The sequence below is a fragment of the Rutidosis leptorrhynchoides genome, chromosome 5 (assembly GCF_046630445.1).
Source record: "Rutidosis leptorrhynchoides isolate AG116_Rl617_1_P2 chromosome 5, CSIRO_AGI_Rlap_v1, whole genome shotgun sequence".
Lineage (NCBI taxonomy): Eukaryota > Viridiplantae > Streptophyta > Magnoliopsida > Asterales > Asteraceae > Rutidosis > Rutidosis leptorrhynchoides.
The window spans coordinates 8,746,078-8,818,166 of NC_092337.1; the positions used below are offsets into that span (position 1 = coordinate 8,746,078).

Genomic DNA, 72,089 nt, shown 5'->3' on the forward strand with positions numbered 1-72,089 from the left:
TATATAATTAATATAATTAATTATATATTATATTATATTTATATACATAGTTAACTTGTAATTTTTAGTCCGTTGCGTCGAGCGTTAAGAGTTGACTCTGGTCCCGGTTCCGGATTTTCGAACGTCCTTGCGTACAATTTTATATTTTGTACTTTGCGTTTTGAATCTTGTACTCTTGTAATTTCGAGACGTTTCTTATCAATAATTGGAACCTTTTTGATTGTCTTTTGTACTTTTGAGCTTTTTGGTCGTTTGCGTCTTCAATTCGTCGAATCTGTCTTTTGTCTTCACCTTTTATTATTTAAACGAATATCACTTGTAAATAGAACAATTGCAACTAAAAGCTTGTCTTTCTTGAGGAATAATGCTATGAAATATATGTTCGTTTTTAGCATTATCAGCAGTGGCGGTACTTCTCTATTGTAGCAGTAGCATAAAGAAAATATATATTGAAGGTGGTTTCGTGGGTGTTTGGTTGAAGAGGGTGGTTCTGGACAGAAGCATAAAAGCAAGACTGCAGCAGTGCAGCAACTATATGTAATTGCCTTTATTTGGGTTTGTGATGATAGATGAGGTGGTGTTTTGATCAAGAAAATGAAACAGTAATGATCGGTGTGCAGGCTTGTCAACTGGGAGTATTGAAGTGGGTTTTTATCTTGATGATGATCGTGTTCGATGATGTGATAAAAATGGAAATAGAATAGCCTCGTAGAAGCAAGGATTGTTTGGTGGGTTGCTGTTACAGTGGTGGCCGATTGTAGGGTGACGAGGTGATGATGCTCATGGTGATTGGAAGGTGATAGATTGAAATATTTGCAGTTTAACAAGAGGAAAAGAAAGAAAAGAAAAGAATATATAGATCACATACCCTTGTAGCAGTAAGCTTGAAGTTTATTAGTTGTTTATGGTGTTTAACTTATGTGATCGATGATTAGCGAGTTGATAATGAAGATGGTTCGGTTGATGACACCGAAAAGAAAAAGAAGAAAGGTGAAGATAAATGTTTGTGGTTTTTCCTTGTTTGATTTGCAGTCATGGTTTATAGAGTCATAATAATAGAATAAGACTGTATCGTGTATTGATTGGAATTGTATTGTAGTTAGCAAGGATGTTGATGCATAACAATAACCCGACATGAAGTACCAAAATCGTGTATCAGATGAAATAAAAAGGATAAAGCTGATGGGTAGTTCAACCGATTTTGTTGGATAGCTAATTGAATTCGATCCTATAATCCAACTAGTGAGACAATTTAAACAGAAAGGATAGAGACCTGGAATATAAATTTGTATTTCTCCGTAATTGTAACTGTATACGTATGTATTTATATTTTTAAATAGATATATGTGTTTGTACATCTGTATTGTTTTTATGTATTTTTGTATTCGTATATCATATTTATATAGTAGTATTTTGTATATTGATATGTATTTATTTTTATATGTGACTATATTTGTTTATATAATTTGATTTTTAACTAATGTTAATAATTATTAATATATTGATAATAATAATACTGTTAACTTTTATAAATATAAGAATACTAAAATTACTACTAATAATAATAAAAATAATAATGGTTGTAATGTAAAAATAATAATAATAATATCATTACTTAATATACTAATTATAATATAATAAATTATATAATTCAAATAAAGATACAATTTATACTTTTAATAATACTGATATAACAATAATAATACCAATTACAACAATACTAATGATAATAATAATATTAGTAATGACAATACTAATAATCCTAATAATAACTACAATTATAGCTTTACTACTAACTATAATAATATTACTAAATATGATATTCATAATAATAATATTATTATAACAACTATAGTTATACTTGTATTAGATATATGTACTATTACATATGTAATATTTATTATCCATATAGTATATCATATAATAACTGTTATTGATTATTTATTATTTCTAAGATATATATATATATTTACATTTTATTTTCACACAACAGATCGTGAATCGTCGGAAGTAGTCAAAGGTTAAATGATTCTGTGAAATAGTTCAAACATTTTTTAGACTCAATATTACAGACTTTGCTTATCGTATCGAAATCATATAAAGATTAGGTTTAAATTTGGTCGAAAATTTCCGGGTCGTCACAAGTTGCCTTAGGTTACCATGTTTTGGTACCCATATCCTACCAGCAAAATACAGGGTTCCATCGACTTTTACTTCAAGCTGTTTTTCTAACCCTTTGCTCATTTCGCCTTTTCCATTTTCTTCTTTTAAAGCTTTTAACTGTGCTGCTTGAATTTGCTTTGTGAGTTCAGTACGAGTTGTAATGTTCAAAGCTCGGACCCTAAGAGGTTTTACTCTTTCTTTCCGACTTAGGGCATCAGCTACAACATTAGCCTTTCCGGAGTGGTAACGGATTTCACAATCGTAATCGTTTAACAACTCTACCTAGCGACGTTGCCTCATATTGAGTTGTTTTTGATCAAAAATATGCTAAGACTCTTATGGTAGTGTACACTGTACACTTGGTGCCATATAGATAGTGTCTCCATATTTTGAGTGCAAAAACTACTGCTCCAAGTTCCAAATCGTGCATCGTATAGTTCTTTTCATGAATTTTTAGTTGTCGTGAGACATATGCAATAATTTTTGTGCGTTGCATTAATACACATCCTAAACCTTGGCGCGAAACATCACATTAGATCACGAAATCATCATTTCCTTCTGGTAATGACAAAATGGGTGCAGATGTTAACTTCTTCTTTAATAACAGGAATGATGATTCCTGTTCTGTGGACCAATCATATTCCTTTCCCTTTTGAGTCAATGCAGTTAAGGGTTTGGCAATTTTAGAGAAATCTTGAATGAATCTTCGGTAGTAACCAGCAAGACCTAAGAATTATCGGATTTGTGTTGGAGTCTTCAGGGTTTCCCATTTACTAATGGCTTCGATCTTGGTGGGGTCAACTTTAATTCCATGTTTACTGACAACATGGCCCAAAAACTGTACTTCTTGTAACCAGAAATCACACTTGGAAAATTTTGCGTACAATTCTTCTTTCTTGAGTATCTCTAGTACCAGTCTTAAGTGTTGATCATGTTCTTCCTTGTTCTTTGAGTAAATCAATATGTCGTCGATAAAAACAATGACAAATTTGTCTAAATATGGTCTACAGATGCGATTCATTAGATCCATGAATACTGTTGGAGCATTAGTCAATCCAAAAGGCATGACTAAAAACTCATAGTGACCGTAACGAGTTCTGAACGCAGTTTTAGGAACATCTTCTTCCTTCACTCTCAGCTGATGATATCCGGAGTGTAGATCAATCTTAGAATAAACACTTGATCCTTGCAATTGATCAAACAAATCATCAATCCTCGGTAATGGGTACCGATTCTTGATCATTAATTTGTTTAATTCTCGGTAATCTATGCACATTCTCATAGATCCATCCTTCTTCTTGACGAACAGAATAGGAGCATCCCAAGGTGAAAAACTGGGACGAATAAATCCACGGTCCGATAATTCTTGCAACTGGTTTTGTAATTCTTGCATTTCTGAAGGTGCAAGTCTATATGGGGATCGGGCTACAGGTTCAGCTCCTGGTACGAGAACAATCTGGAATTCTACACATCTGTGTGGAGGTAGCCCTGGTAATTCTAGAAATATCCCGTTCATATTGATTATAAACGTTCCATATTAATTGATTTCGTGGCGAGGTTTTGACCTCTATATGAGACGTTTTTCAAAGACTGCATTCGTTTTTAAAACAAACAATAACCTTTATTTTATCGACAAGGTTAAAAAGTCACCACCTAGATTATCCAAAAATGATAATCTAAAATATCACACTTACACACTACCAATACATATTGGTTTACAATATTAATATGTTACAACAAAGTAAATCTCGAATGCAGTTTTAAACAATATTATACAAGCATGCTGACACCAAATCTTGTCCATATTTTAGCATGCAACAGCGGAAGCTCTTAATAATCCCCTGAGAATAAACATGCTTTAAACGTCAACAAAAATGTTGGTGAGTTATAGGTTTAACCTATATATTTATCAAATCGTAATAATAGACCACAAGATTTCATATTTCAATATACATCCCATACATAGAGATATAAAAATCATTCATATGGTGAACACCTGGTAATTGACCTTAACAAGATGTATATAGAATATCCCCTATCATTCCGGGACTCCCTTCGGACATGATGAATTCGAAGTACTAAAGCATCTGGTACTTTGGATGGGGCTCGTTGGGCCTAATAGATCTATCTTTAGAATTCGCGTCAATTAGGGTGTCTGTTCCCTAATTCTTAGATTACCAGACTAAAAAGGGGCATATTCGGTTTAATAATCCAGCCATAGAATGTAGTTTCATTTACTTGTGTCTATTTTGTAAAACATTTATAAAACTGCATGTATTCTCATCCCAAAATATTAGATTTTAAAAGTGGGACTATAACTCACTTTCACAGATTTTTACTTCGTCGGGAAGTAAGACTTGGCCACTGGTCGATTCACGAACCTATAACAAATATGTACATATATATCAAAGTATGTTCAAAATATATTTATAACATTTTTAATACGTTTTGCTATTTTAAGTTTATTAAATCAGCTGTCCTCGTTAGTAACCTACAACTAGTTGTCCACAGTTAGATGTACAGAAAATAAAGCAATATATATTATCTCGAATCAATCCACGACCTCGTGTATACAAGCCTCAGGCTAGATCACAACTCAAAGTATATATAATATTTTAGAATCAACCTCAACCCTGTATAGCTAACTCCAACATTACTGCATATAGAGTGTCTATGGTTGTTCCGATATATATATATATAGATGGGTCGATATGATACGTCAAAATATTGTATTCGTGTCTATGGTATCCCAAGATTACATAATATATTAGAATACATGTATAATAAAATATGAGTTAGCTAGGATATGATTAATATAGATTTGTTACCAATTTTCACGTAGCTACAACAAGAAAAATTATCCAATCTTGTTTTACCCATAACTTCTTCGTTTTAAATCCATTTTGAGTGATTCAAGTTGCTATGGTTTCATATTGAACTTAAGTTTATGAATATAAACAGAAAAAGTATAAGTTTATAGTCGAAAATACAGATTACAAGTCATTTTTGTAAAGGTAGTCATTTCAGTCGAAAGAACGACGTCTAGATGACCATTTTGGAAAATATACTTCCACTTTGAGTTTAACCATGATTTTTGGATATAGTTTCATGTTCATAAGAAAAATCATTTTCCCAGAAGAAAAACTTTTAAATCAAAGTTTATCATAGTTTTTAATTAACTAACCCAAAACAGCCTGCGGTGTTACTACGACGGCGTATATCCGGTTTTACGGTGTTTTTCGTGTTTTCAGGTTTCAAATCATTAAGTTAGCATATCATATAGATATAGAACATGTGTTTAGTTGATTTTAAAAGTCAAGTTATAAGGATTAACTTTTGTTTGCGAACAAGCTTAGAATTAACTAAACTATGTTCTAGTGATTACAAGTTTAAACCTTCGAATAAGATAGTTTCATATATATGAATCGAATGATGTTATGAACATCATTACTACCTAAGGTTTTGTGGATAAACCTACTGGAAATGTGAAAAATAGATCTAGCTTCAAAGGATCCTTGAATGGCTTGAAAGTTCTTGAAGTAGAATCATGACACGAAAACAAGTTCAAGTAAGATTTTCACTCGAAATAAGATTGTTAAAGTTATAGAAATTGAATTAAAGTTTGAATATGAGTATTACCTTGTATTAGAAAGATATCTTACTATAAATAAAAAAGATTTCTTGAGATTCGATGATCACTCAAAGTGGATTTGCAAGATTGGAAGTAAGCTAGCAAACTTGGAAGTGTTCTTGATGTGTTCTTGAGTTGTTGTTTTGTAAGTTGGTTTATGTATGTATTTATGAACTAGATTGATGTATATTTTGATGAAGGTGATGAAGAACACTTAGAACATGAAGAGAGAGTTTGAGAGAGAGTAATTTGATGCATAAAATTTGAATGAGAATGTGTTTGTGTGGTTGATCATTCACGTGAATATGGGGGTTCCATATAGCCTCCATTAGTTTGTTGTTTTGTTACATATTTCATGCTAGATGTTAAATGATGGTTCCCACATGTGTTAGGTGACTCACAAGGGCTGCTATGAGCTGATCATTGGAGTGTATATACCAATAGTAAATACATTTAGAAGCTGGATATTGTACGAGTATGAATACGAGTGCATACGAGTAGAATTGTTGATGAAAATGAATGAGGATGTTATTGTAAGCATTTTTGTTAAGTAGAAGTACTTTTATAAGTGTCTTGAAGTCTTTCAAAAGTGTATGAATACATATTAAAACACTACATGTATATGCATTTTAACTGAGTCGTTAAGTCATCGTTAGTCGTTACATGTAAGTGTTGTTTTGAAACCTTTAGGTTAACGATCTTGTTAAATGTTGTTAACCCATTGTTTATTATATCTAAAGAGATGTTAAATTATTAAATTATCATGATATTATGACATATTACTATATCTTAGTATGATATATATACAGTTAAATATTGTTACAACGATAATTGTTACATATATGTCTCGTTTCGAAATCATTAAGTTAGTAGTCTTGTCTTTACATATGTAGTTCATTGTTAATATACTTAATGATATGTTTACTTATCATTTATCATGTTTATATATAGTGTAACAATATCTTAAAATGATTCATATGTAATTAGTAAAACGTTGTTATAACGATAATCGTTATATATATCGTTAAAATACCTAATGAGATACTTACTTATCATAATATCATGTTAACTATATATATATATATATATATATATATATATATATATATATATATATATATATATATATATATATATATATATATATATATATATATATATATATATATATATATATATATATATATATATATATCCATATATATGTCATCATATAGTTTTTACAAGTTTTAACGTTCGTGAATCACCGGTCAACTTGGGTGGTCAATTGTCTATATGAAACCTATTTCAATTAATCAAGTCTTAACAAGTTTGATTGCTTAACATGTTAGAAACACTTAATCATGTAAATATCAATTTCATTTAATTTATATAAATATGGAAAAGTTCGGGTCACTACAGTACCTACCCGTTAAATAAATTTCGTCTCGAAATTTTAAGCAGTTGGAGGTGTTGACGTATCTTCTGGAAATAAGTGCGGGTATTTCTTCTTCATCTGATCTTCTTGTTCCCAGGTGAACTCGGGTCCTCTACGAGCATTCCATCGAACCTTAACAATTGGTATCTTGTTTTGCTTAAGTCTTTTAACCTCACGATCCATTATTTCGACGGGTTCTTCGATGAATTGAAGTTTTTCGTTGATTTGGATTTCGTCTAACGGAATAGTGAGATCTTCTTTAGTAAAACATTTCTTCAAATTCGAGACGTGGAAAGTGTTATGTACAGCCGCGAGTTGTTGAGATTACTCAAGTCGGTAAGCTACTGGTCCGACACGATCAATAATCTTGAATGGTCCAATATACCTTGGATTTAATTTTCCTCGTTTACCAAATCGAACAACGCCTTTCCAAGGTGCAACTTTAAGTATGACCATCTCTCCAATTTCAAATTCTATATCTTTTCTTTTAATGTCAGCGTAGCTCTTTTGTCGACTTTGGGCGGTTTTCAACCGTTGTTGAATTTGGATGATCTTCTCGGTAGTTTCTTGTATTATCTCCGGACCCGTAATCTATCTATCCCCCACTTCACTCCAATAAATCGGAGACCTGCACTTTCTACCATAAAGTGCTTCAAACAGTGCCATCTCAATGCTTGAATGGTAGCTGTTGTTGTAGGAAAATTCTGCTAATGGTAGATGTCGATCCTAACTGTTTTCGAAATCAATAACACATGCTCGTAGCATGTCTTCAAGCGTTTGTATCGTCCTTTTGCTTTGCCCATCAGTTTGTGGATGATAGGCAGTACTCATGTCTAGACGAGTTCCTAATGCTTGCTGTAATGTCTGCCAGAATCTTGAAATAAATCTGTCATCCCTATCAGAGATAATAGAGATTGGTATTCCATGTCTGGAGATGACTTCCTTCAAATACAGTCGTGCTAACTTCTCCATCTTGTCATCTTCTCTTATTGGCAGGAATTGTGCTGATTTGGTGAGACGATCAACTATTACCCAAATAGTATCAAAACCACTTGCAGTCCTTGGCAATTTAGTGATGAAATCCATGGTAATGTTTTCCCATTTCTATTCCGGGATTTCAGGTTGTTGAAGTAGACCTGATGGTTTCTGATGCTCAGCTTTGACCTTAGAACATGTCAAACATTCTCCTACATATTTAACAACATCGGCTTTCATACCCGGCCACCAAAAATGTTTCTTGAGATCCTTGTACATCTTTCCCGTTCCAGGATGTATTGAGTATCTAGTTTTATGAGCTTCTCTAAGTACCATTTCTCTTATATCTCCAAATTTTGGTACCCAAATTCTTTCAGCCTGAAGGTATTTCGTATGCCCGAGAGACATATTAAATTAACGTGGCCACTATGTTATGATCCAAGTCGGGTCATACCCAATAGCAAGCTTACCAACACTTTATATGTATTTATTTTAACGGTCGGATTGTTAAATAAATACGCGACACTTGAACTTTAGAAAATCGGTTTTCTAAATTATAATCACTTGAGATAAATTATTTGGATAATTTATGTTTAATTATTTATAGGTTTAAATAATTAAGATGTGTTATATTTTATAAATGTATTTATAAAAAAATTGCAAGTAACAAAACAAGATGCATGTCTTTTATTACAAGTTTTTTTAAATAAAAATCTTGTTATAAAATGAGCTAGGTGGCGTTTTTATGGACCCAAGAAAAGACTACCCATGCTTGTTTTGTGACTTTCTATATAGCACATTTGTTTAAGAGCATGCTTGTCTCTTAATCCATGCATTGACTCAAGTAATACACAATACACTAGTAAAATAAAAGCTACAAAAATTCTGTTCTAAAAAAAGCTGCTGGCCGAAATTTTCAGTACACAAAAGAGAGGTTTAAAGGTTGTTTAATTAGTGATTTAAGTGTCTAAAATCCTAACATTTCAAAGGGTGTTGGTGAACAAAAGCTTGGGGTATTATCTCTTGAGGTTTCATAGTTTTGAGACTCCATTCACCATCATCTTTTGACAAGCTGCTGTCCAGAATTTTGGGCTCAAAGGAAGTGGGTTACAAGCTTGGTTTAAAGGAGATTAAGTGTTTAAAAACATAACTAAGTTCAAGGGTGGTGTTGGTGCATCAAAAGCTTGGAGTTTTAACACATTTGTTCATCATCTTCTTGTATCAAACAACCCTCAACTAGCTTGAGGAGGTATTGAATCTTACTTCCTTGTTAATTATATGTAAGTATATTTCATGACATGATCTATTATTGGGATTTAATTTTAATTGGTTAAAGTAAACAAGTTTCAAATCGGGTTACATGCTTCCGCTTTAATATAAATCTTAATATGATTTTAGTGTTTATGAACTTGTTAAATCCCAACAATGGTATCTAGAGCCAAGGTCTTGTTAATATGCTTCTTGTTTTTGGCTAGTAAACTCATTTATTTTACAATCTACCAACATGCATGAAAGTAGAATGTAAAAATCATGAGTTTTGGTGGGTTTGTTGGTTTGGCCGAATTTTTGGACCCCAAAAGTGGGTTTGGGACTTCAAGTTTGGCCAAGATTTGATGTTATGTTATTGTTCACAATCGAGCCTAGACCGTGTGGTTGAATGTTTGAATGATTTGGTTATTATTCATGGTTGTAATATTCATTCATTTGATTTGTATTAATTTGTAATAATTTTGTAATTTTGGTGTGTAATAAGTTGTAAGTAATCTTGTAATTTTTCATGTAATTTATTCTATTTGTTTGTAAAAATAGAATAGGTTGTTATTTCATTTTCTAGAAAAATTGTATTAGGATATAATTTTGTAAAAAGAAAATGAAGATTCAAGATGAAGATTACAAGATGGAGCTTTGAAGATTACAAGATTAAGTGGGAGATTTTGTTTAAAAATCTCTTGCTTTCTTTTGTTAACCCTTACCGGTGACATTTGTTTTTTGGCTAAACAAATGCCCACCAAAATGGCTCCCGATTGTGAACATATTTTGTTATGCATGTTTGTGTATGTTTGTATGATTGGTTGCTACAAGATTATCACATGTTAACAACTTGCTTAATACATTATAAATAGTTATAATAAAACATAACATAACGACACTAATAATTGGTTATTAGACCTAAATAAAATGGTTTACTTAAAAAGTATTAAATTGGTTCATGACTAGTAATTGGTTTTACTAAAAGGACATGAAAATGGGTTTTTCAAAATTTACTACACACCAAATGCATGTTGGTGTATAGCATTTTGTTTTCTAAAACTAGAATGTAGAAAACTTAAATCCCTTTAACTAAAACAAGGTAAACAAGTTAAACGCCATCCTTTTGTGAAAACACTTAGACATATTAAGAAACTCTTGACGGGATAAAGGTCACCTAACCGTCATGAGCGGACTAATATGAATAAGGTAAATTTCGCACACTAGTGGGATAAAGGTCACCTAACCACTTGTTTGTTAAATTTACATGTCTACACGAGTAGAACGACTTGATTTGGGAATCATGAACTTAGGGTCACCGAAGCATGAGGAACAAATAGGCGTTGATGGGATTAATATGCCATGCAAAAGGATTGCATGATCCCATAACTTAGAAGTTGCAAAAGGATTGCAATTGTCATTATGACTACCTAGCTAAATCAAATGACGGGATAAAGGTCACCTAACCGAAATTTGATTTACCGTTGGATTCTAATATTTAATAAAACAAATTAAAAGGGTATTGTTTATTGAATTTAAAATCGATACTTAAAAGAACTTTATTGAATTTTGTAGATGGCCGCTAATAACAACAACAATATGCAAAACGCACCACTTAACATGAACAACCTATCATTAAGGTCTCTCTTAGAGAAAGACAAACTCAACCATACAAACTTTATGGATTGGTTCCGCAATCTTCGGATTGTCCTCAAACAAGAGGATAAAGCGTATGTACTTGAGGACCCCATTCCCGATCAACCGGATGAGAATGATGTGGAGGCAATGGCCTCTTACGATAAGTATTGCCACGACTCCCTTCAAGTCTCATGCCTAATGCTTGGGACTATGATTCCCGAACTCCAAAAAGATTTCGAGCATCATAGTGCATACGACATGATAACGCAATTGAAGGAGATGTTCCTTCAACAAGCGCGTGTCGAGCGCTTCGAGACCGTTCAGGCGCTACATGCTTGTCGTATGGACGATACCCAATCGGTTTCATCTTATGTGCTTAAGATGAAGAGCCTTATTGATCGTGCTAACCGCCTTAACCTAAACATATCAAATGAGTTAGCCACCGATCTTATCCTTAACTCCCTATCAAAAAGGTTTGATCAATTTGTAATTAATTACAATATGAATGGGATGGATAAGAGCATAGGTGAGCTTCACGGTATGCTTAGAACGGCGGAAACTAGCATGGGTAAAAGGGCTTTACCCGTGTTAGCAATCGATCAAGGTGGGTCCAAAGATAACACCTCTAAGCCAAAGGTGACTAAGAGAAAAGGACCCGCCTATCAAGGCAAAGGGAAGGGGAAGATGGTTACTCCAACCATCAACAAGGCTAAGAAGCAAAAGGTAGCCGAGAAGGCAAACCCCAAAGAAGACCCATGTTTCGGTTGCGGTGAGATGGGTCATTGGAAACGAAACTGTCCGGCCTATCTTAAGGAGTTGAAGGACAAGAGGGATGCGGGGCAAACCTCAGGTAATATATATATGGTATATATTGAGCTTAATATTACTTCTTCTAATACATGGGTATTAGACACGGGATGTGGAACTCATATTTGCAATTCTTTGCAGGGGTTCAAAAGAAGTGATCATAAGGCGGGAACATCAAGTCTCTATATGGGCAATGGTGTAAAGGTGCATGTTAAAGCTCAAGGAGATTTTGTTTTGAAGCTTCCAAGCGGATTGGAACTTATTTTAGAAAATGTTTTGTATGCTCCGAATTTGTGTAGAAACATTATTTCTATTTCTCGCTTAAAACAATGTGGTTACATTGTTAATTTTATTGATGATGATATTCATGTTTCTAAAGATAATGTATTCTATTTCAAGGCTTCGCCTTCAAATGGAATTTATGAATTGGTTCATGATGACGCATCATCGAGCTCTATATACCATACTAGCACCAAGAAACTCAAAAGGGATTTGAGTGATTCCTATTTATGGCATTGTCGCCTTGGTCACATAAACAAGAACCGAATGCATACACTTCAAAAGAATGGACTTTTGAAATCAAATGAACTAGACTCGTTTGATGTATGTGAATCTTGTTTACAAGGCAAAATGACTAAAGCACCTTTCAAAGGGACCTACGAAAGGGCTAAGGACTTACTGGGATTAATATATTCGGATGTATGTGGACCCTTTAAACCCATAACTAGGAATGGTGAAAGATACTTCGTTACTTTCATTGATGACTTCAGTCGTTTCGGATATGTCTACTTGTTAAGACATAAGGACGAAACTTTTGAAGCATTCAAAGAGTATGAAAACGAAGTACAAAATCAACTCAACAAGACAATCAAGGTACTTCGTACCGATAGAGGAGGTGAATACCTAAGTGATACTTTCCAAGATCATCTTAGGAGTTGTGGGATTATCTCACAACTTACTCCACCAGGGACACCACAGCTTAATGGTGTGTCTGAAAGGAGGAACCGAACCCTAATGGATATGGTTCGATCTATGATGGCTAGAAGCTCGTTACCTCTATCATTTTGGGGTTATTGTCTATGCTCCGCGGCTCGTATTCTAAATATGGCCCCAACCAAGAAAGTGGAACGAACTCCTCATGAGATGTGGTTTGGAAAACCTCCATCTCTATCATACTTAAAGGTATGGGGATGTGAAGCTTATCCTAAGCGTTACGTCCCCAATAAGTTGAATGCTCGATCCACGAAGTGTATCTTCATAGGATATCCCAAAGATGATATGGGATACTATTTCTATGATCCATCCGAGCAAAATGTATTTGTTGCTCGGAAGGCTGAATTCCTTGAAACTAAGTTCCTAATGGAAGGTAATAGTGAAAGGAAGATAGATCTTGAGGAGGTTCAAGATCAAGTAGATGATACACAATTGGTTGACACTAGCACTCAACATGAAAATGTTGAGAATGATCAAATGGATGATCAAAATATACAAAACGTTCGCAGATCTGGTAGGATTAGTAATCCACCTGAGAGATATGGGTTTCTCATGGATGGTTGCTATGTGGTTGATTTGGATGAACCAACAAACTACCAAGATGCTTTATCAAGGATTGATAAAGATAAATGGCAGGAAGCCATGAAAGCTGAGATGCAATCCATGTATGACAACCAAGTTTGGGAACTTGTTATACAACCGACTGGCTCAAGGCTAGTTGATTGTAAATGGCTTTTCAAAATGAAAACCGACATACATGGAAACTTGGATACATATAAAGCTAGACTTGTATCAAAAGGTTTCACTCAAACTCAAGGGGTTGACTATGATGAAACTTTTTCGCCTGTGGCAATGCTAAAGTCTATTAGAATATTACTTGCCATTGCTGCTCATTATGATTATGAAATATGGCAAATGGATGTCAAGACCGCTTTCCTAAATGGATATCTTGTGGAAGATGTCTATATGGTTCAGCCTGAAGGTTTTGTTGATCCGAAATATCCTAAAAAGGTATGCAAGTTAAAGAAGTCAATCTACGGATTGAAACAAGCATCTAGAATGTGGAATCATCGTTTTAATGAGGAAGCCGAGAAATTTGGCTTCATTAAAAATGGTGATGAAGCTTGTGTATATAAGAAAGCTAGTGGGAGCACCATCATGTTCCTTGTACTATATGTGGATGATATATTGTTATTTGGAAATGATATTCCGGCAATGCAAAGAGTTAAAACTTGGCTAAGTAAATGCTTCTCCATTAAAGATCTTGGAGAAGCACAATACGTTTTGGGGATTGGGATCTACAGGAATAGATCCAAGAAACTGATAGGTTTGAATCAAAGTGCATACATTGAAAAGATCTTGAAAAGGTTCAAGATGGAGAACTCTAAGAAAGGTTTGGTACCTATTCAAAAGGGAACACTTCTCAGTTCATCTCAGTGCCCCACCATGAAAGATGAACAGGAGAGAATGAAGAAAGTCCCATATGCGTCTGCCATTGGGTCAATCATGTATGCAATGATATGCACTAGACCAGATGTGTCATGCGCTCTTAGCTTGATAATTAGATACCAGAATAACCCAGGAAACAGTCATTGGATTGCTGTTAAAAGTATATTGAAATACCTTAGGAGGACTAAGGATATGTTTCTAATATATGGGTCTGGTGAGGAGGAACTCGCTGTAAAAGGTTACGTGGACGCGAGCTTCCAAACTGACCGAGATGATTCTCGATCACAATCCGGTTATGTCTTCATGTTAAATGGAGGTGCGGTCTCTTGGAAGAGTTCAAAACAGGATGTTGTTGCGTTATCCACTACAGAGTCGGAGTACATTGCCGCATCATTGGCAGCTCAGGAAGCTGCATGGATGAAGAAATTCATCGACGAATTAGGAGTGGTCCCTTCCATTCAGGACCCTCTTGAGATCTTTTGTGACAACGAGGGTGCGATTGCTCAGATCAAGGAACCTCGTGCTCATCAAAAGACTCGTCACATTGAGTGAAGATTCAACTACATCAGGGATGAAGTTGAAAAGGGAAAGATATGTATTCGCAAAGTTCACACAGATCTTAATATGGCGGATCCTCTCACGAAGCTCTTACATGGAGCAAAACATGCTGGACATGTTTGTGCATTAGGGCTTCGATATTCTAGTGATTGGTCATGATCTGTTTAAGTATTGTAACGGAACGAAATTGTTCAAACTCATTAATATAATTATGGTATTAATTTATTTTGAGTCATGTTCCTATTTTGCATATTTTATCCATGAATAAGTAATTATTCTAAAATTCCGTAGTCGATCACATTCGTGGGAACAAGTATGAGGTTTAGACTATTATGAACTTGGATTGGTATACATTCACGGGATGAATGTGGGGCAAGGTTGCAACCAAGGTTCATATATATTTGTGGGACACAAATATTGGAAGACCCGCTCTCAAGACTTACTAAATAGAGCCTTTGTGGTTGATCACTTGTAATCTTGAGTAAAGGCGAATATCATTGTATCCTCTGACCTGAGATACATATTGGGTTCGGATATTTACCAAGTATTGTGCCTTGATTCTTTCCTTCACTATTCTGAAATATGGTAGCTCACAAGGAAGAGTTCAGGTATAATGCAAGGTACATATTTAGGACGTATGTAGTCAAGATGGAATTTGTCCCTCTTATTCGTTGAGAGTCAGATGTCTAAGGCCTGATAAAGTTAAATCTAAAAGAGAGTGATCACTATGTATCTCTTGGATTTAACATGACATCTAGGACGAAAGGATATAATGAAAAGATTCACCTATTCATATTCGAGATGGGAACTCGAAAGGGATGATGTTATTGAATGGCACAAAGTCATAACATATTGGGGGTGATGGACGGTCGTTAGGTGGTATCCATCACTTGCATTAATTTCTTATGTTTCTCGTGCAAGTGGGAGATTGAAGGTATTTCGTATGCCCGAGAGACATATTAAATTAACGTGGCCACTATGTTATGATCCAAGTCGGGTCATACCCAATAGCAAGCTTACCAACACTTTATATGTATTTATTTTAACGGTTGGATTGTTAAATAAATACGCGACACTTGAACTTTAGAAAATCGGTTTTCTAAATTATAATCACTTGAGATAAATTATTTGGATAATTTATGTTTAATTATTTATAGGTTTAAATAATTAAGATGTGTTATATTTTATAAATGTATTTATAAAAAAATTGCAAGTAACAAAACAAGATGCATGTCTTTTATTACAAGTTTTTTTTAATAAAAATCTTGTTATAAAATGAGCTAGGTGGCGTTTTTATGGACCCAAGAAAAGACTACCCATGCTTGTTTTGTGACTTTCTATATAGCACATTTGTTTAAGAGCATGCTTGTCTCTTAATCCATGCATTGACTCAAGTAATACACAATACACTAGTAAAATAAAAGCTACAAAAATTCTGCTCTAAAAAAAGCTGCTAGCCGAAATTTTCAGTACACAAAAGAGAGGTTTAAAGCTTGTTTAATTAGTGATTTAAGTGTCTAAAATCCTAACATTTCAAAGGGTGTTGGTGAACAAAAGCTTGGGGTATTATCTCTTGAGGTTTCATAGTTTTGAGACTCCATTCACCATCATCTTTTGACAAGCTGCTGTCCAGAATTTTGGGCTCAAAGGAAGTGGGTTACAAGCTTGGTTTAAAGGAGATTAAGTGTTTAAAAACATAACTAAGTTCAAGGGTGGTGTTGGTGCATCAAAAGCTTGGAGTTTTAACACATTTGTTCATCATCTTCTTGTATCAAACAACCCTCAACTAGCTTGAGGAGGTATTGAATCTTACTTCCTTGTTAATTATATGTAAGTATATTTCATGACATGATCTATTATTGGGATTTAATTTTAATTGGTTAAAGTAAACAAGTTTCAAATCGGGTTACATGCTTCCGCTTTAATATAAATCTTAATATGATTTTAGTGTTTATGAACTTGTTAAATCCCAACACAGCCCTATACCGGGATCCGTCTTCCCGAATATTAAGATACTTCTCCGATCCTTTGGGTATTTCATCCTTTAAATTTCCTTCTTTTAAAACTCCTTGTTGCGCCTCCTTTATTTGAGTAGTAAGGTTATTGTGAATCATTATATTCATAGCTTTTACTCGAATGGGTTCTCTGTCCTTTCTGCTCAAGGCGTCAGCTACCACATTTGCCTTCCCCGGGTGGTAACGAATCTCAAAGTCGTAATCATTCAACAATTCAATTCACCTGCGCTGCCTCATGTTCAGTTGTTTCTGATTAAATATGTGTTGAAGACTTTTGTGGTCAGTATATATAATACTTTTGACCCCATATAAGTAGTGCCTCCAAGTCTTTAATGCAAAAACAACCGCGCCTGATTCCAAATCATGCGTCGTATAATTCTGCTCGTGAATCTTCAATTGTCTAGACGCATAAGCAATTACTTTCGTTCATTGCATTAATACGCAACCGAGACCTTGCTTTGAGGCGTCACAATATATCACAAAATCATCATTCCCTTCAGGTAATGACAATATAGGTGTCGTAGTTAACTTTTTCTTTAACAATTGAAATGCTTTCTCTTGTTCATCCTTCCATTCAAATTTCCTCCCTTTATGCGTTAATGCAGTCAAGGGTTTTGCTATTCTGGAAAAATCTTGGATGAACCTTCTGTAGTAACCAGCTAATCCTAAAAATTGACGTATATGCTTCGGAGTTTTTGGGGTTTCCCACTTTTCAACGGTTTCAATCTTTGCTGGATCCACCTGAATACCTTCTTTGTTCACTATATGACCGAGGAATTGAACTTCTTCCAACCAAAATGCACACTTTGAAAACTTAGCTTACAGTTGATCTCTCCTTAACAACTCTAGCACTTTTCTCAAATGTTCTTCGTGCTCCTGGTCATTCTTTGAGTAAATAAGTATGTCATCGATGAAAACAATGACAAACTTGTCAAGGTATGGTCCACACACTCGGTTCATGAGGTCCATGAACACAGCTGATGCGTTAGTCAACCCAAACGGCATAACCATAAACTCGTAATGACCGTAACGCGTCCTAAAAGCAGTCTTTGGAATATCATCCTCCTTCACCCGCATTTGATGATGCCCAGAACATAAATCAATCTTCGAATAAACCGATGAGCCTTGTAGTTGATCAAATAAGTCATCGATTCTCGGTAGTGGGTAGCGGTTCTTGATGGTAAGTTTGTTCAACTCTCGGTAGTTGATACACAACCTAAATGTACCATCCTTCTTCTGGACAAACAAAACAGGAGCTCCCCATGGTGATGTGCTTGGTCGAATGAAACCACGCTCTAAAAGTTCTTGTAACTGACTTTGTAGTTCTTTCATTTCGCTGGGTGCGAGTCTGTATGGAGCACGAGTGATCGATGTCGAAGGGTCAATCAAAAATAGCCTAATTACTCTAACTTAGCTAGGGTAAGTAGGATTCGTTCCACGGGAAGTTATGGTCAACAAGCAAGCAATTTCCAGATTTTGTTGTTTGTGATTAACTAAAAGTAACTAAATTGAAAACTAGAGAAGTAACTACTAAGCAACTGTAACTTGAATACGTAAAAGCATAAACAGTGAGCTAGACAGAAAAGTTGTGATTAATTGATTAAAAGCCTTCATCCCTTCTCAATCCCAATCTAACATGCATTCATGTCAAACAAGTATTATGCTCATCATAAATTGATCAAATCTCATAGACAAGATTTCTTGAGCTTATTAATTCTAACTATCTTGAGATTGAATTATGCAACCTAAACACTTTGTCTTTATCCCTAATCTAATTTAATACTAAGTGGATTAAGAACAAAATGTTAAATCACTATAACTCAACTTGCAACAATCACAATCAATAAAACTTGCATTAATCAATAAACAATAGGTTCATAACATCACAATTCAAAAGACTTAAGTTTCATAATATTATAAACCACATAAACTTGAATGAATGAATACATGTATCAATTGTTCATGGAAGGAATAAAGATAAGAAAACTAGCCAAGCATAGTGATGATGATAATCAATGAAATTCTTGATGATTGCTTGATAAATAGCACCTTGATCTTGACTCGAATCCTTGAAGAATGGTGATTAGATTGATGTTTTTGGGTGTTTGGAGGAGTTTCCTGCTGCTAAAACTGATGGAAAAAAAGTCTGGTTTCGCAACCCTAAAGCTCTCCTTAAATAGGGGTTAGGAAACTTCATCCAAAATCTAAAATTCGTATTTCCCGGAATCTGAAAAAGTGTACTGGCGTAATTTACGGTGGGTTTGGCGTAAATTACGCCTTTGTTAATTCGACTTGGCGTATTTTTACGCCCACATATCACTTCTGGACTGGGAAACATCTGCACACTGGTGTAAATTACGCCAAAATAGGCGTAAATTACGCCTTTATAAATCTCCTGATTCCTGTTTTTCCTCTCAAATCTTGTCCATCTTCCACTTTTAATCGCCATTTTGCACAATCTTTCGCACCAACATCGTTAATACATGTAAAACACAAAATCCCATGAAAGTATCTTCTTTTTCACTCACTTAAAGTTAATTTTGCGTAATTAGTCGTAAATAATCGTGACAATTAAGGAACGATCAAATCCCCCACACTTGGATTTTGCTTGTCCTCAAGCAAATCTGTTTTTAGCTATAAAACAATAACACCTAGGTGGTATCAACTCAAACAATTTTTCGCAAGCAAAATTAACTATCAATCAAGATGTAAATAGATATGGGTCAATCACTCAAAACCTCAAACAACTTTTATCATCTGATACCTGCAATTATAAACTTCTTATCACAAATCATTTCCTTACTTCAACAATTCCTCCATTAATCATATCATCATAAACCTCAAACATTTCCCCAAATCATTAAATGGATCAACACTTAGAACTAAGTCAAACAATTATCTTTCACAACTTTTATGATCCACACTTACTCTTTTTAACAACAAAATAAATGTATCTAAGTAACATGTCAAAAGAAACATAAAATGGGTTTAATTACATCCGGATTGATTTCATGGGGTTACTCATGACTCAAATAAAAATGGTGTAAAACGGTTACGAATGTCAAACCAATCAATCTTTATAAGGTTTAGAGATTTTAAAGTGACCCTCATTCGCACCAAGATAAATTAATTTAAATCGGAATGTCAATCATAACTAGAATTGTGCATATGTTTGTGTTTTTGTCCTCCCTAACTTTCCAACTAGCCAAACTCATACCCTTGTCTACACTAGTACAAAGTGCATAGCTTTTAAGTCCCGACACCAATGAACCCCCTAAGTCTAATTGGAAATACCCCATACCACAAGCTCGGTGAAGTAGATACTGGTTACATTGCCCATTTACACGAGGCATTTCATGAAAGGTGTAGGTTATAAGGAGATTTGCATTCTTAATTGACATTTCATCGAGAACGAATCTTATGCCTCAGTGGTCCATGCTTTATAAGGCACTCGTTTCACAATTTTTGGCATACTCTTCTTCTACTCTCTTTTTCATTATTCATTTTTTTCTATGCCTCAGTGGTTCATGCTTTTGAGCAATCGTTTCACAATTTTTGGCATATATAATTTTCAGATTCGTCTCTTTCACTTCCTCCTTTTTTTTTTTTTTCTTCTTCTCATGATAGCACATAGCATTTATCATTCTAGGAACATTTGGGATGTAATGGTGAATATATGGTGATGATGACAATGATATATAAGTATATGTATGTAATGTAGATAATGGGTGTTGGGTGTGATGAATATCATTGTCATAGCTTGTGATATAAAGCATCCCCTTTCGACCTTTGCCTAGGGAAGAGCAAAACTCTACAAGTGTTGCATTGGTGACTATCATCATAATTATGCACTTCATACTAGCGAGTAAATCGTGGAATCCATTGTGGACCTCGGAGACCACTCTGAGTTAAACTAATCAAAAAGCCACAAACACTATAGCATAATAGCTAGTTATACTTGCCATGCTAATTTAAACTAATTAAGTCTTAGCAAAAATGAGTTGCGTTGTCACCTAGCGTTACCAAATCTAAACAAGATAAAGTATGATTAAATTTGACATTAATAACCAAAAATAAGGGTAGAAATGGGAAGTTGGTTTTCTCTTTTTTTTTATATATCACATTTTTCTAAAGGTTTAGGCTACTAATGGTCACTAGTTGATTCTAGCACACAATTTGTGTACTAACGACCTGGGTAGACTGGCTGCAAAATAAAAAATTGGTTTAAAAAGAAAAATCCTAAAGTGTTTCTTTATCATTCATGTTACCTAGCATACAACCTCGAAATCTTTTTTTTCTTTTTCAACCTTTCTTTTCTCCATAACAGTGTAATTTCTTTAATGTCAATTAGTCAAGGTCAACAAGGTCAAATGCCTAACACTATCATTCCTCATCGGCCAAGTCCAAAAACCTCCAAGCTAATTCTTAATCACTAAGGTTACTCTCGTGGGTCAACATCTTGATTATAGCCTTGAAATTAAAATTGTTCAAATTTTTAAATTTTTACCACCTAGGCCATTAAAACCATTTATGTCATTAAACCTTTAAACAACAAGCATTTAATGACATAAATGGTTTTAATGGCCTAGGTGGTAAAAATTTAAAAATTTGAACAATTTTAATTTCAAGGCTATAATCAAGATATTGACCCACGAGAGTAACCTTAGTGATTAAGAATTAGCTTGGAGGTTTTTGGACTTGGCCGGTGAGGAATGATAGTGTTAGGCATTTGACCTTGTTGACCTTGACTAATTGACATTAAAGAAATTACACTCTTATGGAGAAAAGAAAGGTTGAAAAAGAAAAAAAAGATTTCGAGGTTGTATGCTAGGTAACATGAATGATAAAGAAACACTTTAGGATTTTTCTTTTTAAACCAATTTTTTATTTTGCAGCCAGTCTACCCAGGTCGTTAGTACACAAATTGTGTGCTAGAATCAACTAGTCATTAGTAGCCTAAACCTTTAGAAAAATGTGATATATATAAAAAAAAAAAGAGAAAATCAACTTCCCATTCCTACCCTTATTTTTGGTTATTAATGTCAAATTTAATCATACTTTATCTTGTTTAGATTTGGTAACGCTAGGTGACAACGCAACTCATTTTTGCTAAGACTTAATTAGTTTAAATTAGCATGGCAAGTATAACTAGCTATTATGCTATAGTGTTTGTGGCTTTTTGATTAGTTTAACTCAGAGTGGTCTCCGAGGTCCACAATGGATTCCACGATTTACTCGCTAGTATGAAGTGCATAATTATGATGATAGTCACCAATGCAACACTTGTAGAGTTTTGCTCTTCCCTAGGCAAAGGTCGAAAGGGGATGCTTTATATCACAAGCTATGACAATGATATTCATCACACCCAACACCCATTATCTACATTACATACATATACTTATATATCATTGTCATCATCACCATATATTCACCATTACATCCCAAATGTTCCTAGAATGATAAATGCTATGTACTATCATGAGAAGAAGAAAAAAAAAGAAAGAAAAAGGAGGAAGTGAAAGAGACGAATCTGAAAATTATATATGCCAAAAATTGTGAAACGATTGCTCAAAAGCATGGACCACTGAGGCATAGAAAAAAATGAATAATGAAAAAGAGAGTAGAAGAAGAGTATGCCAAAAATTGTGAAACGAGTGCCTTATAAAGCATGGACCACTGAGGCATAAGATTCGTTCTCGATGAAATGTCAAGTAAGAATGCAAATCTCCTTATAACCTACACCTTTCATGAAATGCCTCGTGTAAATGGGCAATGTAACCAGCATCCACTTCACCGAGCTTGTGGTATGGGGTATTTCCAATTAGACTTAGGGGGTTCATTAGTGTCGGGACTTAAAAGCTATGCACTTTGTACTAGTGTAGACAAGGGTATGAGTTTGGCTAGTTGGAAAGTTAGGGAGGACAAAAACACAAACATATGCACAATTCTAGTTATGATTAACATTCCGATTTAAATTAATTTATCTTGGTGCGAATGAGGGTCACGTTAAAATCTCTAAACCTTATAAAGATTGATTGGTTTGACATTCGTAACCGTTTTACACCATTTTTATTTGAGTCATGACTAACCCCATGAAATCAATCCGGATGTAATTAAACCCATTTTGTGTTTCTTTTGAAATGTTACTTAGATACATTTATTTTGTTGTTAAAAAGAGTAAGTGTGGATCATAAAAGTTGTGAAAGATAATTGTTTGACTTAGTTCTAAGTGTTGATCCATTTAATGATTTGGGGAAATGTTTGAGGTTTATGATGATATGATTAATGGAGGAATTGTTGAAGTAAGGAAATGATTTGTGATAAGAAGTTTATAATTGCAGGTATTAGATGATAAAAGTTGTTTGAGGTTTTGAGTGATTGACCCATATCTATTTACATCTTGATTGATAGTTAATTTTGCTTGCGAAAAATTGTTTGAGTTGATACCACCTAGGTGTTATTGTTTTATAGCTAAAAACAGATTTGCTTGAGGACAAGCAAAAGCCAAGTGTGGGGGATTTGATCGTTCCTTAATTGTCACGATTATTTATGACCAATTACGCAAAATTAACTTTAAGTGAGTGAAAAAGAAGATACTTTCATGGGATTTTGTGTTTTACAGGTATTAAAGATGTTGGTGCGAAAGATAGTGCAAAATGGCGATTAAAAGTGGAAGATGGACAAGATTTGAGAGGACAAACAGGAATCAGGAGATTTATAAAGGCGTAATTTACGCCTATTTTGGCGTAATTTACGCCAGTGTGCAGATGTTTCCCAGTCCAGAAGTGATATGTGGGCGTAAAAATACGCCAAGTCAAATTAACAAAGGCATAATTTACGCCAAACCCATCGTAAATTACGCCAGTACACTTTTTCAGATTCCAGGAAATACGAATTTTAGATTTTGGATGAAGTTTCCTAACCCCTATTTAAGGAGAGCTTTAGGGTTGCGAAACCAGACTTTTTTTTTCCATCAGTTTTAGCAGCAGGAAACTCCTCCAAACACCCAAAAACATCAATCTAATCACCATTCTTCAAGGATTCAAGTCAAGATCAAGGTGCTATTCATCATGCAATCATCAAGAATTTCATTGATTATCATCATCACTATGCTTGGCTAGTTTTCTTATCTTTATTCCTTCCATGAACAATTGATACATGTATTCATTCATTCAAGTTTATGTGGTTTATAATATTATGAAACTTAAGTCTTTTGAATTGTGATGTTATGAACCTATTGTTTATTGATTAATGCAAGTTTTATTGATTGTGATTGTTGCAAGTTGGGTTATAGTGATTTAACATTTTGTTCTTAATCCACTTTGTATTAAATTAGATTAGGGATAAAGACAAAGTGTTTAGGTTGCATAATTCAATCTCAAGATAGTTAGAATTAATAAGCTCAAGAAATCTTATCTATGAGATTTGATCAATTTATGATGAGCATAATACTTGTTTGACATGAATGCATGTTAGATTGGGATTGAGAAGGGATAAAGGCTTTTAATCAATTGATCACAACTTTTCTATCTAGCTCACTGTTTATGCTTTTAAGTATTCAAGTTACAGTTGCTTAGTAGTTACTTCTCTAGTTTTCAATTTAGTTACTTTTAGTTAATCACAAACAACAAAATCTGGAAATTGCTTGCTTGTTGACCATAACTTCCCGTGGAACGAATCCTGCTTACCCTAGCTAAGTTAGAGTAATTAGGCTATTTTTGATTGACCCTTCTACATCGATCAAATTTTGGCGCCACCGTGCGAAGTTTCATGGGGTTAGACAACTTTAGTTGGCATCATGTTCACACTAGCACCCGAATCTAGCAACGCCCTATAGGCCCCTTTCTTCTTGAAGTGACAAATAACGGCAAACTCACCCGGATCTCTATATTTAATACGAGGCTTAAATTCACATTTTGGGTTAGGCTTAACATACTCCACTTCAATCGTCCAACCCTCGTCATCAACAAAAGACGTCTTGGTATTATTCATGAACTTATCCGTGTTCTTTTTACCCCACATACTCTAAAGCGTCTTACGAATCTCTTCTACATCTACCTCTTTTCCTTTATCTAGCTCTGGCATCTCCTTAACCGTGTTGACACTTATACTTTCAGTTTTTCTTGAATTCTCATCACCCTTCTCGATATCCAAGTGTCGATCATGTGACGACCCGGGAATTTCCGACCAAATTTAAACTTAATCTTTATATGAATTTGACACTTTAAGCAAAGTCTGTAAGGTTGAGTCTCAAAAAGTTTGAACTGTTTCACATATTCAATTGACCTTCGACTGCTCTCGACGATTCACGAACAATTAATTTTAAATAGATATGTGTGTATGTATATATAAATAATAATTCGAAATATAATTTGTAATATTATATGTTGTTATTATTAAAATTAATTATGTAAAATAAAATAAAAATATGATATTATGATAATCATTATTTAAAACACATCTATATAAATAAAGTATAATAAATATATATTTTTTGATTTCGAATCTATTTAGTAAACGACAGTAACACTCAATTGTCATTCGATCGATATTAGGCAAGTTAAATTCGAATTTATGTGATTTTAAAATAAATGGTGATCCAAAAATGTTTTTATTCTCAAGCATCTCAACTTTATACATATATATGCACAACATGCATATCTATCTATGATTTCTTGCTGATATTCGCAATCTGTCTCTATCAATAAGACACACCCATTTATATATATTCTTATATTCTCTATACGTTTCAATCACCATCTCCTTTATTTGGTTATGCTTTCTAACTTTTGTGTGCGACTCCAAAAATTCGTTTCCTCTACCACCTACTACTATTAGTTGCAATTACATATACACATATATATCTATCCTTGTTGAATTATAGACCCACACTATCATCTCTTTCATCGAACTAAAAAAACTTCTGCTTTCTGCTAACACTTGACTAAAACATCACTTGTTACCTGCAACTTGGTTTCACTCTTGGTTGCCATTGTTCCTAACCGATCCACCTTTGATCACCCCACAAAACCACCGAGACCATGGTTCACCACTCATCCATCTTTCCACCTTATCATCCCATATTAACCACCTTATTTCCTTTCATCAATCATCGGCTATTTCACCTAGACAACCACCATTAAACCACGATTTAAACACATCAAAATTGCTACCATTAGTGATCAATTGTAGCTCAAAGATACTACTATTTCTTCTCAATCTTCCAGCCACCGAAACCTTTCTTGTTAATATTACTATTACTATTTAGATTGAATGTTGTCCAAACCTGCTGCTGCATCTGTTTACTTTTTTGAACCAACATCTTGCTACTATGTTTCAGTCTCATTCGAATGCTACTGCTCTCTCCTTCTGTTCCTGTTTTTGAATACAGTGAAAAACTATGATGAACCGTGTTGAGGTAATGCAGATAGTAATACTAATTCAATATTGTACAAGAGATGATGATATAAATTATGCTGATGGGCCAAAAGAAACCACATCCATTCAAATTGGTTCTCTTTATTAAAAGATACAAGTATAGAATTATTATAAATGGCCAGTCATCTTACCTAATATGATTAAAGTAATGAAAAATAGACGTTGATGACGTTTATGATGTGATGATGATGTTTTAAATGATAATGGATGACGAGCTGTACCAATCTATAGCGATTAAAATGCTTTTCTTGCTTTTTCTCCCTCTTCGTATACGTGACAAAACCACAAGACTATTATGCAATTTCTTTTGCGGACCACTTATGTTCCACTTCTTTCTAATCGACTGGAGTGACATCATTACAACCAAACACCATCGAAATTATTGATTTTCTATTTCTGCTTCTGTAGCGAGACCCAAACGCAACCTTTGATATATTTCCATTCGATTTTTTTAACAAATGTTGAAGAGGATGATACCGGGAAGATTATGGGAGTGATGATACGTGAGACGATGATGGTGTTTCTTTTTAGAATGATACAGAGGGTAAACGAAAATGGTTATGATAATGATGGAGTAGTCGTACAAGGCTACTGTAGTTATTATATATATTTTTTGATTGCTACGAACTATACGATTGAATGATGAAACAAAAAGAACGAGAATGTGATGATGGAAAGTAAAGAAGAATGGCTGCTGCATAATCTTTTTCTGTTTTAATTATAACCAACACCACCGACACTTTCTTTTTTAATTTCCTAAACCCAATTAAACGAACTGGATTGTTATATTCCTTTTGAGCCATATTTTTTTTTATATTGAAATTTTATTCGGGATTGTTGTTGTTGGGCTGAAGACTAACAGATTCTCTATTGGACCGAGTGAGGCTATTTGGGCCGTTATGATTCTGATTGATTGGGCCGTATAAGTATTACGTGGTTGGGCCAAGAACTAGCATTTTTGTTGGACCGTAAAAGCTTGATTAACGGTCGCTACTTCTATTTTTCGTGTATACGAGTGATAATGATGATGTAGTAACATGATGATGAAATATGGAATAATAAATGATGATGCATGAATGATGTTAAGATGATGATGGTGTTAAGGATATCATAATATGATTATGATGACGAAGAAGAGATGAATGAAGATGCATGATGATGTTAATGATACATGATAGTCTAAGAATAGGATTTGATGATGTTTATGATAATGGTCGGTTTGGTTTTAAAAAAAAGATTAAGAAAGAAATGGAAAATGAGTTAATATGGGTTATATAGTTTAGACTGTGGAATTAAAACAGGAAAAATGGATTGGTTCAGGTGGTTTAGGTTGTTATCGGGTTAGCGGGATGTCGCGGGTTCAAACCCGGACTTGGGCATTTTTTTAAGGACTGCTTCTTTGAGGTAGTTTACTTATTACTCATTTTTATTATTATTATTATTATTATTATTATTATTATTATTATTATTATTATTATTATTATTATTATTATTATTATTATTATTATTATTATTATTATTATTATTATTATTATTATTATTATTATTATTATTATTATTATTATTATTATTATTATTATTATTTTTAATGTAAGTAGTATTATTATTGAAACTAATAATTTTTATAAAAATTACCATTTTTATTATTAGAACTATCATTATTATTATTATTATTATTAGAATTATCAATATTTTTATTATTATTTTTATTATCATTTTTATTATTTCTAACACTAATATTGTTATTTTTATCATTATTATTATTAGTACTATTAATATATCAAATAAAGAATTTTTTTTATATAAAAATATATTATTTACATAAAACATAACTATATCAATATGTCTGTAATAAATATTAATTATCTATTTAATTTATATAAAAATAAATATAGTTAAATTAGTTATTAATGAAACGTACAAGTTACTAAAATAACAATTAATAATAATACCTAAATTTGTTCAATTACCATTATATATGTTAATATACATATAAATGATATAGGTTCGTGAATCCGAGGCCAACTCTGCATTTGTTCAATATCGTAATATGTATTTTTACTACAAAATACATTAGGTGAGTTTCATTTTCCTTTTTACCCTTTATATTTTTGGGCTGAGAATACATGCGATGCTTTTATAACTGTTTTACGAAATAGACACGAGTAAATGAAACTACATTCTATGGCTGGATTATTAAACCGAATATGCCCCTTTTTAGTCTGGTAATCTAAGAATTAGGGAACAGACACCCTAATTGACGCGAATCCTAAAGATAGATCTATCGGGCCCAACAAGCCCCATCCAAAGTACCGGATGCTTTAGTACTTCGAAATTTATATCATGTCCGAAGGAGGATCCCGGAATGCTGGGGATATTCTTATATACATATTGTGAATGTCGGTTACCAGGTGTTCAATCCATATGATTGATATTTTTGTCTCTATGCATGGGACATATGTTTATGAGAAATGGAAATATGAAATCTTGTGGTCTATTAAAATTATAAATTGATTATTTATGATAAACTAATGAACTCACCAACCTTTTAGTTGACACTTGAAAGCATGTTTATCCTCAGGTATGAAAGAAATCTTCCGTTGTGCATTTGCTCATTTTAGAGATACTACTTGGAGTCATTCACGACATATTTCAAAAGACGTTGCATTCGAGTCATCGAGTTCATCAAGATCATTATTAAGTTAATTATAGTTGGATGTATTATGAAATGGTATGCATGTCGTCAACTTTCAATAAAATGAAAGTTTGTCTTTTAAAACGAATGCAATGTTTGTAAAATTTATCATATAGAGGTCAAATACCTCGCGATGTAACTAACTATTGTGAATCATTTGTAATCAATGTGGACTTTGTTCGGATGGATTAGGACGGGTCATTTCAGTTGGTATCAGAGCGGTGGTCTTAGTGAACCAGGTCTTGCATTAGTATATCTAACTAATAGTCGTTAGGATGCATTAGTAAGTCTGGACTTCGACCGTGTCTGCATGAAAAGTTTTGCTTATCATTTTTTGTCAGAAATCATCTGTTTATCATCCTTAGGAAATTACCTGCTTGTCATTCTTAGTCTAGACACATCTTACTGCATTGATTGCATGAATAGTGTATAGACAAAATTCGTATATTAGCGTATCTGCTAATTCATATCTTAGCGTATCTGTCACTGTAGACTTTATCTGACATGTTTCCTTAATTTCCTCCGTAATTCACGGGATCTTTGGAAGTATGTATAGATATTCTATATATAATTAGAATATCATTTGATATTCGAAAATCATTTCATATCAAAACCCTGTAACTGATCGTGAGAGATGGATCCTACACCTAGCTTGGATTCCATTAGTTCCGGAAGCAATTTTGAGATGTATATTGAAGCAGACTCCGAAGTCAATGAACCAGAAGTGCCTCAACTATTTAGTTATTTTTCTTTCTGGAGAAGATGGGGGTGGGTCCGAGACTTACTCACTCGATGGAGAAATGAAGAAGGCGAGCCCTACTGCGAACCAAACTTACCACCTAACATCGTAGAAAATGATGTACTCACCGGTGAACCTATGCGCAACACTGTATTCACCCTTATTGCTAAAGTTTTCCACCTCGAAGGTCGCGTTACTGCAATCTCAAAAAATATTCAACCTCTACTTCCGAATACTAATCGAAGGGGAATATTAGAAGAAGTTAGGGAACTTCGAATTGATAATCAAGATTTATCGAATCAGATGAGTGGTTGGATAGAAATGATAGAGGGTAGGATAGAAACCCTGACAAGAATGGTGCATGGTTTACAAGCTATACTTACTACACCAACAACATCATCAACCTCAGCACCAACAACATTTGTAGCACCGACAGCAACAGTACCACCATCAGCAGAACCAGCAGCATAACCAGTACCAACAACAACAACATCATCACACGTCTCAACCTCGCAATCTATACCTCAAGCATAATCATCGTTCTACGAATCATTCTACATAAACTATCTTCGTTCTTCATGGCGATTATGTAATCTCTAATGTTTTAGAGATTGTGTATTCTAGTTCTAGCCGTAATTCTGATGAGTTTAATATCACGTTGACTCATTAAATCCATGATTACGTCTGAAGAAAATATATATGTATATATGTTTTCATAAAGATTGTAATTAAAATTTTTATCGTACAAACTGTTAATGGTGAAAATATTTTAACGGGTAGGTAATACCCGAGGAATATTTAGATTTCGCATTAATAAGTTACACTGTACATTCTACGAATTCGATTCAACTGTTATTTACTATCCTACTTACAACCACAACTATACGAATCCGTTCACCACAAAATAACCATTTTCATTCAATTTTATATTTAGATTTTGACCTATCAGAATCCAACAAGTGGCATAATGAAGAAATAATGGACACAATAAAAATTGATTAGAAACAAACTAATTGACAATATGAAATTTTGTTAAGAAACCACGCTAACAAAATCCTAGCTAACTGTTCCTAGCTAACTGTTAATTCCATATTACATTTTATTTATCGCAATTTAATTATCGCATTTAATTTATCATCATTTAATTTATGATATTTATTAATTAATTCGAATATTATATATTAAACTATATATAAATTATTAGACTGTTAACTGTGGACTATCGACTGTGGACTAATAACATTGGACAATTAAAATGAATTAAAATAGTGATTATAATATATGAAACTAAACAAATCTTCAAGTTTGCCACTTGATTTCACCTTAAACCTCATTTGTATCTTGACGATTACAATCTGCGTTCAAACCTTTCATGATTCTTGAAAACACTTCAATCGATAGGATGAACCAACCGCACTTCATCTACGGAAGAAAAGATTTATGCATATAGTTATGCACCTAAAAAATACTCTGAATCTGATTAAATATTCAATACATATCGGTGCTAGCTCCTTTGGCGTTGTTATTACCGAAAATAACTTTGCAATTCCTTTCCAAATTAGCCAATTTTGTCACAGCTCCAACAAGTCAACTTCGATTTTTTAGTCGGACTAGCCTTACCATAACCTTGATATATAAGCGTGCTCTTTTATTGTTACCAGGGAACCTTCCATATTTCACCATATTACCATCACCGTTTAATCATCTAAAAATACAATTCTCTTGAAACCACCTCGGATTAATAACCGATGATTCAGATATCATAGCATTAAATGCAGAGGAAACAGAAATATGGTAGATGGTCTAAACGACCAAAAGTTTGATGATAAAGAAAGGAGTGTTAGGAACGCTCGATAGAAAATTGGGTATTGAAAAATAGATTGAGCTACCCATGAAGGAGACCAAGGACAAATACAACGACCAAACCCTATATTCAAAGGATTCAGGTAATTCTGGATCTGTTGAAATCTTTAGAGAATATCTTGCTCCGAAGTCATGTTAAAATCTTGCGTAAAATCTTTCTCCATCAACCATCGAACTTAGAAATTCCAAAATATCATCATCAATATCTTCGATATTTCTGAGGATATTTTCATAAATACTCTCGTCCGAAATTATATACCTCTTCGTGCTTCCTGTGTATCATTATATTGGAAACATTCAATAGAAAATTTAGTACCGAAAAGCAGATTATGCAAAACTATGAAGAAAGCCATGGATAAATCACAAAGAATAAGTTTGACTTCAAAGAATCCAAATGATTCTGTTTCTGATGAAATATTTAGCGAATACCTTGCTTCCGAATCTAAACCCTTACGGATAAATCTTCTTCATCATCCATCAATATTAGAAATTCCAAGATATCATCGTATCTTTCATTATAAATATCCTCCATATTTCTGAAGATATTTTCATAACTATTCATATCTGAAATCATTAATCTCTTCGTGCTATCAGTGTTACATCATATAGAAACTGTTAGTTTCTATACTCTGTAAACTTTCTAGCTTAAAATATGAATGTTATTGAAGTAATGTTGGGAACTGATGCATGAGTTAGTGTAATATAATGACACTTGATCAATGTGATTATATTACAGTAAGTCATGCTGAATTTCTAATGGGACGTGATGATTCACAGATTTTAACGTCATCATGTACCATGTTACATAACTCTTTCATTCTGTTTAACTTCTGAACATATCAAGAAAATACATTCTTGATAGTTCTATTCTCAGTGATTCTGGTAATTTGACAAATCAAATCGTGCTATTACGTTCTTTCTTATTTAGAACATTAAGTTCATTCTTCTGGACCGTTACTCGCTTTACTAGAGGTCGAGAAGAGAATAAAAAGGCAAAGAGCTCCAAAACATAAGGGAAGATATAAAACTCGATAACAACACGGAAATCACAAACCGTGTACATTAATACGAAAAGCAATATAAAGACACGAGAGTATGATAAACACAATAACCCCAAGAGCGAAGTAGAAGTAAACAGATTCCTCCAGTGGTAGATGAAAAAGGAAAATGATCGATATGTAAGTCAGGAATATATCCAGAATTAAAACTGGATGAAGCATATTGACTGATGATTTGGAAGTATGAATTAAAGTATAGAAAATGGGAGTGGTGGAAAATAATGGAAAGGAAGAAGTTCATTTATAGTAGAAATACCAGACAGAGCAATCGAGACAGATGATTGTATTTAATTAAAGAGATCTTAATTTCCATAAATCCCAAAGAATCAGATCTTATAGATTTCCAAGATTTTCTGTTAAATTCCTTGAATTTCGGAATTCAAATGTGACTATGTCAAAAGTCAAGAAGAATCTTATTTTCCACAGTTCACTATTTTGTGATAGCTTCACTCGTATTCCTCGAATAATCGAATTATCTTACCTATATTACGCAACGGTGATAAACTTTTATTTTATCAATTCATATTCGTCATGAAAATATTCTAATCATTAACCATGACGACCTCACTCAAATTTCGGGACAAAATTTCTTTAACGGGTAGGTACTGTGACGACCCGGGAATTTTTGACCAAATTTAAACTTAATCTTTCTATGAATTTGACACTTTAAGCAAAGTCTGTAAGGTTGAGTCTCAAAAAGTTTGAGCTGTTTCACATATTCAATTGACCTTCGACTGCTCTCGACGATTCACGAACAATTAATTTTAAATAGATATGTGTGTATGTATATATAAATAATAATTCAAAATATAATTTGTAATATTATATGTTGTTATTATTAAAATTAATTATGTAAAATAAAATAAAAATATGATATTATGATAATCATTATTTAAAACACATCTATATAAATAAAGTATAATAAATATATATTTTTTGATTTCGAATCTATTTAGTAAACGACAGTAACACTCAATTGTCATTCGATCGATATTAGGCAAGTTAAATTCGAACTTATGTGATTTTAAAATAAATGGTGATCCAAAAATGTTTTTATTCTCAAGCATCTCAACTGTATACATATATATGCACAACATGCATATCTATCTATGATTTCTTGCTGATATTCGATATCTGTCTCTATCAATAAGACACACCCATTTATATATATTCTTATATTCTCTATACGTTTCAATCACCATCTCCTTTATTTGGTTATGCTTTCTAACTTTTGTGTGCGACTCCAAAACTTCTTTTCCTCTACCACCTACTACTATTAGTTGCAATTACATATACACATACATATCTATCCTTGTTGAATTATAGACCCACACTATCATCTCTTTCATCGAACTAAAAAAACTTCTACTTTCTACTAACACTTGACTAAAACATCACTTGTTACCTGCAACTTGGTTTCACTCTTGGTTGCCCTTGTTCCTAACCGATCATCACCTTTGATCACCCCACAAAACCACCGAGACCATGGTTCACAACTCATCCATCTTTCCACCCTATCATCCCATATTAACCACCTTATTTCCTTTCATCAATCATCGGCTATTTCACCTAGACAACCACCATTAAACCACGATTTAAACACATCAAAATTGCTACCATTAGTGATCAATTGTAGCTCAAAGATACTACTATTTCTTCTCGATCTTCCAGCCACCGAAACCTTTCTTGTTAATATTACTATTACTGTTTCGATTGAATGTTGTCCAAACCTGCTGCTGCATCTGTTTACTTTTTTGAACCAACATCTTGCTACTATGTTTCAGTCTCATTCGAATGCTACTGCTCTCTCCTTCTGTTCCTGTTTTCGAATACAGTGAAAAACTATGATGAACCGTGTTGAGGTAATGAAGATAGTAATACTAATTCAATATTGTACAAGAGATGATGATATAAATTATGCTGATGGGCCAAAAGAAACCACATCCATTCAAATTGGTTCTCTTTATTAAAAGATACAAGTATAGAATTATTATAAATGGCCAGTCATCTTACCTAATATGATTAAAGTAATGACAAATAGACGTTGATGACGTTTATGATGTGATGATGATGCTTTAAATGATAATGGATGACGAGCTGTACCAATCTATAGCGATTAAAATGCTTTTCTTGCTTTTTCTCCCTCTTCGTATACGTGACAAAACCACAAGACTATTATGCAATTTCTTTTGCGGACCACTTATGTTCCACTTCTTTCTAATCGACTGGAGTGACATCATTACAACCAAACACCATCGAAATTATTGATTTTCTATTTCTGCTTCTGTAGCGAGACCCAAACGCAACCTTTGATATATTTCCATTCGATTTTTTTAACAAATGTTGAAGAGGATGATACCGGGAAGATTATGGGAGTGATGATACGTGAGACGATGATGGTGTTTCTTTTTAGAATGATACAGAGGGTAAATGAAAATGGTTATGATAATGATGGAGTAGTCGTACAAGGCTACTGCAGTTATTATATATTTTTTTTGATTGCTACGAGCTATACGATTGAATGATGAAACAAAAAGAAAGAGAATGTGATGATGGAAAGTAAAGAAGAATGGCTGCTGCATAATCTTTTTCTGTTTTAATTATAACCAACACCACCGACACTTTCTTTTTTATTTCCTAAACCCAATTAAATGAACCGGATTGTTATATTCCTTTTGAGCCGTATTTTTTTTATATTGAAATTTTATTCGGGATTGTTGTTGTTGGGCTGAAGACTAACAGATTCTCTATTGGACCGAGTGAGGCTATTTGGGCCATTATGATTCTGATTGATTGGGCCGTATAAGTATTACGTGGTTGGGCCAAGAACTAGCATTTTTGTTGGACCGTAAAAGCTTGATTAACGGTCGCTACTTCTATTTTTCGTGTATACGAGTGATAATGATGATGTAGCAACATGATGATGAAATATGGAATAATAAATGATGATGCACGAATGATGTTAAGATGATGATGGTGTTAAGGATATCATAATATGATTATGATGACGAAGAAGAGATGAATGAAGATGCATGATGATGTTAATGATACATGATAGTCTAAGAATAGGATTTGATGATGTTTATGATAATGGTCGGTTTGGTTTTAAAAAAAAAGATTAAGAAAGAAATGGAAAATGAGTTAATACGGGTTATATAGTTTAGACTGTGGAATTAAAACAGGAAAAATGGATTGGTTCAGGTGGTTTAGGTTGTTATCGGGTTAGCGGGACGTCGCGGGTTCAAATCCGGACTTGGGCATTTTTTTAAGGACTACTTCTTTGAGGTAGTTTACTTATTACTCATTTTTATTATTATTATTATTATTATTATTATTATTATTATTATTATTATTATTATTATTATTATTATTATTATTATTATTATTATTATTATTATTATTATTATTATTATTATTATTATTATCATTTTTAATGTAAGTAGTATTATTATTGAAACTAATAAGTTTTATAAAAATTACCATTTTTATTATTAGAACTATCATTATTATTATTATTATTATTAGAATTATCATTATTTTTATTATTATTTTTATTATCATTTTTATTATTTCTAACACTAATATTGTTATTTTTATCATTATTATTATTATTAGTACTATTAATATATCAAATAAAGAATTTTTTTATATAAAAATATATTATTTACATATAACATAACTATATCAATATGTTTGTAATAAATATTAATTATCTATTTAATGTATATAAAAATAAATATAGTTAAATTAGTTATTAATGAAACGTACAAGTTACTAAAATAACAATTAATAATAATACCTAAATTTGTTCAATTACCATTATATGTGTTAATATACATATAAATGATATAGGTTCGTGAATCCGAGGCCAACTCTGCATTTGTTCAATATCGTAATATGTATTTTTACTACAAAATACATTAGGTGAGTTTCATTTGCCTTTTTACCCTTTATATTTTTGGGCTGAGAATACATGCGATGCTTTTATAACTGTTTTACGAAATAGACACGAGTAAATGAAACTACATTCTATGGCTGGCTTATTAAACCGAATATGCCCCTTTTTAGTCTGGTAATCTAAGAATTAGGGAACAGACACCCTAATTGACGCGAATCCTAAAGATAGATCTATCAGGCCCAACAAGCCCCATCCAAAGTACCAGATGCTTTAGTACTTCGAAATTTATATCATGTCCGAAGGAGGATCCCGGAACGATGGGGATATTCTTATATACATATTGTGAATGTCGGTTACCAGGTGTTCAATCCATATGAATGATATTTTTGTCTCTATGCATGGGACATATGTTTATGAGAAATGGAAATATGAAATCTTGTAGTCTATTAAAATTATGAATTGATTATTTATGATAAACTAATGAACTCACCAACCTTTTGGTTGACACTTGAAAGCATGTTTATTCTCAGGTTTGAAAGAAATCTTCCGCTGTGCATTTGCTCATTTTAGAGATACTACTTGGAGTCATTCACGACATATTTCAAAAGACGTTGCATTCGAGTCATCGAGTTCATCAAGATCATTATTAAGTTAATTATAGTTGGATGTATTATGAAATGGTATGCATGTCGTCAACTTTCAATAAAATGAAAGTTTGTCTTTTAAAACGAATGCAATGTTTGTAAAATGTATCATATAGAGGTCAAGTACCTCGCGATGTAACTAACTATTGTGAATCGTTTGTAATCGATGTGGACTTTGTCCGGATGGATTAGGACGGGTCATTTCAGATCAAGGGAAATGCCTCCGCACTCAACATTTTGACAGCTTTTATCCATCTCTATCGTGTCATCAAACACATTCTCAACAACCTCTTCACTTGCTCCACTCTTTTCGACTTTGAGTTTCATGCAATAATCTTCATCAAACTCTCTTTCGACTATGTAGGCTGAAGGAAATCGCATATTTTCTGAATTACAAAATATAAAAGTTCCGTTTCCTCCTTCAAAGGTGATGCACCCCGCCCCTGAGTCTAATTTACCACCCGCGGTTGAAATGAACCCCCGACCTACTAACAATGGAACATCATAGTCCGTGGACATATCGAAAATTGTGAACGGTACTTCAAGAAAAACACCTTTCACACTAACCATCACCTTATGAACTACCCCAAGTGCCCTACCCTTGGTATTATTTCCAAGTGTGATTTCTGCATCGGATTTCTTCAATTCACATAACGTACATTCACCATGAAAAAGTTGCTTGTACATCTCATAGGACATTATGTTGATGGAAGATCCCGAATCGGCTATCACCTTAAACTTTCGATGACTACTAACAAAGTGAGGTAATACTCCAATGATACTTAACTCGAATAATATCTCCCCCGGATCGTCTTCTTGGTAAAGAATCACCGGTCTACCTTGGGCACTCTCATCTAAAGTCAATTCCTCATGAAGATCATCAAAACATTCATCCGAAATGACTTCGGACACTGCATCTTCGGGCGCATCATCAAATCGCCCATCATCCTCCCATTCAACGTAATTGGGCACATGGCTAATAGAGACATTTTGATCAAGCCATGAGTCGACACTTTCCTTACTATTCCCTTTCCTTGGTTCATTCACTCTAATGGTCCTAAGTTGTTGCCTTTGCATAGGTTCAAACCGGATTATTTCAACTACTTTAGCATCATCAAGCGACAACCCGGTAGCAATCTTCAATCGTTGCCCATTAACTAAGAACGGTTCCCCACCTTTCGGATCCTTTATTTCAATTGCCCCATAGGGAGTAACCTTAGTAACCACATAGGGACCGTTCCACTTACTTCTCAACTTACCCGCAAACAACTTTAACCTGGAATTAAACAACCACACACTTTGCCCCACTTCAAACGTCCTCCTACTAATTTGCTTGTCATGAAAAGCTTTCGTTTTTTCTTTGTAGATCTTCGAACTTTCATATGCTTCACGTCTAAGTTCTTCTAATGCTGTCAATTCTAGCTTCCTCGCATTTCCTGCCTCATCTAAGTTCATGTTCACCTGTTTTATAGCCCATTCTGCACGATGCTCAATTTCAACAGGTAAGTGACATGCCTTCCCATAAACAAGTCGGTAAGGTGAAGTACCAATAGGGGTTTTGTAAGCTGTCCGATAAGACCAAAGCGCATCGTCTAGTCTTAAAGACCAATCTTTGCGATTAGGATTTACGGTTTTTTCCAAAATTCTTTTTAACTCCCTATTAGATACCTCCACTTGCCTACTTGTTTGGGGATGGTAAGGCGTAGCAATTCAGTGATTTACCCCATAATCCCTTAAAAGTTTAGCAAAATAGGAGTTCTTAAAGTGTGAACCCCCATCACTAATTATGGCCTTAGGTACACCATGACGACAGAAAATGTTTTTCATAACAAACTTAAGGACAACTTTGTTGTCATTTGTTCGAGTAGCCTCAGCCTCCACCCACTTGGAGACATAATCCACGGCTACCAAAATATATTCAAACCCAAAAGACGGGGGAAAAGGTCCCATAAAATCAATACCCCAAACATCAAAGATTTCACAAACCAAAATTGGGTTCATGGGCATTTCGTTACGTTTATAAATTCCCCCCATTCTTTGACACCTAGCACAATTTTTAACATACTCAAATGCATCTTTAAAGATAGAAGGCCAAAAGAAACCTGAATCGAGTACTTTGTACCCGGTTTTCTTTACCCCATAGTGTCCTCCGCATGCAAAAGTATGACAATGAGCTAGAATGTCCTTATGCTCATCTTCCGCCACGCATCTTCTAATGATTTGGTCGGGTCCAAGTCGGTAAAGAACCGGGTCCTTCCAAATATAATGCTTAACCTGCGATAAAAAGTAATCCCTCTTGTGCTTGTTCCAATGTTCCGGTATCTTGTTAGTCACCAAATAGGTGACAATATGAGCGAACCAAGGTACCTGCACAACACTAAACAAACATTCGTCCGGGAAATTCTCCTGGATCGGTTTAGTAGGGTCAAACGGTGGCGGGGGTATCCTAGATAAATGGTCAGCTACCACATTTTCTATACCCTTTTTATCCCTTATTTCCAAATCAAACTCCTGTAGCAACAAAATCCACCTAATCAATCTAGGCTTAGACTCTTTCTTCTCAAGCAAATGCCTTAAAGCACTATGGTCCGAAAATACAACTACCTTAGACCCCCACAAATATGATCTAAATTTGTCTAAGGCAAACACAACTGCTAGTAATTCCTTCTCGGTTGTGGTATAATTTATTTGGGCATCCGAGAATGTCTTACTAGCATAATAGATAACAACCGGTTTCCTATCAACTCTTTGACCCAGAACAGCCCCAGTCGCAAAATCACTAGCGTCGCACATAATTTCAAATGGTTTGGTCCAATCGGGTGATTGTAAAATGGGTGCTTCGGTTAACTTACGTTTAAAGGTGTTGAAGGCTTCCTTACATTGGTCATCAAATTCAAAAGGTGCATCTTTTAATAACAAATTACACAATGGTTTAGAAATAATGCTAAAATCTTTGATAAACCTACGATAGAATCCTGCATGTCCCAAAAACGATCTTACCCCCTTAACATTGTTTGGTGGAGGTAATGTGGAAATAAGTTGCACGTTTGCCCTATCGACTTCGAATCCCCGTTCAGACACAATGTGTCCCAGAATCACCCCTTCCCTTACCATAAAGTGGCTCTTTTCCCAACTAAGGACAAGGTTGGTCTCGGTACATCTTTTCAAAACTTTTTCCAACATACTAAAACATGACTCAAAAGATTTGCCAAATATCGAAAAATCATCCATAAAAATCTCTAAAGACTCGCCTATTAACTCTGAAAAGATACTCATCATACACCTCTGAAAAGTCGCAGGTGCATTACATAGATCAAAAGGCATCCGTCTAAAAGCATAGGTTTCGTAAGGACAAGTAAAAGTCATTTTTTCTTGGTCATTAGGGTGAATAGGTATTTGATTATATCCCGAATACCCATCTAAGAAACAATAAAATTTCTGACCTGACAACTTTTCGATGATTTGATCAATAAAAGGCAAGAGAAAGTGATCCTTTGAAGTTGCAGCATTTAGCTTCCGGTAATTAATACATACCCTCCAACCCGTCACGGGACGGGTTGTGATCTTTTCACCTTCCTCAGTTTCCATTACCATTATCCCAGCTTTCTTTAGCCCTGTTTGCGTGGGACTTACCCACTGACTGTCTGAAATAGGGAAGATAATCCCTGCGTCCAACCACTTAAGAACTTCTTTCTTTACCACTTCCTGCATATTCGGGTTTAACCTGCGTTGCGTATCATGAGCAGGTTTAACCTCCGGATCTGTAACTATCCTATGCATACACACTGAGGGACTTATCCCTTTCAAATCAGCTATTGTCCACCCTACTGCAGCCTTGTACTTATGAAGCACTTCCATCAAGGCTTTTTCCTGCACACCTGTCAAATCTGAAGCAATAATAACTGGCAAAGTGCCGTCAGTACCTAAAAATGCATACTTCAAATGAGAAGGTAAGGGTTTTAACTCAAGATTCGGTGGTGACTCTAGTGACGGTCTCGTATTAGTATCAATGGATTTAGGTAGTGGCTCATATTTATGAGTCCACGGTGGCAACCTAGCATCCATTGTACTTGCTACTGCTAATTCTACTACCTTAACCTCTTCACATTCAACATTCTCTTCGTCACCTAAGCAAAATATTTCTACTGGGTGGTCGGTTATTAGGTGAGAAGTATGTTTATCCACTAATTCATCAATCACATCTATCCTATAGCATTCATGGACATTCGGGGTGTGAAGAGAATTAAAGATATTAATTCTCATCTTGCGATTCCCGAAAGATATGTCCATAGCACCCGTTCGGCAATTAATGTGAGCATTAATGGTGGCCAAGAACGGGCGTCCCAAAATTATAGTGGGTTGGGCATATCTATTCCTAGGTTCAATATCCATAACAACAAAGTCAACTGGGTAATAGAAATCCTCCACTTTTACTATCACATCTTCTAGTATCCCCCTAGGCGTTTTGATTGACTGGTCCGCTAGTTGAATAATTATGTCAGTTCTTTTCATTAAACCCAATTCAAATCGGTCAACTAGACAAAAAGGTAAAATATTAATGCTAGCTCCTAGGTCCAGTAACGCCTTTTTCACATTCACGTTTCCTACAGTCACAGCTATCAACGGGGTCCCTGGGTCCTTAAACTTAGGTGGAAGTGTACCCGAAACAACCGCACTTAGGTGCTCGGTTAGCTCCACCTTTTTGGGTAAAGTCGCCCTTTGCTTCCTCTTTTGAGTGCAAAGGTCCTTTAAAAATTTAGCGTAAGACGGAACTTGCCTAATAGCATCGAGGAGGGGTAAATTTATCTTAACCTATTTAAATGTTTCCCACATGTCCTCTGGTTGTGGTCCCTTTTTCCCATAAGGGAACTGGTTTGGGGACTCTAAGGCCTTGGGAAATGGGACGGATTTTGATTCTGTCTCCAGTTTTCCGGTCTCCTTAACAATTGGGTCCTTATTTTTCACCCCTTCTCCTTGGTCATCGACTTCACTTACCTCTTCCTCATCAAGAACAATAGGAGACTTACTTGACTCTGGTTGCACTACCTATTTTTCACCTACCTTATTGTCATATTGCCTTCCGCTTCTCAAGGTACCTACCATGTTAACGCTATGCCCTTTTCCTTGATCCTTATGATTTGGATTTAGAATCGTGTAGCTTGGAATTGTACCTGGTTCCCTATTTCCCTTACTTTCCACTACATTACCGATCTCCTTAGCCAATGCTCCAATCGACTTATTTTGCACTTCTATCATTTTTCGCATTTCGGAGATGAACGCATCCATCTTAGCATCCGAGCTAGATGGTTGATTGGTTGAAGTACTAGTTTGGTTTTGGTTTTGGTTTTGGGTTTGATTTTGGTAATTGTTTTGGTTTCGGTTATTAGGGTAAGGATTTTGATAGTTTCGTTGGTAGTTGCCTTGATTCTGAAAATTACCCTGATTTTGAAAGTTGTTTGGTGGTCTAAGTTGGTTCCCTTGGTTAGCATTCAGAGCGTTGTTATTGCTTCAACTGAAATTAGGATGATTTCTCCAACCCGGATTATACGTGTTGGAGTATGGATCATATCTCCTCCCCTGAACCTCGTTAACTTGTTCTTCCACTATGTGCTGATTTACCGGTGGAATCCCATTTCTACATCCATATGAAAAGTGAGAAGGATCTCCACAAATCTCACATACTTCCTGAACCTGCGAAACATTACAAGCAAGACCCTGGTTTGGGTTGTTAAATATAAGCATTTTCAAATCATCAAATTCCTGCTCTAAGTTCCTAGATGAACCACCCGAATCGGAAACATGATTCACTCGGGAGGTACTCGGTTGTTTACGATCAACCGAAGCTTGGGTTTTTGAACCCTTGCTTAACTGTTCGAAGAACGTCCATTCATCATCACTAGACCGAGTTAAGAATGCCCCACCGCTAGCCGCTAAAAGAAACTGACTGTTTTGGGAATCTAAACTATCATAGAAAACTTTAACCAATTCCCACTTGGGTATCTCATGGTGTGGACATGCCCTAAGTAACTCCTTCAGACGTTCATACGCTTCATGAAATAATTCACCCGGTAATTGTTTAAAAGATTTTATTTGCGTACGCATGTCTGAAGTTTTACTTATGGGGTAAAATTCTTCTAAAAATCGTTTTTTCATATCCGACCAAGTATTAATACTCCGAGCGGGCAAGGAGAGAAACCATCTTTTTGCCTTATCCTTAAGTGAATAAGGAAATAATCGAAGAAGTACCTCATCATCAGTGAAACCGTTTACCTGATTAGTAGCACATATCCCATTAAATTCAGTGATGTGTTCATATGGTTCCTCATTAGCCATACCTCGGTAGGTTGGCAAGATCGAAATAAGTTGAGGTCGGACCTCAAATCGTCGGTTGTTTCCTCCTGCCGGTGCTGGATAAACAATGGGTGAATGATCCTCAAAATCACCCGGTTGGTAGTAGGTGTCTACTCCCCTTGGTCGATCGGCCATATCGTCTCGTTGCTCAAAAACTTCCTCTTCAGTTTCAGACTCTGATTTAGGAGAGTTTGGTGGAACAATCGGATGTGTCTCTAACTGTGGTTGAGTGGATGCTGAAGCCACTGTCGAACCCTTTACAATTCTTGTAGCTTTTCGATTAGCTTTTGCAGATTTCTCGATTTCCGGGTCTAAAGGCTTAAGATTTTGATCTCCCGAACTCCGAGTTTGCATACACTAACCTGCAATTCAACAAAAACAAGAACACCGAGCGTAAAACTGACAAAAATAAGAATAAACAAAACACTATTTTTGGATTTTTATTCGTTTTATAATTTTTATGGTTTTTGTAGTTTAACAAGAAAGCAATAAAATAAGAGCTTGCAAATCAAGCGCACACCTCTCCGGCAGCGGCTCCAAAATTTGATCGATGTTGAAGGGTCAATCAAAAATAGCCTAATTACTCTAACTTAGCTAGGGTAAGCAGGATTCGTTCCACGGGAAGTTATGGTCAACAAGCAAGCAATTTCCAGATTTTGTTGTTTGTGATTAACTAAAAGTAACTAAATTGAAAAATAGAGAAGTAACTACTAAGCAACTGTAACTTGAATACTTAAAAGCATAAACAGTGAGCTAGACAGAAAAGTTGTGATCAATTGATTAAAAGCCTTTATCCCTTCTCAATCCCAATCTAACATGCATTCATGTTAAACAAGTATTATGCTCATCATAAATTGATCAAATCTCATAGACAAGATTTCTTGAGCTTATTAATTCTAACTATCTTGAGATTGAATTATGCAACCTAAACACTTTGTCTTTATCCCTAATCTAATTTAATACTAAGTGGATTAAGAACAAAATGTTAAATCACTATAACTCAACTTGCAACAATCACAATCAATAAAACTTGCATTAATCAATAAACAATAGGTTCATAACATCACAATTCAAAAGACTTAAGTTTCATAATATTATAAACCACATAAACTTGAATGAATGAATGAATGAATACATGTATCAATTGTTCATGGAAGGAATAAAGATAAGAAAACTAGCCAAGCATAGTGATGATGATAATCAATGAAATTCTTGATGATTGCATGATGAATAGCACCTTGATCTTGACTTGAATCCTTGAAGAATGGTGATTAGATTGATGTTTTTGGGTGTTTGGAGGAGTTTCCTGCTGCTAAAACTGATGGAAAAAAAAGTCTGGTTTCGCAACCCTAAAGCTCTCCTTAAATTGGGGTTAGGAAACTTCATCCAAAATCTAAAATTCGTATTTCCCGGAATCTGAAAAAGTGTACTGTCGTAATTTACGGTGGGTTTGGCATAAATTACGCCTTTGTTAATTCGACTTGGCGTATTTTTACGCCCACATATCACTTCTGGACTGGGAAACATCTGCACACTGGCGTAAATTACGCCAAAATAGGCATAAATTACGCCTTTATAAATCTCCTGATTCCTGTTTGTCCTCTCAAATCTTGTCCATCTTCCACTTTTAATCGCCATTTTGCACTATCTTTCGCACCAACATCTTTAATACCTGTAAAACACAAAATCCCATGAAAGTATCTTCTTTTTCACTCACTTAAAGTTAATTTTGCGTAATTAGTCGTAAATAATCGTGACAATTAAGGAACGATCAACGAGCTATTGGTGCAGCTTCTGGTATAAGGTCTATTTGAAATTCAACGGATCGATGTGGGGGTAATCCCGGTAATTCTTTCGAAAATACATCGGGAAAATTCTTTTGCGACGGAAACATCACTGATGTTCTTTTCTTCAGGTTTAACTTCCTCGATGTGTGCTAGAATGACGTAACAACATTTTCTTATTAGTTTTTGCACCTTCATACTACTAATAAGATTTAATTTCGCATTATTCTTTTCTCCGTACACCATTAAGGGTTTTCCTTTTTCCCGTACAATGCGAATTGCATTTTTGTAACATACGATCTCTGCTCTCACCTTTTTCAACCAGTCCATGCCAATTATCACATCAAAACTTCCTAACTCTACTGGTATCAAATCAATCTTAAATGTTTCACTAACCAGCTTAATTTCTCGATTCCGACATATATTATCTGCTGTAATTAATTTACCATTTGCTAATTCGAGTAAAATTTATTATCCAAAGGCGTCAGTGGAAAACTTAATTTAGCACAAAAATCTCTACTCATATAGCTTCTATCCACACCCGAATCAAATAAAACATAAGTAGATGTATTGTCAATAAGAAACGTACCCGTAACAAGCTCCGGGTCTTTCTCCGCTTCTGCCGCATTAATATTGAAAACTCTTCCGCGGCCTTGCCCATTAGTATTCCCTTGGTTTGGGCAATTTCTAATAATGGGCCCGATTTTCCACATTTATAACAAACTACGTCGGCATTATTTGTTCCGACCTTATTTGTTTCTTTATTTTTGTTGTTCTTTGGTCCGTAAACCTCACATTTTGCCGCGCCATGACCACTTATCTTACACTTGGTGCAAACTGTTGTGCAAAACGCATTCGAATGGTACTCTGCACATGTGAAGCATGGTTGTTTCTGTTGTTTGTTGTTATTGAGGTTGTTGTTGGGATTGTTATTGTTGTTGAAATGGTTGTTGTAGTAGTTGTTGTTGTTGGGACGTTTGTTGTAGTTATTGTTAGGATTGCGGTTATTGTTGCGATTGTTGTTGCGGTTGTGGTTGTAATTGTTATTGTTGTTGTACTGGTGACTCTTGTCACTGTTTTCCTCCCACTTCCTCTTGAGTTGTTTCGTGTTGGCTTCTTCGGTCGCCTTTTCTTTAATTCTCCCCTCAATCTGATTTATGAGTTTATGAGCCATTCGACTTGCCTTCTGTATGGAAGCGGGCTCGTGTAAACTCACATCTTCTTGAATCCTTACTGGTAACCCTTTTACAAACGCGTCTATCTTCTCTTCTTCATCTTCGAACGCTCCCGGACACAATAGGCACAACTCTGTGAATCGTCGTTCATATGTGGTAATGTCGAATCCTTGTGTGCGTAACTCTCTAAGTTCTACCTTGAGCTTATTGACTTCGTTTCTAGGACGGTACTGCTCGTTCATCAATTGCTTGAATGCCGACCACGGTAGTGCGTGAGCAGCATTTTGTCCAACATGTTCAAGATAGGTGTTCCACCACGTTAACGCAGCACCTGTGAAGGTATGCGTAGCGTACTTAACTTTGTCCTCTTCAGTACACTTACTTATGGCAAACACCGATTCGACCTTCTCGGTTCACCGTTTCAATCCAATTGGTCCTTCGGTTCCATCAAATTCCAAAGGTTTGCAGGCAGTGAATTCTTTGTAGGAGCATCCTACACAATTTCTTGTGGAATTAGTTCCACTGCTAGATCCAGAGTTATTGTTATTTTGCATCGCAGCCTGTACTGCGGCTATGTTTACTGCAAGTAAAACACGGAAGTCTTCCTCGCTCATGTTCAAATTCCGACGAGTCGTCGGTGCCATTTCCTTCAAAAATAGTCCAAAAGAATTAAGTTAATCATATAGAATTTTAAGAGTAGTCAATAGTATTTCGTAGCATAGTATGAACTCATTTATAAAAGCTTTTTTTCATATTAGCGTTTTATAGTTTTAATTCGGGTAGTACCTACCCGTTAAGTTCATACTTAGTAGCTAATATACAATTCAACTACTACAATTCTATATGAAAAAACTGATTATAATAACTTACGGTCTCCCCAATGTGATATACCCCACCTATCAAAGGAAAGCCTTTTATAAACTAAGGCATTTCTGAAAAGTCTTTCAAATGTTTGAGTAAGTTAACTTCGCCATAACTAAATGTTGTAACATCCCGTGATTTTCCGTTAAATTTATTTTAACACCGTCTTTTTTTTTTATATAATATCTTTCGCTATTCAAATTTGTATCTTTCGTTAACTAGTGTTCATGATAATCCCGTTACTCGATTATAACATCTCTCGTTAACTTGCGTTTTAAAAATAGTCGTTTGGTTATTTCCCGCACCCGACAACAAACTTGAGGGACTAATCTCGCCACTCGGGTAAACTTGGCTAACTAGTGACTCCTCACCACCACACACTTCATTTCACCATCTTCTTCCTCTTTTTCTTTCTTCCTTTTCTCTCAAGAACACAAACACAAAATCATCATCTAATTTTGATCTTGGAAGCTCGCAACAAATCCGACTACATATTCTTGATCCTCTCATCATCCTCTTCGATTTGATGCTAACCACTTCGATTTTGGGTAACATTTCTAAAACTCTAGATTTCTCAAATTCGTGTTTTTGACTTGATATGTTGTTAGTTAGTGTCTATGGCTCGTGTATAACATGAATATATGATTTGTATGCTCGATCTTGATGTTTTGGTGTAACTAGCTTGAAAATGAAAAGTGTATGCTTAATCCTTGATTTTGGATGACGAAATGTGTTTAGATGTTAATGTTTGTGTGTTCAAAGTGTTAGTTACTTCAATAGCTTCGTTTTGGTGTGTTGATTGACATGAAAACCTTACATTAACATGATTAGTGATTTTGAGGTTTGGTTAGGGTTTGACAACTCTTAAAACGAACTTTTGATGCGTTGAATGCTTATTAATGTTATTGATAAGTGTTTAGTCGTATTACATATTTCATTACCTTCAAAACGGCATATCATATGTATAAATTGGATTCCCGAAACTTGAATTGCAATTGATGAACTTGAAACCTTGTTTTGGAACGTTTAACGAACTTTCGACGAGATTTTTGTTGTCTAAAATGATAAATTTGATTTAGGAAATGTATCTAGTTGTGTTCCTTGTCGAAAGAGCTTTCCGGTGATATAAAATACATGTCTTGATTGTTTGCGGATCATAAACTAGGATTGATTGAAGTTTGGCTCGTGCTTTGTGTTTTCTGCAAACAGGACCTGTAAGCCTTTTGGGACGCCGTCCCAACCTCCTAGACGCCGTCCCACCCTTCATATTGGGACGCCGTCCTGACAATTGGGGCGCCGTCCCACTCTTCATATCAGGACGCCGTCCTGACAATTGGGACGCCGTCCTGATACACTAAAATGGGCTGTTTGGGTTGTCGTTTGACGTAAAAATGTTTGCTATGCTACGGACCTCCGATTAACATGAAACTTGGCCAACATACTCATATATGATTATATAACTTAGAAAAATTGTCGGATACCCGACCCGACCCCGTTGACTTTGACTTTGACCAAGTTTGACTTTTAACCAAACTTAACCAAATGGTTGTGCAATCGTTCTAACATGCTTTTATACTTGTATCTTGCATGAAACATGACAACTTGATTCACATGCTACATTATTGAGTCGTAACGAGCCATAGGACTAATTGAACATCTTTGACCTATCGTGTTTACCGTTATTGATACAAACCTATTGTTTAGGTCAAGACTAGCTTTGTCCTTGCACGCGTTTACTTGTTGAAGTACTTTATTAACTCTTGCACTCAAGGTGAGATCATAGTCCCACTTTTTCAATCACTTTTATTCTTTACATCGTGGGCTGAGAAACACATACATTTCATACTTATTTACTTTTCATGCTTTTACATTGTGAACAAATACGAATACAAAGATGCATACGAGTTTGAACAAAAGTCCTCAATCCAATTATCATTAGTTCCACTTGCAGGGTGTAAGTGTAAGCGTGTAATTATGTTGTGTGGCCATACGGGTTTAACAAACCCTCATTCAGACGGTTCGCTACCGTTAGTGAATGAAATATAATTTCAACAATGTATAGTGTAAGTTCTAACACTAAATTCAAAATTCAGAGGGAAGATTCGGTTAAGCCTTGATAATTGGGTGCTCGTGATACAAATACTATTTTGGAATGTGAACGATTCTGGTTGAACAATTCTTAAAGAACCTTGTGGTTCAATACAATTTACTTACTAAACCTATGATTTCACCAACGTTTTCGTTGACAGATTCTTCTATGTTTTCTCAGGTTTTGAATGCTTAGTGATACATGCTTCCGCACTCTTTTGATTCTTGCTTGGATGTCGAGTATGCATGCATTTTGGAGCATCTTTTGAACTTATTTAAACTGTGTCGCATAGTTTTCATTTGTACTTATAACGTTGTAACTTAACTTGTGGTCAATTATCTTTGTAAACTTTGAAACAATCTTTACACTTGAATGGATGCGACATATTTTGGGTCAAATGTCTGTTTTAAAGACTTATGACCAGGTAATGGGACCTACGTAGTCGACGCCGTCACTTGACGATTTGTCGGGGTCGCTACAAGTGGTATCAGAGCCTTGGTTGTAGGGATTTAGAGTTCATTTGTGTCCACCCCGAGTCATAGGGTACATAGGTGAATCTAGACTACAACCGGCATATAGACTGAAGTAGGAATTACTTGACTATTTGTGCATTTATACTCGAACTCTTCTATCATATCTAACTCGTATTCGATCTTGATCTTACATTAATAAAATTTTGTTGACGCGCCACCTTGACTTTATGAAGTAATGTTAAATGCACATGAGAATCAGGGTAATATAATTTCCGGGATTATATTACGGTGATTCACATGGACGTTCCGACATTATGACATAAAGAATTTAAGGCGAGTCAAGGATAATTTTCTCTTTATCTTTATTCTATATCACGGTTAGTATTATTGAGAATACTAATCAATGATATTCTTGTGTCTTGAAGGAACAATGGCTCCTCGTCGTGTACGCCGCAATGAAACTCCCGAACAAGCTCTCGAACGGATGATAGCTACCGCCGTAGATGCGGCCATGGCCGGTCACTCATCCAACAATAATAATAATAACAACCACAACAACAACAACAACAACAACAATGGAGCCGGAACCTCAAACGAGGGATGCTCCTATAAAGCTTTCATGGGGTGCAAACCTCACACTTTTGATGGAACCGGGGGACCGGTCGTGCTCACCCGATGGTTTGAACAAACGGAAGCCGTCTTTAGCATAAGCGGTTGTCGGGACCAAGACAAGGTCAAATACTCCACTCACACTTTCTCCGGAATTGCTCTAACATGGTGGAACACCTATGTTCAATCGGTGGGTACCGATGAAGCTCATGCCCTCTCTTGGGCCGATCTAAAGGAAAAGATGATTGTTGAATATTTTCCGCGCGAAGAAACCCGAAAGCTTGAGGAAGAACTAAGAGCTTTGAAAGCGGTCGGAAACGATCTTAAAGCTTATAATCAACGCTTCGCCGAACTATCCTTGATGTGTCCTAATCTTGTTAACCCCGAATCTCAAAGGATTGAGCTCTACATGCTCGGTCTTCCAAAAAGCATCAAACAAGGGGTGATGTCATCCAAACCCACTACTCATCAAGCCGCTATGAACATGGCTCGCCAACTAATTGAAACGGTTGACGAAATCGTAGTTCCGGCACCTAAGGCCGAGGATAAATCGGGCGGCAACAAAAGAAAATGGGAAGCTCCCCAATCAAGCAATTACAACAACCTCGCCAAGAAGCCCTTCATCCCCAACGGCAAGAAAGGTTATACCGGACACCTACCGTATTGTAACGAGTGCTACAAACATCATTTAGGCGAATGTGGCAAACCATTTTGCTTGAAGTGTCAAAGAAGTGGCCATGTAGCCCACGATTGTAGGAATACCGCTCCCGTCGCCCAAAAGGAGCACAATGCACCCAAGACGGGTGTTTGTTTTGAATGTGGCCAACCGGGTCATTTTAGGAGTGCGTGCCCAAATAAGAAAATCAACCCCAACGCACGCCGTTAAACTTTCAACATCAACGCCTAGGATGCCCGAGATGACGATGGACTAGTCACGGGTATGTTTCTTCTCGAAATTCTCACGTTTCATGTTTATTCGATTCGGTTACCGTTAGACATTTTATAAACAAGTCTTTGACTCGTGCTCTTTACATTCCACTTTTTCCCCTAGATACTACTTAGACGATTTAAGTGACCAACGGAAAATATTGTGTGCCTATAAATTTTATTGGAGGATATACGTTAAGACTTTTGACTTGACACCTATAGAACTAGGGAGCTCGAAACCTATTCGTTAAAAAAAAAAAAAAAAAAAAAAAAAAAAAAAAAAAAAATTGTTTCCCCATCATCTTGTATAGATTATTGTGAACTGAGTAATTTTCGGTTGGAAAACCGATACCCTCTCCCTCGCATCCATGACCTCATGATTTCTTGCATGAATCCCGTGTGTATTCCAAAACGACCTCCGTTCCGGTTATCATCAATTGGGGGTTAAGTGAGACGATGTCTCCTAAGCCATTTCCGAACTCGCAACGTTAGTTGTAAATCTCTCTTAGTACCGTTTGATTTATTTAGGACTCCGTCCGTATTCATGAACCTCCTAAATCACGTATGCAACTTATCTAGACAAATCTGTTATCGTATTTATAGATGACGTCTTAACTTATTTAAGTAAAGAAGGAAAACGAACAACATCACCATCTTACGCTGAACTTTTGAGAAAAGAGCAACTTTATACCAAATTCTCCGAGTGAGAATTTCTGTTGAACGAAGTCCAATTTTCTAGACCATAATGTTAATGGTCAAAGCATTACAATCAATCTCGAAATCAAGCCACATGTAATCAGGAAACTCTCCCCACTCAGACTTGTATTCCTAAAATCTTAAATCTCGTCTGTTATTACCGAAGATTCATTTCTGACTTTTCTCGTGTTACACGACTTTTAAACTCGTTAACTCACTAAGGAAAAACTATAAACCTCTACGTGCCCGAATCTTGAGCGTGATTCTTCACACCAACATTTCTAGTTAAATTCGTTATTTTGCACGAAGAAGTCGAATACTAAATTGTGGATCCGATCAATTTTCTCGTCATCACGTACCACACTACATACCTCTGATATTTCACCATTACCGTCTGGTATTACTGGAATTTAAGATAACACACAATCCAACGATACTTCACTCTTCTTTGACTTAACGCCCTTGTGTTTCTGATAATCGGTCAACTATTATTCAACCCCGAACTATACAACTACGTGTACTACCTCGTTTCTCTTTCAGACTTCAACTTTTGACAACTAGAGGCACGTTATGGCAACCTCGAGATGTAAGCTCATCCTATTCAAAGTCCTCATTTCACTCCTATCCTCATCGCTCGCATTTCCGTTTAAGGAAACTCCTTGTAACATTTCTCCATGGATAGATAAACTCCTCATATTACATTAGTATTCGCCACGAGGGTGGATAGTCCTAACGAACATTTTTCGAACCCTAACTGACTTGTTCAAACATATCTTAAGAGATTCTATTCCAACACGGTGTATCTTCGTCATTTATCCTGTATCGAAATACTCGTTTCACTTCTAGCGTTACAAGAGACCTTGGGAACCCGCTTAGACACATGTACCGTGTATCTCCCACAAACAGACGAACCGAACAAACGAACGATTTACGTCTTCGAAAGACATGTTTCAAACTTGCATGGTCGCTTTTAGTTGATCCCTCATACTACGATAGTTACCGTTCTTGTACTAACGCCGCACTTCCGAAACCCTATATGACCGCAAATGTCATACCCCTATTCGTTGGACCAACGCATGTGGCAAACAAACACCGAAATCTGAACTACATCAGGAAACAACAATTGAGATCGTTCAAGTCCGAGAAGGGCTCGAGATGACCCGTAGTCGCCAGAAGAGTTATACCAAACTTAAATGAAAACCTCACAAATCCCAGTGTGTAACCGCATAATATTGAGAAACCACACCTTGGAAAGGTGTAATCCATTTTGGGAAATCGAGAAAGGTTATATCCGCAATATTGAACCTTTTGAAACCTTGGGGCGTATTGGAGCCGCTTCCTACCATTTAGAACGGCCGACTCAATTAAGTTTCCGTTTACCCTACATTTCGTGTAACAAACTTAGAAACGTGTCCTGCGGAACAGGAACGTGCAATCCTTCTAGATGCACCAACTATTGATGACAAACTCCTCCTCATAGGAAAAACCGGCTGAACTTGTGGATCGTAAAACCAAGCCCTAATACAACGTAACACCCCGACTATCCGGATTCGTGGAATGTCTAAGAAAGTACTTTCAATCATTCGTAGAGTTACTACACTAGGTCTCGAGTAAGAGACATCGACTATTACTTCCAACTAAATTTCGGGACGAAATTTCTTTTGAGGTGTGGATAATGTAACATCCCGTGATTTTCCGTTAAATTTATTTTAACACCGTCTTTTTTTTTTATATAATATCTTTCGCTATTCAAATTTGTATCTTTCGTTAACTAGTGTTCATGATAATCCCGTTACTCGATTATAACATCTCTCGTTAACTTGCGTTTTAAAAATAGTCGTTTGGTTATTTCCCGCACCCGACAACAAACTTGAGGGACTAATCTCGCCACTCGGGTAAACTTGGCTAACTAGTGACTCCTCACCACCACACACTTCATTTCACCATCTTCTTCCTCTTTTTCTTTCTTCCTTTTCTCTCAAGAACACAAACACAAAATCATCATCTAATTTTGATCTTGGAAGCTCGCAACAAATCCGACTACATATTCTTGATCCTCTCATCATCCTCTTCGATTTGATGCTAACCACTTCGATTTTGGGTAACATTTCTAAAACTCTAGATTTCTCAAATTCGTGTTTTTGACTTGATATGTTGTTAGTTAGTGTCTATGGCTCGTGTATAACATGAATATATGATTTGTATGCTCGATCTTGATGTTTTGGTGTAACTAGCTTGAAAATGAAAAGTGTATGCTTAATCCTTGATTTTGGATGACGAAATGTGTTTAGATGTTAATGTTTGTGTGTTCAAAGTGTTAGTTACTTCAATAGCTTCGTTTTGGTGTGTTGATTGACATGAAAACCTTACATTAACATGATTAGTGATTTTGAGGTTTGGTTAGGGTTTGACAACTCTTAAAACGAACTTTTGATGCGTTGAATGCTTATTAATGTTATTGATAAGTGTTTAGTCGTATTACATATTTCATTACCTTCAAAACGGCATATCATATGTATAAATTGGATTCCCGAAACTTGAATTGCAATTGATGAACTTGAAACCTTGTTTTGGAACGTTTAACGAACTTTCGACGAGATTTTTGTTGTCTAAAATGATAAATTTGATTTAGGAAATGTATCTAGTTGTGTTCCTTGTCGAAAGAGCTTTCCGGTGATATAAAATACATGTCTTGATTGTTTGCGGATCATAAACTAGGATTGATTGAAGTTTGGCTCGTGCTTTGTGTTTTCTGCAAACAGGACCTGTAAGCCTTTTGGGACGCCGTCCCAACCTCCTAGACGCCGTCCCACCCTTCATATTGGGACGCCGTCCTGACAATTGGGGCGCCGTCCCACTCTTCATATCAGGACGCCGTCCTGACAATTGGGACGCCGTCCTGATACACTAAAATGGGCTGTTTGGGTTGTCGTTTGACGTAAAAATGTTTGCTATGCTACGGACCTCCGATTAACATGAAACTTGGCCAACATACTCATATATGATTATATAACTTAGAAAAATTGTCGGATACCCGACCCGACCCCGTTGACTTTGACTTTGACCAAGTTTGACTTTTAACCAAACTTAACCAAATGGTTGTGCAATCGTTCTAACATGCTTTTATACTTGTATCTTGCATGAAACATGACAACTTGATTCACATGCTACATTATTGAGTCGTAACGAGCCATAGGACTAATTGAACATCTTTGACCTATCGTGTTTACCGTTATTGATACAAACCTATTGTTTAGGTCAAGACTAGCTTTGTCCTTGCACGCGTTTACTTGTTGAAGTACTTTATTAACTCTTGCACTCAAGGTGAGATCATAGTCCCACTTTTTCAATCACTTTTATTCTTTACATCGTGGGCTGAGAAACACATACATTTCATACTTATTTACTTTTCATGCTTTTACATTGTGAACAAATACGAATACAAAGATGCATACGAGTTTGAACAAAAGTCCTCAATCCAATTATCATTAGTTCCACTTGCAGGGTGTAAGTGTAAGCGTGTAATTATGTTGTGTGGCCATACGGGTTTAACAAACCCTCATTCAGACGGTTCGCTACCGTTAGTGAATGAAATATAATTTCAACAATGTATAGTGTAAGTTCTAACACTAAATTCAAAATTCAGAGGGAAGATTCGGTTAAGCCTTGATAATTGGGTGCTCGTGATACAAATACTATTTTGGAATGTGAACGATTCTGGTTGAACAATTCTTAAAGAACCTTGTGGTTCAATACAATTTACTTACTAAACCTATGATTTCACCAACGTTTTCGTTGACAGATTCTTCTATGTTTTCTCAGGTTTTGAATGCTTAGTGATACATGCTTCCGCACTCTTTTGATTCTTGCTTGGATGTCGAGTATGCATGCATTTTGGAGCATCTTTTGAACTTATTTAAACTGTGTCGCATAGTTTTCATTTGTACTTATAACGTTGTAACTTAACTTGTGGTCAATTATCTTTGTAAACTTTGAAACAATCTTTACACTTGAATGGATGCGACATATTTTGGGTCAAATGTCTGTTTTAAAGACTTATGACCAGGTAATGGGACCTACGTAGTCGACGCCGTCACTTGACGATTTGTCGGGGTCGCTACAAATGTGCTGATGAATTCTGACTGACTCTTGACAAGATTTCCTCAATCATATCCTCTAGTAGGTCTTCTAAAATATTCGGTTGTCTACCCTTAACATCCATTTTGTTTTTATACTATAAAATAGACAAGGATTAGATTCGTAAAAGATAATTAACAAACAATACAAGCAATTTTTACATAGAACATAAAAGTACAAGCACACTACAATACATATAATACACAACATGATTACAACCCTCTAATCCGAATCACTGGTTTCATCTTCTTCGGACTTGGTTCGTTTTCCTAATTTTCTAGGGATATATGGTGTTCCTCTAATACGAGCCGTCGTTTTCCACAATGGTTTAGAAAAACCTGGTGGTTTAGAGGTTCTCGGGTTATTGTTACATTTTAGGAAATACGGACGTTGCCGATATATATAAAGTTCATCGGGGTTGGAATCAGGTTTCTCTATTTTTATACCTTTTCCCTTATTATTTTCTTTTGCTTTATTAAATTGGGTCGAGGTAATTTCTATAACATCATCGGAATCCTCATCGGGATCCGATTCATCGGAAAATTGGTAATCTTCACAATATTTTGCTTCCTTGGCGAAAACACCATTGACCATTTTTGACTTTGGTTCGTTGGTTGAGGATTTTCTTTTATTTAATCGATTTACTGTAGGTATCAATATTTCTTCCTCCGGAACCTCTTCTTCTTCCGGTTCTTCCTCTTCCGGTTCCTCCTCTTCCGGTTCCTCTTCTTCCGGTTCCTCCTCTTCCGGTTCCTCCTCTTCCGGTTCCTCTTCGGGAATTTGTGAATCTTCCCAAAGTATATTCGACTCTTCATTATTATTAGGTGAGTCGATGGGATGTGTACTAGAGGTAGACATCTATCACACAATATCAAACACGTTAAGAGATTAATATATCACATAATATTTACATGTTAATAATATATAGTTTCCAACAAAAAATCTTAAGCAATCGTTTTTGAAGAAAAACACGGTCGAAGTCCAGACTCACTAATGCATCCTAACAAACTCGGTAAGACACACTAATGCAAAAATTCTGGTTCTCTAAGACCAACGCTCGGATACCAACTGAAATGTCCCGTTCATATTGATTATAAACGTTCCATATTAATTGATTTCGTTGCGAGGTTTTGACCTCTATATGAGACGTTTTTCAAAGACTGCATTCGTTTTTAAAACAAACCATAACCTTTATTTTATCGACAATGTTAAAAAGTCACCACCTAGATTATCCAGAAATGATAATCTAAAATATCACACTTACATACTGCCAATACATATTGGTTTACAATATTAATATGTTACAACAAAGTAAATCTCGAATGCAGTTTTAAACAATATTATACAAGCATGCTGACACCAAATCTTGTCCATATTTTAGCATGCAACAGCGGAAGCTCTTAATAATCACCTGAGAATAAACATGCTTTAAACGTCAACAAAAATGTTAGTGAGTTATAGGTTTAACCTATATATTTATCAAATCGTAATAATAGACCACAAGATTTCATATTTCAATATACATCCCATACATAGAGATAAAAAAATCATTCATATGGTGAACACCTGGTAACCGACCTTAAAAAGATGCATATAAAATATCCCCTATCATTCTGGGACTCCCTTTGGACATGATGAATTCGAAGTATTAAAGCATCCGGTACTTTGGATGGGGCTCGTTGGGCCCAATAGATCTATCTTTAGGATTTGTGTCAATTAGGGTGTCTGTTCCCTAATTCTTAGATTACCAGACTAAAAATGGGCATATTCGGTTTAATAATCCAGCCATAGAATGTAGTTTCATTTACTTGTGTCTATTTTGTAAAACATTTATAAAACTGCATGTATTCTCACCCCAAAATATTAGATTTTAAAAGTGAGACTATAACTCACTTTCACAGATTTTTACTTCGTCGGGAAGTAAGACTTGGCCACTGGTCGATTCACGAACCTATATCAAATATGTACATATATATCAAAGTATGTTCAAAATATATTTACAATATTTTTAATACGTTTTGCTGTTTTAAGTTTATTAAGTCAGCTGTCCTCGTTAGTAACCTACAACTAGTTGTCCACAGTTAGATGTACAGAAAATAAAGCAATATATATTATCTCGAATCAATCCACGGCCTCGTGTATACAAGCCTCAGGCTAGATCACAACTCAAAGTATATATAATATTTTGGAATCAACCTCAACCCTGTATAGCTAACTCCAACATTACTGCATATAGAGTGTCTATGGTTGTTCCGAAATATATATATATAGATGGGTCGATATGATATGTCAAAACATTGTATTCGTGTCTATGGTATCCCAAGATTACATAATATATTAGAATACATGTATAATACAATATGAGTTAGCTAGGATATGATTAATATAGATTTGTTACCAATTTTCACGTAGCTACAACAAGAAAAATTATCCAATCTTGTTTTACCCATAACTTATTCGTTTTAAATCCGTTTTGAGTGATTCAAGTTGCTATGGTTTCATATTGAACTTAAGTTTATGAATCTAAACAGAAAAAGTATAATTTTATAGTCAGAAATACAGATTACAAGTTATTTTTGTAAAGGTAGTCATTTCAGTCGAAAGAACGACGTTTAGATGACCCATTTGGAAAATATACTTCCACTTTGAGTTTAACCATGATTTTTGGATATAGTATTATGTTCATAAGAAAAATCATTTTCCCAGAAGAACAACTTTTAAATCAAATTTTATCATAGTTTTTAATTAACTAACCCAAAACAGCCCGCGGTGTTACTACGACGGCGTATATCCGATTTTACGGTGTTTTTCGTGTTTTCAGGTTTCAAATCATTAAGTTAGCATATCATATAGATATAGAACATGTTTTTAGTTGATTTTAAAAGTCAAGTTAGAAGGATCAACTTTTGTTTGCGAACAAGCTTAGAATTAACTAAACTATGTTTTAGTGATTACAAGTTTAAACTTTCGAATAAGATAGTTTCATATATATGAATTGAATGGTGTTATGAACATCATTACTACCTCAAGTTTTGTGGATAAACCTACTGGAAATGAGAAAAATAGATCTAGCTTCAAAGGATCCTTGGGTGGCTTGAAAGTTCTTGAAGTAGAATCATGACACGAAAACAAGTTCAAGTAAGATTTCCACTCGAAATAAGATTATTAAAGTTATAGAAATTGAATCAAAGTTTGAATATTAGTATTACATTGTATTAGAAAGATATCTTACTATAAATAAGAAAGATTTCTTGAGATTGGATGATCACTCAAAGTGGATTTGCAAGATTGGAAGTAAGCTAGCAAACTTGGAAGTGTTCTCGCTGTGTTCTTGAGTTGTTGTTTTGTAAGTTGGTTTATGTATGGATTTATGAACTAGATTGATGTAGATTTTGATGAAGGTGATGAAGAATACTTAGAACATGAAGAGAGAGTTTGAGAGAGAGAGTAATTTGATGCATAAAAATTGAATGAGAATGTGTTTGTGAGGTTGATTATTCACGTGAATATGGGGGTTCCATATAGCCTCCATTAGTTTGTTGTTTTGTTAGATATTTCATGCTAGATGTTAAATGATGGTTCCCACATGTGTTAGGTGACTCACAAAGGCTGCTAAGAGCTGATCATTGGAGTGTATATACCAATAGTAAATACATTTAGAAGCTGGGTATTGTACGAGTACGAATACGAGTGCATACGAGTAGAATTGTTGATGAAAATGAATGAGGATGTAATTGTAAGCATTTTTTTTAAGTAGAAGTACTTTGATAAGTGTCTTGAAGTCTTTCAAAAGTGTATGAATACATATTAAAACACTACATGTATATGCATTTTAACTGAGTCATTAAGTCATCGTTAGTCGTTACATGTAAGTGTTGTTTTGAAACCTTTAGGTTAACGATCTTGTTAAATGTTGTTAACCCATTGTTTATTATATCTAAATAGATGTTAAATTATTACATTATCATGATATTATGACATATTAGTATATCTTAGTATGATATATATACAGTTAAATATTATTACAACGATAATTGTTACATATATGTTTCGTTTCGAAATCATTAAGTTAGTAGTCTTGTCTTTATATATGTAGTTCATTGTTAATATACTTAATGATATGTTTACTTATCATTTATCATGTTTATATATAGTGTAACAATATCTTAAAATGATTCATATGTAATTAGTAAAACGTTGTTATAACGATAATCGTTATATATATCATTTTCAAGTTTCTTAATTCAATAGTCCCATTTTTATGTATATAACTCATTGTTAAAATACCTAATGAGATACTTACTTATCATAATATCATGTTAACTATATATATATCCATATATATGTTATCATATAGTTTTTACAAGTTTTAACGTTCGTGAATCACCGGTCAACTTGGGTGGTCAATTGTCTATATGAAACCTATTTCAATTAATCAAGTCTTAACAAGTTCGATTGCTTAACATGTTGGAAACACTTAATCATGTAAATATCAATTTCATTTAATATATATAAACATGGAAAAGTTCGGGTCACTACAATTCTTCTGGAAATACTTCGGGATATTTTCTTACAACTGGCACGTCTTCAATACTTCTTCCTTCGGTATTGATCTTCTTCACATGTGCCAGAATAGCATAACAACCTTTTCTTATAAGTTTCTGAGCCTTCATACAGTTGATAAGGTTCAACTTCGAGTTGCTTTTCTCCCCATAAATCATTAATGACGTTTCATCCTTACGAGGGATGCGGATTGCTTTCTCAGCACAAACAACTTCCGCTCTTATTTTGGACATCCAGTCCATGCCAACGATTACGTCAAAACTTCCTAATTCTACGGGTATTAAATCGATTTTGAAGGTTTCACCAGCGAGATTTATTTCGCAACCATGGCAAATTTTATCGGCTTTTATCAGTTTACCATTAGCTAATTCAATAGTATATTTATCGTCTAGAGGCAATGATGCACATTTTAGTTTAGAACTAAAGTCTTTACACATATAACTTATATCAGCACCCGTATCAAACATAATAGAAGCTAGTTGATTATTAACGGTAAACGTACCCGTGACAAGATCAGGATCCTCACGTGCTTCACTGGCACTAACATTAAATGCCCTCCCACGTGCGGGTTCTTTGTTCTTCTCCTTATCAGGGCATTGATTTATAAAGTGACCAGGCTTCCCGCATCGAAAACATTTCTTGACATCGGTCGATTTTGTCTTTACTTCAGAAACGGTGGCATAACAATCTTTCGCCACATGTCCTTTCTTGTTGCACTTATCACAGACCACTTGGAAATAACCTGCATGATGTGTGTAACATCTTTTACAGAACGGATGGGGTCCCTTATAGTTTGGACTAGCAGTTGCCCCATCTTGTTTACCTTTAAAAGTTTCTCGCTTCTTCAGGTAAGTACTTTTGCCCTTATAGTCTTCCCATTTCCTCTTTCCTTCAGTTGTCTTGACTTCGGTAATTGGTGCCTTAATCAAACTCTCTGTGATCTGGTCCATGAGTTGGTGTGACATTGTCATGGCTTCCTGCATTGTATTCGGTTTGGACGATGTAACATTTCCTTTGATATTGATCGATAAACCGTCGATATACATTTCTATCTTTTATTTCTTGTTTGGTACCAATTCGGGACACAACAAGGCTAGTTCCATGAAACGCTTTTCATAGTTATTGAGATCAGCTCCAAAAACCTTCAGATTACATAACTCAGATTCCATTTTTCTGATCTCGTTTCGAGGACAATACTCCTCGATTAGCATCTTTTTCAGTTCTTCCCAAGAGATATCATATGCCGTATCTACTCCTTCTGCTTTAGCATAATTGTTCCACCAAGTAAGTGCACCATCTTGCAACGTGCACGAAGCATACTTTGACTTGTCTCCATCCGCACAATTACTGATTTTGAAAACGGACTACATCTTTTCAAACCATCGGGTTAGACCGACTGGTCCCTCAGTCCCACTAAACGTCTGTGGTTTGCATCCTTGAAAAGTTTTGTATGAGCATCCGTTTCGTAAGTTTGTGTTCACGGTTGCTGCTTTGGCTGCTGCTTCAGTTGCTGCTTTTGCTGCCTCGGCTGCAGAAATTTTTTCATTTCTAATGACCCGTCCTAATCCATCCGGACGAAGTCCATATCGATTATAAACGATTCATAATAGTTGATTACATCGCGAGGTACTTGACCTCTATATGATACATTTTACAAACATTGCATTCGTTTTTAAAAGACAAACTTGCTTTACATCGAAAGTTGACGGCATGTATATCATTTCATAATATATCCAACTATAATTGACTAAATAATAATCTTGATGAACTCAATGACTCGAATGCAACGTCTTTTGAAATATGTCATGAATGACTCCAAGTAATATCTCTAAGATGAGCAAATGCACAGAGAAAGATTTCTTTCATACCTGAGAATAAATATGCTTTAAAGTGTCAACCAAAAAATTGGTGAGTTCATTAGTTTAACATAAATAATCATTTCCATCATTTTAATAGACCACAAGATTTCCAGTTCTCATAAATATATGTCCCATGCATAGAGACAAAAATATCATTCATATGAATTGAACACCTGGTAACCGACGTTAACTTAATGCATAGAATATCCCCAAAACAGAACCTCTCGTCTGTATAATAATCTCGAAGTACTAAAGCAATCGTACCCCGAATGGGACTTGTCAAGGTCCATAGATCTATCTTTAGGATTCGCGTCAATCAGGGGCCATTTCCCTAAATTCTTAGGTTACCAGACTTGAAAGGCGATATTCGGTTTAATAATCCAACCATATAATGTAGCTTTTGATCACTTGTGTCTATTTCGTAAAATATTTATAAAAGCAGCACATGTATTCTCAGTCCCAAAAATATATATTGCAAAAGCATTTAAAAAGGGAGCAAATGAAACTCACCTAATGTATTTTGTAGTAAAAATACATATAACGATATTTAACAACTGAACAATGCAGGGTTGGCCTCGGATTCATGAACCTATATCATTTATATATTTATTAATACATATAATCGTAATTGAACAAATTATGTATTGATATTAATAGTATATATACATATATTATTTTAATTATTATATATTTTTTATATACTTTGTATATATGTTTCATATAAATATTTGTTTGATAGAATAATAATAATAAAGATAGTGAATAACATGTTGTTTTATTTTGTGATAATAATAATAATCATATTAATAATAATGATATTAGTAATAATAATAGTATACATAAAATAATATTAATAAAAGTAATAATGATAGTAATAATAATAATAATCTTAAAAATTATGATAATCTTATTAAATAAAAGAAAAATTGATAATTTTGATAAAAATGATAATCTTAAATATAATGATACTAGTAATAATAATAATGATAATAATGATAATAATTACAATATTCATAAATTTATAGTAATACTCATAACATCATTTTTATATTATTTTCATTACAATATTAATTTTATTCATTGCTATGCCTTACGGTTCGTTATCTTTTACTCGTTCCTCTCGTTATCGATAATGTATAGTCTTTTCTAAGTTCTAGAATTCATAATTTTAACCATAAAATAACTTGCACCTTATATTATTATTAAGCTTAACAATTGTTATATTAATCTTTTTTCATAATACTCTTCATGATATATCACCATAGTACTTTTATATTTATCTTTTAATAATCATAATCATATTCATTTTCATAAGTTAATAATAATAATACTAATAATAATAATAATAATAATAATAATAATAATAATAATAATAATAATAATAATAATAATAATAATAATAATAATAATAAATGGAAAATACATATGTACATGTTTATATACTTGCATAAACAATAATAATAATAATAATGATAATAATAATAATAATAATAATAATAATAATAATATTATAGAAAACTACCTTAAAAGACGCCATAAAAAGAAAACTGCTGTGTATGGGACTCGAACCCGAGACCTTTAGCTCTCCCCTAACACCCTCATACCATGGCTCTATTTATTGTCTTTCTGTTTTTAACATTCCAAGAAATATATATAATCCGAAATAATTTTTGCCCAACTTCATCTTTTTCTCTCAAAAATCAATCGGTCAACTCAAAAACCAACTTAATTATAATCGAAAATAACTTATATTCTATCATAGATTCGCAAATAATACATATGTGTTTGTAAAAAAATAAATAAAAAAAATAAAAAAAAATATCAGAGGTACCTGCTGCGTTCGCTGCTTATTATAAAAAAAATTTGATTTTTGATTTCGAGCAAGTTTTGGACAAATGTTACAACACGAGATAAGTTTCAAATCACACCTAGAATCTTTTGTATTCATCAATTGAACCGAAAACATCAAAACTAAATCGAATTTCACGAAGAACGAATCTGTTGACTTTTTAAATCTTAAACTTTGACTTCGAAATTCTTGATTGATAAAACGAATTGAGGTATAAGAATTTGCAGAGAGTTCGAGTACGAGATTCCTAACAATCCTGCATTTATAGTTTTTGAAATAAAAATCAAATTCGATTTTAGGTATAAAAGTGGATTAACAGAGGTACGAGCAGGAAAAAGAAAGAAAAAAAATAACGGTATTAATTCATTCATCTCCCCAAGTGTTATGAACAAAAATTGTTTTGTAGCCTTGATTGCTCGACATATAATCACGAGTGTGCAGGAAGAAGAAAACAAAATAGATTAAAACAAAAAAAAAATATACGCGTGTTTTATATCTTTATAACTGGTTTTTCAATAAAATATATAAATATAAATAATAATACATCTTATCTTATATTAATAATAATAATCTAAATAATATAAATACTGGTTTTCCTAAATGTATATCTATATCCAACTACGTGTATATATCTTATACGTATCTGTATATATCTATCTCAATAAATGTATATCTATTATATTTATATATTTATTTTTATAGATTATAATTAATATTATTAATAAATAAATATAATTATATTAATAATACTCTTAATGTTATAAATAAAAATAATAACAATCATATTAATACAAAAGTCATATATATAATAAGGATAATATAACAATATAACTGATAGTTTTTGCTTATTTTAATAATGGTAATATTTATAACCATGTTAATAATGAAATTTTTAATAATAATAACTAGTGATATTTAAATTACCAATAAACTATTCTTTTAATTAATCTTTATATAAAAATTTTACTTTGATAACTTTACAGTTACAACAATGATAATAATACTATTATTAATATTAATAGTAATATTGAAAGTACTTGTAATACTATAACAACTATATTTTAATTTGTAATTAAATTTAATATATTAATATCCCTATTATTATCTATGTAGTATTTATATAATGTAAATATATATGTATTAACATATGCAGAATATTTAATATATATATAATATTACAGAAGTCAAATATATATATATTTATATAGATTCATAATAGTTTAATTATCTTGTATATTACTTTTATTTTTAATTCAAATGATTAATATATGCCTTATTAATTCAAGATGTTTATATATATATACTTTTATTTATTTATATATATATATTTACATATTTATTTACACACAATTGTTCGTGAATCGTTTGGCATAGTCAAAGGTCAAATGAATATATTGTAGTGACCCGAACTTTTCCATGTTTTTATATATTAAATGAAATTGATATTTACATGATTAAATGTTTCCAACATGTTAAGCAATCAAACTTGTTAAGACTTGATTAATTGAAATAGGTTTCATATAGACAATTGACCACCCAAGTTGACTGGCGATTCACGAACGTTAAAACTTGTAAAAACTATATGATGACATATATATGGATATATATATATAGTTAACATGATATTATGATAAGTAAACATATCATTAAGTATATTAACAATGAACTACATATGTAAAAACAAGACTACTAACTGAATGATTTTGAAACAAGACATATATGTAACGATTATCGTTGTAACGACATTTAATGTGTATATATCATATTAAGATATATTAATACATCATGATATCATGATAATGTAATAATTTAACATCTCATTTGATTTAATAAACAATGAGTTAACAACATTTAACAAGATCGTTCACCTAAAGGTTTCAAAACAACACTTACATGTAACGACTAACGATGACTTAACGACTCAGTTAAAATGTATATACATGTAGTGTTTTAATATGTATTCTTACACTTTTGAAAGACTTCAAGACACTTATCAAAATACTTCTACTTAACAAAAATGCTTACAATTACATCCTCGTTCAGTTTCATCAACAATTCTACTCGTATGCACCCGTATTCGTACTCGTACAATACACAGCTTTTAGATGTATGTACTATTGGTATATACACTCCAATAATCAGCTCTTAGCATCCCATGTGAGTCACCTAACACATGTGGGAACCATCATTTGGCAACTAGCATGAAATATCTCATAAAATTACAAAAATATGAGTAATCATTCATGACTTATTTACATGTAAACAAAATTACACATCCTTTGTATCTAATCCATATACCAACGACCAAAAACACCTAAAAATACTTTCATTCTTCAATTTTCTTCATCTAATTAATCTCTCTCAAGTTCTGTCTTCAAGTTCTAAGTGTTCTTCATAAATTCTACAAGTTCTAGTTTCATAAAATCAAGAATACTTCCAAGTTTGCTAGCTTACTTCCAATCTTGTAGAGTGATCATCCAATCTCAAGAAATCTTTATTATTTATAGTAAGATATCTTTTTAATACAAGGTAATACTCATATTCAAACTTTGATTCAATTTCTATAACTATAACAATCCTATTTCGAGTGGAAATCTTACTTGAACTTGTTTTCGTGTCATGATTCTGCTTCTAGAACTTTCAAGCCATCCAATGATCCTTTAAAGCTAGATCCATTTTTCTCATTTCCAGTAGCTTTATCCAGAAAACTTGAGGTAGTAATGATGTTCATAACATCATTCGATTCATACATATAAAGCTATCTTATTCGAAGGTTTAAACTTGTAATCACTAGAACATAGTTTAGTTAATTCTAAACTTGTTAGCAAACAAAAGTTAATCCTTATAACTTGACTTTTAAAATCAACTAAACACATGTTCTATATCTATATGATATGCTAACTTAATGATTTAAAACCTGGAAACACGAAGAACACTGTAAAACCGGACATACGCCGTCGTAATAACACCGCGGGCTGTTTTGGGTTAGTTAATTAAAAACTATGATAAACTTTGATTTAAAAGTTGTTCTTCTGGAAAAATGATTTTTCTTATGAACATGAAACTATATCCAAAAATCATGGTTAAACTCAAAGTAGAAGTATGTTTTCTAAAATGGTCATCTAGACGTCGTTCTTTCGACTGAAATGACTACCTTTACAAAAACGACTTGTAACTTATATTTTCGACTATAAACCTATACTTTTTCTGTTTAGATTCATAAAATAGAGTTCAATATGAAACCATAGCAATTTGATTCACTCGAAACGGATTTAAAATGAAGAAGTTATGGGTAAAACAAGATTGGATAATTTTTCTTGTTGTAGCAACGTGAAAATTGGTAACAAATCTATATTAATCATATACTAGCTAACTTATATTGTATTATACATGTATTCTAATATATTATGTAATCTTGGGATACCATAGACACGTATGCAAATGTTTTGACATATCATATCGACCCATGTGTATATATTATTTGGAACAACCATAGACACTCTATATGCAGTAATGTGGGAGTTAGCTATACAGGGTTGAGGTGGATTCCAAAAATATATATACTTTGAGTTGTGATCTAGCCTGAGACGTGTATACACTGGGTCATGGATTGATTCAAGATAATATATATCAATTTTTTTCTGTACATCTAACGTTGGACAACTAGTTGTAGGTTACTAACGAGGACAACTGACTTAATAAACTTAAAACATCAAAATGTATTAAAAGTGTTGTAAATATATTTTGAATATACTTTGATATATATGTACATATTTGTTATAGGTTCGTGAATCGACCAGTGGCCAAGTCTTACTTCCCGACGAAGTAAAAATATGTGAAAGTGAGTTATAGTCCCACTTTTAAAATCTAATATTTTTGGGATGAGAATACATGCAGGTTTTATAAATGATTTACAAAATAGACACAAGTATGTGAAACTACATTCTATGGTTGGTAATCTAATAATTAGGGAACAGACACCCTAATTGACGCGAATCCTAAAGATAGATCTATTGGGCCTAACAAACCCCATCCAAAGTACCGGATGCTTTAGTACTTCGAAATTTATATCATATCCGAAGGGTGTCCCGGAATGATGGGGATATTCTTATATATGCATCTTGTTAATGTCGGTTACCAGTTGTTCACCATATGAATGATTTTTATCTCTATGCATGGGATGTATATTGAAATATGAAATCTTGTGGTCTATTGTTACGATTTGATATATATAGGTTAAACCTATAACTCACCAACATTTTTGTTGACGTTTAAAGCATGTTTATTCTCAGGTGAATATTAAGAGCTTCCGCTGTTGCATACTAAAATAAGGACAAGATTTGGATCCATATTTGTATGATATTATGTAAAAACTGCATTCAAGAAACATATGTCGATGTAATATATTTTTATTGTAAACCATTATGTAATGTTCGTGTGTAAACAGTATATTTTAGATTATCATTATTTGATAATCTACGTAATGCTTTTGAAACCTTTATTGATAAAATAATGGTTATGGTTGTTTTAAAAATGAATACAGTCTTTGAAAAACATCTCATATAGAGGTCAAAATCTCGCAACGAAATCAATTAATATGGAACATTTATAATCAATATGAACGGGACATTTCAGTTGGTATCCGAGCGTTGGTCTTAGAGAACCAGAAAATTTGCATTAGTGTATCTTATCGAGTTTGTTAAGATGCATTAGTGAGTCTGAACTTCGACCGTGTTTTCTTTAAAAATGATTGCTTAACATTTTTGTTGGAAACTATATATTTTTAACATGTGAATATTATGTGATATATTAATCTCTTAACGTGTTTGATATTATGTGATAGATGTCTGCCTCTAGAACAAGTCCCATTGACTCACCTAATAATAATGAAGAGTCAAATGTAAATTGGAATGATTCGTGGAATGATTCACAAGTTCCCGAAGAGGAACCGGAAGAAAAGTCAAAACCGGAAGAAGAATCAGAACCGGAAGAAGAATCGAAACCGGAAAAAGAAATAGAACCAGTGGAGGAAATAATAAACCGGTTAAGTAGAAGAAAATCCTCAACCAATCGACCAAAGTTAATTATGGTCAATGGTGTTTCCGCCAAGGAAGCAAAGTATTGGGAGGATTACCAATTCTCCGATGAATCGGATCCCGACAAGGATTCCGATGATGTTATAGAAATTACCCCAACACAATTTAATAAGGCAAAAGAGAACAATAAGGGAAAGGGCATAAAAATGGAGAAATTTGATTCCAAACACGATGAACTTTATATGTATCATCAACACCCGTATTTCTTAAGTTGTGACAATAACCCGGGAACCTCTAAACCACCAGGTTTTTCTAAACCAATGTGGAAAACGACGGCTCGTATTAGGGGAACATCATATATCCCTAGAAACTTGGCAAAACGAACCAAAACCGAAGAAGAAGAAACGAGCGAGTCGGAATAAGATAGTTGTATTCGTGTGGTGTAATATATGTAATATAGTGTGCTTATGCTTTATGATATATGTAAAAATTGCTTGTATTAATAAGTATTTTTTTTTTGAATCTAACTCTTGTCTATTTTACAGTATAAAAACACAAAATGGATAGACAACCTAATATTTTAAGAGACCTACCCGGAGACATGATTGATGAAATCTTTTCTAGAGTCGGTCAGAATTCCTCGGCACAACTATTTAAGGCGAGATCAGTTTGTAAGACATTCGAAGAACGTTCCAAGAATGCCTTGATTTATAAAAGGCTTTCATTTGAAAGATGGGGGATATCACATTGGGAAATCCATAAGTTACGATGTGTTTACTTTGACGCATATATTGCGGGGAACCCAAATGCTATTTTACGCAACGGGTTAAGAAATTATTTTGACTCAATATATCCGAATATAGGACTTCGTGATTTAGAAAAAGTGGCTAACATGCAACATAAAGAAGCATGTTATGCTTACGGGTTAGTAATGTTCGCTTCTCACCAAAGTGAGAACAAGAACATCGGGCTATAACTATTAAACAAAACGTTCCCACAAGTGACGGAGTCGGTAATTGGGGTAAGAAATGAGGTTTTTAGGTTATTACGAGACTGTTGGTCATTACGTAACCTTCATCCTTTTGACGACGTTACAACACATTGTCTTACTATCGGTCACAACGGTTATGTTCCACAAAACCAAGGATGGGAAGTGGTATTAGTAAAACCAGAATGCATGACTTGTTTCTGGACGTATGAATTACGTGTCTTTATTGCCTTTGTTGAACGCCTTATTTATTAACTAGAATTATCTTTGCAACTACTTTGTATCAAAGTTTTATGTGCTATATTTCATGCTATATGTAAAAAAAAGCGGTATTGTAAGTTTGCAAGTTATTGTATAAAGGTTTGAATATGATATTTTTTTTTTATTTTTTTTTGTGATTAGTTTTTCATATAGAATTGTAGTAGTTGAAATGGTATGTTAGCTACTAAGTATGAACTTAACGGGTAGGTACTACCCGAATTAAAGAGTATAAAACGCTAATATGAAGAAAGAGCTTTTATAAATAAGTTCATATTACGCTACGAAATACTATTGACTACTCTTGTTATTCTATATGATTAACTCGTTTCATTTGACTATTTTGAAGGAAATGGCACCGACTACTCGACACACCTTGAATATGAGCGAAGAGGAATTTCGTGCCTTTCTTGCTTCAAACATAGCCGCAGTACAGGCTGCGCTACATACCAATAATAACTCTGAATCTAGCAATGCAGCTAACGGTGCAAGAAATCGTGTAGGATGCACCTACAAAGAATTCACTGCCTGCAAACCTTTAGAATTTGATGGAACCAAAGGACCGATCGGATTGAAACGGTGGACCGAGAAGGTCGAATTGGTATTTTTCATAAGTAAGTGTACTGAAGAGGACAAAGTGAAGTACGCTACGCATACCTTCACAGGTACTGCGTTAACATGGTAGAATACCTATCTAGAGCAAGTGGGACAAGATGATGCTTACGCACTACCGTAGTCAGCATTCAAGCACTTGATGAACGCGAAGTACCGTCCCAGAACCGAGGTCAATAAGCTCAAGACAGAACTTAGAGGGTTACGAACCCAAGGATTTGATATTACCACGTACGAAAGACGATTCACAGAATTGTACCTATTGTGTCCTAGAGCGTTCGAAGATGAGGAAGAGAAGATCGACGTGTTTGTGAAAGGATTACCGGAAAGAATCCAAGAAGATATAAGTTCACACGAGCCCGCCTCCATACAACAGGCATGTAGGATGGCTCACAAACTAGTGAACCAGATTGAGGAAAGAATTAAAGAACAGGCGACTGAAGAGGCCAATGTGAAGCAAGTCAAAAGAAAGTGGGAGGAAAACGGTGATAAGAATCATCAATACAACAACAACAGCAATTACAACAATAATCGCAACAACTATCCCAACAATCGCAATATCAATCGCAACTACAACAAACGGCCCAACAACA

The 72,089-nt window shown here is 34.3% G+C and overlaps 1 protein-coding gene across 1 annotated transcript; it reads right to left on the reverse strand.

Moving 5' to 3' along the window:
- Positions 1 to 37,427: 37,427 nt before the first annotated feature.
- LOC139847415 (uncharacterized) lies at positions 37,428 to 42,515 on the reverse strand. Its single transcript, XM_071837087.1, has 5 exons — positions 42,330 to 42,515; positions 42,225 to 42,275; positions 41,904 to 42,041; positions 39,422 to 40,982; positions 37,428 to 38,917 (listed from the first exon to the last, which is right to left on the reverse strand). The coding sequence occupies exons 1-5, from the start codon at positions 42,513 to 42,515 to the stop codon at positions 37,428 to 37,430; spliced, it is 3,426 nt and encodes a 1,141-aa protein (XP_071693188.1).
- Between the last annotated feature and the right edge of the window lie 29,574 nt (positions 42,516 to 72,089).

Coding starts and splice junctions, on each gene's coding strand:
- LOC139847415 (XM_071837087.1), bottom strand. CDS start 42,515: ATGGATGCGTTCATCTCCGAAATGCGAAAAATGATAGAAGTGCAAAAT. Junction 40,983..41,903: donor AGCTAACCGAGCACCTAAGT/GCGGTTGTTTCG, acceptor ACAGATCCGGAG/GTTAAACCTGCTCATGATAC. Junction 38,918..39,421: donor AAGATGCGTGGCGGAAGATG/AGCATAAGGACA, acceptor CTTACCATCCCC/AAACAAGTAGGCAAGTGGAG.